Source organism: Sinohyriopsis cumingii, chromosome 12 (genome assembly GCF_028554795.1).
Source record: "Sinohyriopsis cumingii isolate HCF-2022 chromosome 12, ASM2855479v2, whole genome shotgun sequence".
Classification (NCBI taxonomy): domain Eukaryota; kingdom Metazoa; phylum Mollusca; class Bivalvia; order Unionida; family Unionidae; genus Sinohyriopsis; species Sinohyriopsis cumingii.
In genome coordinates, this window is record NC_142972.1 from 21405833 (window position 1) to 21477921 (window position 72089).

The 72089-nt window shown below is 33.8% G+C and overlaps 1 protein-coding gene across 2 annotated transcripts; it reads left to right on the plus strand.

Annotated features, from left to right (window-relative positions):
• The first annotated feature begins 244 nt into the window (after positions 1-244).
• LOC149786081 (coiled-coil domain-containing protein 83-like) lies at positions 245-57828 on the plus strand. 2 transcript variants are annotated; one of them, XM_089976375.1, is made up of 12 exons: positions 245-305; positions 13583-13733; positions 15892-15976; positions 19053-19221; positions 20508-20675; positions 25419-25510; positions 32542-32610; positions 35118-35239; positions 41843-41967; positions 47437-47526; positions 52332-52393; positions 53828-57828. In XM_089976375.1, the coding sequence occupies exons 2-12, from the start codon at positions 13627-13629 to the stop codon at positions 54002-54004; spliced, it is 1266 nt and encodes a 421-aa protein (XP_089832501.1). In that variant the 5' UTR covers positions 245-305; positions 13583-13626; the 3' UTR covers positions 54005-57828. The 2 variants fall into 2 exon arrangements, with proteins under 2 accessions (XP_089832501.1, XP_089832502.1); XM_089976376.1 differs by having other exon boundaries at positions 252-305; positions 13611-13733.
• Positions 57829-72089: the final 14261 nt, after the last annotated feature.

Sequence of the window (72089 nt, forward strand, 5' to 3'; positions counted from 1 at the left end):
GTTTGAATGATTTGTTTTCGCATGGATGGATATGCTTTGGACAGAACGGAAAACAAGCCCCAATGTATGGCTAAACGAGAAGAAAGTCCTTTCCTTTTATCACTTCGCCAAAAATGTGTCGACTTTTATCATATATCGTCAAAAATGTGACACACACTGAGGCGAGCGCTAAAACTTTCCGGTATGTGGTGCTTAAGTTTGTGTTAACCTCGGGTGCACACCTGAGAAACATTGTTAAGCTTGCCCTTGTTGCTAGATAAACTAACATGGTGGACGGTTATTTGCGAATGAAGAACTCATACTAGGTAACAGTCGTAAAGATCAACGTGGAAGTTATTTAGCCTCATATGATTATTCAGTCGTTCAGACACAAATTTAAATATATCAAGTCTAAATACAATACACGTTAATACAACATATCTTGCAAGAACTGAGAGAATTGCAGTTGTTGCATGTTCAATATTAAAAGCGTATCATTGTATAAATAATAATAATAATAATAATAATAATAATGACTTGTATAGCGCATAATCTTTAGAAGCTCTGGGCGCTTTACAACATTAGACAACACCTAAAACATAAAAAAAACCGTATATAATGATAACTTATTATTACATTACAAACAAAAAATGAACAAACACCATACCATTAGAAAACATAAAACATGCTTAAAATACTTAAGGTAGGAAACATTTTTAGGTCTTTAAGTTTGCTCTTGCAGTCGAAATAGGTGAGTTTAAGAGCAGTCTTGAATGAGATCACTGTGTCTTTGTGTCTAAGTTATGTGGGCAATTCGTTCCACGTTGCTGGGCCCTGGTATGCAAAAGAACGCTGTCCATATGACTTCGTTTTCATATTAGGAATAATGAGTATACGATTGTCAAAAGAGGAGCTTAAGTATATTGCTGGTGTGTACACATGGGTGAGGTCGGATGGGTAATGTTGGACTGGATGCCATCAGTGAAACGTAGAACAGAGAACAAATGTCGTGTTTGATTCTGGATCGAATGGATAGCCAGTGTAGGGTACAAAGCAGGTTGAGGTGTTATCTGATTGTGGTACTCTAAGGATGATCCGAGCAGCTGTGTTTTGATATATTTGAAGTTTCTGGAGTAGATATTTAAACAAACCAGACAGACTTAAGGGCCAATGTGGGTATGTGAGGAAACTTGCCAGTAGCTTCTCGAGGGTTGGTGATTCTTTCTGGGGATTTCCTGGGTTCCTCCTCCACCATTAATACTGGCTGCCATGTGCAGCTTATCGTGTGCCAAAAAATGGCATTAAACCCTACAACAATTTACAACAACAACAGAACTGAGTTACAATAGTATAGTCTTGAAAGTACTAATGTCACACAAGTGATTTAGTGGCATCAACTGAAAGATATTTGCAAATGGAGCTGATGTGTCTCAACTCAGGATATGCAGCCTTGCATATGTTCATGACATGTTGGTGCAATGTGAGAGTACTGTTGAGAGTAACACCTAGGTTTCGTACTGACTGTGTGAATTTAATGTTGGTGTTGCTGATATTTATTGTTTGAGGTAAAGGATGTGAATGAGAAAGTCTTTTTGTTGTGATCAGAATGGCTTCAGTTTTATCATCATTCATCTGCAGCTTGTTACATGTCGTCCATGATTTTACATCAGAAATGCACCTCTCTACACCTTGGATGGTAGCATCAGCTTCAGTTGGGTGACTAGATTTGGGTGTCATCAGCATACAGTCAGTGAGACACTGAATGATGAGCTATGATACTTGAGAGCGACTTAGTGTATAGAATGAAGAGAACGGGTCCAAGAACAGACCTCTGTGGAATACCACAACAATGATCAACTGGGCTGGAGTATATTCCATTTGAGGACACAATTTGTGTTGTTGTTGTTGTAGTTGTTGTAGGGTTTAACGCCATTTTTCAGCACACGATAGGCTATACATGGCAGCCACTATTAATGGTGGAGGAAGAACCCGGAAAATCCCCGGATAGAACCACTGACCCTTGAGAAGCTACTGGCAAGCTTTCTCACATACCCACATTGGCCGAATCCGAGACTTGAACCCACGCAGACAGAGGTGAGATGGCAGTGATCCATAACGGTTAGCGCTTTAGACCACTTGGCCACTCGGGGCCCCCACAATTTGTGTCCTGTTGACCCAGTAGAACTTGAACCAGTAGTGTAAGGTTGTGTCATGAATGCCAAATACATGCTGGAGACGGTGAAGTAATATATCATGGTCTATTGTGTCAAATGCTGCAGACAAATCAAGGAGGGTCAGGACTGTAATCTTTCTGCTATCGAAAGCAGAGAGAATGTCATTAACTACTTTCAGAGTAGTAGTTTCAGCACTGTGGCAAGGGTGATATGCAGATTGTACATTGCTAAAAAGACTGTTTGAATTTAGATGAGATACACATTGGGATAGAACAACTTTTTCTAAGATTGTTTTGTATGAATAGGAGATTAGAAACTGGGCAGTAGTTATTTAAATCGTTATGGTCAAGTGTTGGTTTCTTCAGCAGAGGCTTTACATTATGGAAGTTTTGAAAAATGATGGGAATTCCCTGGATGAGAGAGAGGTATTAATAACATCAGTTAGTGAAAGCAATATTGGATCTAAGCACTCAAGCAGCAATGATGTTGGAATTGGATCAAGTTCACATGACTTTTTGGTGCACCACGATTGTATGTACTAAATCCATAGAGTCAGGTTCAAATGCTGCTAACAGTTGCCATAGAAATTCTTTATCGCAAGCAACTGTATAGTGATGATGAGTGAATTGAAATTGTGTTGTCAAGCTTATCTCTAATGGTTTGTACTTTGTCATGGAAGAAATTTGCAAACAGGTCTGGAATGTTGGCTGGAGAGAAGGTACTTGGAAGTGATGTACATTTGTTCCTTGACATTAGCTTGTTAGTAATCTTGAAGAGCTCTTTGCTGCTGGAACTTTCGGTGATCTTAGTACTGTAGTGGGCTGATTTCACTGCATGGACTATGTGACGTTCTTCTTATCGGTTTCGTAGATTTGCTTATGAATAGTGAGTCTGGTGGGAAGCCAAAGCCTCTCAGCTTTATGGCAGTCTCTTTAAGCAGTGCAAAGCTGGTCCCTAACACTACTTTACCACGGAGAACACTTTTGAGCTGATACTCTGCACTTGATTGCTGGGGCATGTTTGTCAAGCAATTAACACAGGTAGTTATTAAGTTGTTCTGCAGTAGGAGGTAAGCAAGTTGTTAGGTTTGCTTGGATGTCATGCATTAGTTTGGTTCTTTTTATCTTATGAAGGTTTCTCTTAGTAGCAAATAAAGGTGAAGGGTTAGTGACTGATACTTCAAGATGGCATATAATGCAGAGGTGATCTGATGCAAGTTCATGGGATACCAGGGAGGATGATAGATTATTACCATCAGGTCTATGAAGAATTCAGTCTAAAATGTGACCATGTTTATGGGAGGGTTGGTTAACTGACTGTTTGAGGTTGAAAACATGAATGGAATCTAGGAGTTTTGGTGTGTATGGGTTTCAAGGACAGTCAAAGTGAAAGTTGAAATCTCCAAGAATAATCAGGTTGCCACCTATAAAATGTCCATACTCCAGGAGATTTGGAAACTGCTCCAAAAGGAGAGATTCAGTCAGCTCGTTTTTCTTCTAAGAGGAGGGTGGTAGAGGCAGAAAAAATGGACTGACCTTTGTTCCAGTGTGAGTGTGGTTTGGACTAGTTCAAACGATGTGTGGTAGAAATTGAATGTTGTGGTGTGGTTAAGATGTTTAATCATGGAGTTCTTTGCAATTAAACCATTAGTTTAGTTTGTGGTAAATTATCCATTACCATGGTTCATTCTGGACTCAAATTATAAGGCAAAGTGAGTTCTCTTTCCTCTTCAGTATATAACAAAGTGGTATGAAAATGATAGAAGAGAGCGGAAAATGTTCAACATGTAGTCCTACATGTAAGACTGCAATGCTGATATTTATGTTCTTAGCATAAGGGTCTTACTGCCTAAGTAACAGCACTGTGTAGCATGTTTTGATGTCGACTATCTCACACAACTGGCATCCAATAATGATGCTTTTCTGCAAATTAAAATCATAATGTTTTAGTCAGGCCTTACTTTCTCTGATGTCTTTTTTCTAATAAATTCAAATTGTCACAAAAGAAATGGACCTGAAGTCAAGTTTCGTTGGCCTACATTCAGTTGCCTGGAATGTGATGGAAGCCAGGAATGCTGAAATCAGGTTAAGTTGAAGTATACTTCTTTAAGGAAATGAATAAAAAATATATTAATATTGAAGAAAGTGTTTAGATAGCTTCATTTCATTCAAAATTTTTATCTTTTAACCGATTTCACTATTTTCGGCTTTTATTGGATTCCAGCCAAGTAAAATATTGGCCAATGGAACTTGAAAGCATGTCCATTTGCTTGTGTGGGAATTTGAATTTAGCAGGAAAAAAAAACAGAGTATAAGTAAAGTTCGAATAAAACATTATAACTTTAACAGTAGGAAAGTGCTGACATGGGCTGCTAAGTGTGTAAGATATTCCTGATAATTTGGCTTGTTGTTTCAATGTTAAACGACATCGGAACATGCTATAATACAGCACATTTATTTGGGCAGTAAGTCCTAGATGCCCAAAACATAAATATCAGCATCGAGGTCTTACATATAGGACTAGGTTAATGTGTACAATATTGTTAAAACAGACATTTTAATTCATATTAAAATCAAAGTATATGTACATAAATACCCAGCCAAAATGGTTATCACCAAACTTTATCAAAATTTGTTTTTGCAACATGGCCATGCAGAGCTAAAATTCTTCGATGAGATGCACATGAGAAGTAAGGACTAGCTAAGGCCCTGAGTGTTCAAGTGGTCCAAGGACTAGGTAAGGCCCCAAGTGTCAAAGTGGTCTAAGGACTAGCTAAGGCCCCGAGTGTCCAAGTGGTCTAAGGACTTAAGTTAAGACCCTGAGTGTCCCAGTGGTCTAAGGACTAGCTAAGGCCCTGAGTGTCCAAGTGGTCTAAGGACTAGCTAAGGACCCGAGTGTCCAAGTGGTCTAAGGTACCTGCCTCTACAGATCACTGACATCTCACCTTTATTCGCATGGGCTTGAGTCTATGCTCAGCCAGTGTGGATATATGAGAAAGCTTGCCTGTAGCTTCCTATGAGCCAGTGGTTATTCCCTGTCTTTTCCCAAGTTTTTCTTCCATCAAGTATAATGGCCACCATTTATAACCTATCATGTGCTAAAAATTACATTAAATTCACAAAATAACAAACCACAAAGCCTAGCTGTGTATTCTTGAACTCAAATGAACCTCATCATTCATCATCAAAATTAAGCAAATTATAGGTCATTTAAAACTATCCTAGAATATATACATTATAACAAGGATTACTAGTGTGGAGAATCTGGAACCTAACATGGAAAAGCTAGACTTGTTAGCACTACACCCCTTTTCTGGTAAGCTGTGAGATGACAGATCACATATTTGTTGAACTACAATTAACTTTCTGGCTGCACTGCACATGCTGTCACATGTTTTTGGTCTTGTAACATAGTGGGGCAATCCCTGCAATCACAAATTACTCTTGTACAGTCTGTCATTTTTGTGCTTGAATCCACTGAATTTTTTTTTACCCTAATCATTTTGCAGAATGGACTTGTTCTAATTATGGATAAGATCTTAAAGAGGCCATTATGTTGGAATATAATAAAATTTCAGATGCGAACAATTTGTTTCCGAACTGGAATTATAGTTTTCATTAAAAATTTGAGAAAAAATGCGATGATAAGCTCATCTTGTGCATACTAAAGATATTTTAACAGTTGTGTGATACTACATCATCATTATCATCAGTCCCGTAGTCTGGTGACCACTGGGGCACAGCACAAGACCAAACAACCAGCTTCCTCCATTCCTCTCGATTTTCCATCTTTATCAGTGAGTCACTCAATATCAAGCCTGTCCACTCTCGAATGTTATCTTCCCACTTCTTTCTCTGCCTGCCTCTCTTTTTTCTTCCTTGTACAGTGCCTTGCAAGATTGTCTTGGCAAGTCTGATGATCGTGAGACATGCCTATACCACTACAGTTTATGTTTTTTCACTGTGATTAGGAGATCTTCTTGAGGCCCAATGGGTTATCTGATCCTTTGCCGTAATTTTTCATTGGTGACACGGTCTTTGACTGTGATGCTGAGGATCTTTTGGAAACATTTCATCTCTATGGCCTGTATCCTTTTCTCTAAGTTAGCAGTTATGGTCCGTGATTCACAGGCATAGATAAATATGTAGATCACCAGTGAGTGCATCAGTCTGACCTTTGAACTGGGTCATGCAGTGATGTTGTTGTCATTCCAGATGGGCTTCAGTTTTGTCAGTGCTGCAGTTGTCTGTACAATCCTGGAGAGTACTTCAGGCTTTGATCCTTCATTTGTTACCGTTGCCCCCAATACTTGAAGCTGTGGACTGTTTCTAGCTTTGTACCTTGGACCCTGATGTCAGTTGCTGGTTTTCATTTTGGTCTTCTCTGCACTGATTTCCATGCCATAGGCTGCAGAGATTTTGTCAAGGCTTTCTACTAAGTTAGCTAGTTCTTGCTCATTTCCTGCTAGTCTATCAATGCCATTGGCAAAACGTAAGTTGATGACTGTTCTGCCCCCAATGCTGACTATCTCTTCATGCTTTTCAAGCGTGTCAGCCATGATTCTCTCCAGAAAGATGTTGAATAGAGTGGAAGAGAGCAGACAGCCTTGTCTGACACCAACTGTCATTCTGAACCAGTCCCCTATGCTGCCATTGAAATACACTGCACTGGTGACCTTGTTCTAGAGATACTCTATTACTGTGATGAGGTTGGCACAGTCTCATGGTTGGCCACAAGGCTGCATGCCCTACCCTTTCAAATGCCTTCTTGAAATCCACGAAGATGTGGTACAGATCTTGCTGGAGTTGGAGGTACTTCTCACACAATATCCTGCGGTTGAAGATCTGCTCTGTTGTGCTGTGCCCTGCTCTGAAACCTGCCTGCTCCTTAGCAATGATCTTTCAACCTGTGGCTTTAGACTGTTCAGCAGTATCCTCAACATGACTTTGCTTGGATGGCATATAAAACTGATTGTACCATGGTTTTATAACTGTTGCAAGTTGCCTTTCTTGGGGAGGGTGATGATCAGAGATTGGCTCCATGGCAGTGGCCATTCTCCTGTTTGCCAGATCTTGTTGCAGATGTTTGTGAGGGTGTTAATCATTGCTTCTCCCGCAACTTGGACCAGTTCTGCTGGGATGTTGTCCATAACTGCTGACTTCCTCTTTTTCAGCAATCTCACTGCGGCTTCTACTTCTTCATGTAGGATAGGGTGGTTGTCATTGTTAGTTGCTGGAGAGATGTTCAGTACCTTTGGATCTATTGTGGCTCAGTGGTTGTAAAGTTCTGTGCAGTGCTCTGTCCAGAATGTCTTTTTTTTCTGTGAGGCAGTTTCAAGCTTTGTCCTGTAAAAAGGTAACTAATCATTGTTTTGTGCTTGTTAGATCTTGGACCAGTTGGTATGCTTTCTTTCTGTCGTTCCTTTTCAAGTTTGTCTCACTGTCTTAGAACTGTTCTTCTATATAGTTCTCTTTTGTTTTTTTCATGCTTTTCTTGACTTCCCAGTTGAGTGCCCTGTACTGCTCTGCCCCTTCTGTATCATTCCTTTTCTTCTTCAGTACCCTCCTTTTGTCACACAGGTTCAGGACCTCAGCTGTGGCTCAGGGCTTCTTGACTGGGCAATGTCTACCAAGGATCCCACTGGCTGTTTCAGTCATTGCTGTATTGAAGGTGGTGATCAACATGTCCATGTCAGTATTGTCAGCATTGAGGATGGTGAGCAGTGCAAATTTCCCACCATTCATTGCCTGGAAGGTTTCTGCTACTTTGGGATCTTTCAGTTTCTCAAGATCAAACTTTATTCTTGTGTGGCTCTCTTTCTTGACCTTCTTTAGATGTAGCCTGAAGGTCATTATCACCAGATCATGGTCACTTTCTGTGTCCACTCCAGGAAAGTTTCAAGTCTTGGTGATGTTTACACTTGACTGTATGTGCCTCTTTACCATAATGTAGTTGATCTGACTGTGATGGTCTCTGCTTGGACTGTGCTATGTCCATCTTCTGGATACTTGGGCTGTGCTATGTCCATCTTCTGGATACTTGGGCTGTGCTATGTCCATCTTCTGGATACTTGGGCTGTGCTATGTCCATCTTCTGGATACTTGGGCTGTGCTATGTCCATCTTCTGGATACTTGGACTGTGCTATGTCCATCTTCTGGATACTTGGACTGTGCTATGTCCATCTTCTGGATACTTGGGCTGTGCTATGTCCATCTTCTGGATACTTGGGCTGTGCTATGTCCATCTTCTGGATACTTGGGCTGTGCTATGTCCATCTTCTGGATACTTGGACTGTGCTATGTCCATCTTCTGGATACTTGGACTGTGCTATGTCCATCTTCTGGATACTTGGGCTGTGCTATGTCCATCTTCTGGATACTTGGGCTGTGCTATGTCCATCTTCTGGATACTTGGGCTGTGCTATGTCCATCTTCTGGATACTTGGACTGTGCTATGTCCATCTTCTGGATACTTTGTGTTGGCCGAAGGTGTTTGTCAGCAAAAGGTCATTGTAATTAGTGAATTCCAGGAGCCTCAGTCCTCTCTCATTCATCTGCATTGCAGCAGCACCCAAATGTTCCTTTCCAGTTCATGCAAGAGTCCTCGCCTATCTTGGCATTCCAATCGCCTTGCACAGCCAGAATGTCTTTCTTTGGTGTTTTATCCACAACTTCTTGTAGCTGGTCATAGAAATTTTCCATATCCACATCATATCATTGTCTGATGTTGGAGCATATGCCTGTTTTATGGTGATATTGAATGGAGTTACCCTGAGGCAGATGGTGATGAGCCGGCTGAAGATTGGTCAACATCCCATGACAGTACTCACACTGTCCTTGTGGACAAGGACCCAACTCTCTTGCTCATTTTGTCTTTCCTGCCACTGAAGTACATTCTGTGGCCTTCCAAAGTAGTTGTTTCTCCAGTGTTCTTCTATTGCATCTCACATAGTCCTGGGATGTTCCAGCGGTATCTGTTCATTTCATATGTAAGCTCCTCGAGCTTTCCTGTTGCTCTCTGTGTTCTCACATTCCACGTGCCAGTGATGATGTTCCTGAAATGAATCTTTCTGCTCTGAGCACCAGTCATATACTTTCCACCTCTGCCCTGGTGCATGGTGGAAGGTGCAGCCCTTGTTGAACCACGTGACAACCAAGCCAATATGGGATGAGTAATGGTTGTCATTTTTTATGTGGTGTATCTAGTGCAACTGCCACATGGCGGACCCCAACCCTCTCCAGGTCTGACCACAGCCAATTTCCTCCAACTTGGTGGCTAACCTTGGTCATGAACATGTAGCCATTGAGCTGTTTGGCAGCCTTTCCGCTTGGCCACTGACTTCTTCTCAGAAGTTCTTCTGCCCAGTGATGCCCTGTTAACATCAACCTATTTATCCATAGCTGGAAGCCTCGTGGGGGGGGGGCAGGAGCATCTACCTTCCCATGCAAGTCTTGAGGACTTGCCCATTACCCATGTGTGTGATAGTAAAGTTGTTGATAATTCCCACAAATTAATTTGCAGCACTCCATTACCTATTTTATTATAAGGTAATATAGGCAAAATCATGGCTAATAGTGGTCTTCTTTCTTTAGTAATACTGTTCAGAAGATAAATACTGTTTGGTGCCCATATATGCAACAGAACATGAAAAAATTAAGATGGTTCAAAAATATATACTAAAATTATGACAGCATTAAACAAATGATTGCTGATCTATGTTGGAGATCATTAGAAACAAGGCAGAACTTAGTGTTTGACAAAAATTTTCAGTGGTTTATAGTTGCAGTACCCCTCTATAATATCAACAGCAGACCAAAGTACATTAGGAAAGCATGCATATTTTTCATTTCACCAAAGGCACACAGCTGTGAACTATTACTGTTACACATGCCCTTTCCCCATTGATCTTTGGTTAAAGATTACAAAAATAGAAGATTTGCATTAGGGTTTTGGTTTAATTTTTTTCTTATGTTTCTATTTCCTAAAGCCTATGATGGATTTTTGTTCATACTTTGGATGAATCATTATTAAGCTAGACAGTTCATTATGTGACATGCTCACTTGATTGTTGACCTTGCTTGATTGTGGGTTTGACAAGGAGATCCTAGCCTTCTTGTTTAAATATTTTACCCTGTTTGCAGTTATCTGCTGATAGTTATCTCTTCTGCATCCCCCTTACTGTAATATCAACTGGCAAACTTGTTAAAGTTATTTCCCACAATGATATAGCATTAAATACATATTTAACAAGGTAACAACATTGTCTATCAATGCAAAATTAATAGCATATAGTAATAATAATAACAACAACATCTTAGAATAAATTAATAGCATATAGTAATAATAATAACAACAACATCTTAGAATAAATTAATAGCATATAGTAATAATAATAACAACAACATCTTAGAATAAATTAATAGCATATAGTAATAATAATAATAACAACAACATCTTAGAATAAATTAATAGCATATAGTAATAATAATAACAACAACATCTTAGAATAAATTAATAGCATATAGTAATAATAATAACAACAACATCTTAGAATAAATTAATAGCATATAGTAATAATAATAACAACAACATCTTAGAATAAATTAATAGCATATAGTAATAATACTAACAACAACGTCTTAGAATAAATTAATAGCATATAGTAATAATAATAACAACAACATCTTAGAATAAATTAATAGCATATAGTAATAATACTAACAACAACGTCTTAGAATAAATTAATAGCATATAGTAATAATAATAACAACAACATCTTAGAATAAATTAATAGCATATAGTAATAATAATAACAACAACATCTTAGAATAAATTAATAGCATATAGTAATAATAATAACAACAACATCTTAGAATAAATTAATAGCATATAGTAATAATACTAACAACAACGTCTTAGAATAAATTAATAGCATATAGTAATAATAATAACAACAACATCTTAGAATAAATTAATAGCATATAGTAATAATACTAACAACAACGTCTTAGAATAAATTAATAGCATATAGTAATAATAATAACAACAACATCTTAGAATAAATTAATAGCATATAGTAATAATAATAACAAGAATGTCTTAGAATAAATTAATAGCATATAGTAATAATAATAACAACAACATCTTAGAATATATTTAGAGAATGAGCATGAAAATAATATTTTTTCTTTAGTTACGGTAAGTTCTCTAATATCACAAATATTTCTTATTGAAAATTATATTTAAATATTTATCCAGTTCACTTGCCAGCATGCATGTAGTGTTACTTTGAAGTAGGGCTGGCTTATTGGACCTAGAATATTATCAATCATTGTCATGTTCTATCTATAAATAATCAAAATTTCAGCCATCTTGAGTCTACTACAGTAAGAATATCTTAACAGATTGGATTCAGATGGTATTGAAGGACCAGTACAGTACATGATCTGACATTGCACTGATGATCTTAATGTTACACAAATGACATCTAATGATCTTAATGTTACACATGTGACATCTAATGATCTTAATGTTACACATATGACATTAGAGGAGCCTGTATTAATATTCTAGCCCATAATATCTTACCATGATTTTCCATTCCAGTTTCATATTAATAATTGTATAAAAAGAATGGACAGTTGCCAACCTTGAATGATGCTAGTATGAATAATTCATCATTTATGAAGAGACAACTGAGTTCATGTAGAATCACCATCTCACATTAATAGTCAAAATCATATTGAGTCAGAAGGCTCTATATCTGTATGTATATGGCTATGCATTTCCTTCCCTCGGATAATATAACTCAAGAAACAAAAATCAAATGTACAATACTTATCATGGAAAAATGACTACTTTCCAGCAAGCTTCTGGATTAGATTTAAGCAAACAGTGGCACTGAATCAAAGAAAAAACATTTTAATCCATGTACAATTTCTTATTGAAAATATTATTTACATATGGTATTGAGATTGCTTTTGGCACATATATCAATTGACTAACTGATTATTCAATTAATCACATCAGTTTTCGTCTGGGCTTCCACTGACTTTTCCCTTGACCCAGTTTATAATATCTGGACAGTTTATGTTGGAGTGGGAGGTCAGAGTACATCGCCTTCTGAAAACATGGAGTTGATAAAAATTGTGGTAATACAAAGGAAAGTTGCATTACACAGAATATTGCAAAATGTTCGACCATGTATCAAACCCTACCAGCCTGAAATTGAGAAGTAGAATATCATTATAATAATTAGAACATTATGTTATGTATATTTATGTTGTATTGTGTCTTTAACTATTTGTTCATGATTAAAAATAATAAGGGCCTACTGACTAGAGACATTTAGTTTTTGAACAATATAATACATAACATATATTTGTCAATCAGTATAAGTTTCTTTATTAAGATAATTATTAATTGTAAACATGTTTACTTCAGTTTGAGTTCCAGATATAACATTTTTTCTGACCTTAGAATCTTCTAGAAATGTATCTTAGGGTTTTATATTAAGGTTGATAATATTAGAATTACTAATTCCTACCTTAACATCCAAAGTAGAATCAGTCTTATTTGTTGTGTTCAGCTTTATATTTAAATTATTCACTGGAATTACAAAGTGCTCATTACTTTTTGGACTAAGTCACTGTTTTAGATTTTTGTGAATTCATTCAAGGAAATTTTTGGATTATATCATTATGATGCATCAAGACTATTTGGCACATTAGCACATTCAAGGTTATTTGTACATCAGCACTTTAAGAATTGGACAAACTAAATTAAATATTGCAATACAGTCTTGATTAGTCATATGATCTTGTAGTGTATGTAGTCTAATGTAGTTAGATTATAAATAGTCTTTTTCTACACAAGTTGTTTCTGTTAGTGACTGCTAATGCCAAAGAAATGCAGGCCATGAGGTCTAGTCACATGACCAAGCAATGTGAGAAGTGGCTAAGTATGTAGTCTAGTGTGTAAACACTGATTTATATCTGATGTTTTCTTTTATTCAAGTTGAAGGTCATAGTTGTTATGACTGGGAGGATAAATATCCTACTCATCAAATTTTTAGTCTTGTAGATTTCAATACATGCTTTTTTCATTTTCCTAGACCCTATGTAAAGCAGCTCCCCAATGCCATTACCCCATGGTTTTAACAATTCCATGTTTCCAATTGTGGATATATTTTGACCTCCCTCTTCCATGTAACTGTCCAAATATCATATATTTGATGTGAAAAGTTTGAGAAAACTTGTGCTAATGTAAACCCTGCTGTCAAGTAATTATCTTCATTATTCAAATCAAATACTGATAACAACAGGAGTGCTGCTCAGGTTGAGGGAGAAAAAATAAAACTGCAAGAGAATCCCACAGATGCAGAATATATCACTTGTATATTATACATTTTATTTTGCTCTCATTTCAGCCACAATATAAATTTCTTTTGTGATCAGGAGCAGATAATTCACCATGGGGAAGAAAAAGAAGGGAGGAAAGAAGGGAAAAGGAGGGAAGAAGGGAGGAAAGAAAGGAAAGGAACCACAGATGACTGCTAAAGAAGCAATACTTGCATATCAGTATGTTTTTTACTTGGAATATGGAGTCAGGGGTGGAAAAATGTGGGATACACTAGTCCAGAATAATAAAATGATAGCATTGGGTAATTAAGCATGTCCAAGTTTTGTGCCATGACCAGAAAAATAGATTCTAAATGCTGGCAGTTTTGTGAGGAGTATGTTTACTTTTGATGTAAGATCATTAGTAGAGGACTCACAATTATTTTTTCATCCATGAAAGGTGAGAATAATTATGCCATGTATCAGCCATGCCTGACAATTACAAATGTTGTAATCCCAACTAATGTTATTGCTTGATTAATAGGTAACTGAAGTGAGACTTTGTTGATCCAGACAGAAGCACAGTGACCTTATTTTCTTACACATATGCTCACTTGAATCGGTAAAGCAAAACAAATTGTCATTGGTCAGAGTTTCCTACTGCAATCAATAAAATGTACTCTTCATTACTCTTCAGGTGAATAACACATGATATGTTGAAAGCACTATCAGTCAGTCTGCTGATCTAGGCTGATGTGATATTTTTAGTACGGTTCAGTGTGATTAAAGAAGAGAAAGATGACTTATGTGGGATATATTTGAATTTGAATCAAAACGGCTAAAATAGGATTTTCTTGTGGAATTTGTATTGTACCAGGATGTAACTGAGAGTCTGAAATGAATTGGAACTGAAACCAAACAAGTCTGTTTGCTTCATCTACACCACCCAAGGATCTTCTTTCCAGAAATCGATGTGAAGCAATATGATGACCTTTGGCTTGTGAAGATTTGTTTAACTATGCTTGCATCAATAACTTAATGTGTTTTCTATTTTCAAGTAGTAATGCATTGGCATGCATGAAACTTACAGTGTGTGTCATATGTAGTTACCTTCATGTCCTGTAGGTCTAATTTTCATGAAGCATTTTAAAAATAAATTCATATTATTGATCAAAGTCTCTCTTAAAAATAAAGTTAATTGGTATGAATACTGTTTCATTGATATGAATACTGTTCATTGATATGAGTACTGTTTCGGTGATATGAGTACTGTTTCATTGATATGAGGGGCCCCTGAGTGGCTGAGTGGTCTAAAGCCCTCACCTCAGTCTATGTGGGTTCGAGTCTTAGATTCGGCCAATGTAGGTATGTGAGAAAGCTTGCCAGTAGCTTCTCATGGGTTGGTGTTTCTTTCTGGGGGTTTCCTGGGTTCTTCCTCCACCATTTATACTGGCCACCATGTATAGCCTATCTTGTGCAGAAAAATGGTGTTAAACCCAACAACAACAACTACAACAACAACATCATTGATATGAGTACTGTTTCATTTATGTGAGTACTTCTTCATTTTTTTGAGGACTATTCATTTATATGAATACTGTTTTAGTGATGCAAGTACTGTTTCATTGATATGAATACTGTTTTATTGATGAGTACTATTCATTTATATGAGTACTGGTTCATTTATGAGTAGTTTCATTGATATGAATACTGTTTCATTGATACATGTACTGTTTCATTGATATGAGTACTGTTTCATGGATATTAGTACTGTTTCATTCCTATTACAGGTGTTCAGAGATATGTCATTCTTGAGGAATTTATATCACATGGTAATTGACATGTGATTTGGGTAAGATTCACTTCATGCTGAAATAGCCATGTACAACAAAATACCAATTAATAACAATATTTTTATTTCATATCAGATAATATTCCTTGCAATCTAAACCAAGTTGCTTTTCATTTAATAATTATTCTAAACCTGTGTGTAATGAAAGCATAATGCAAAATACTGAATTGTAGTGTAATTGGAATGAAAACTTTAGAAATTTGTGGCCTCCAGAGAGCATTGTTTGGTATCCAAGCTTTTTGACAAATTATCCACCCCTGGGAATAGTTTGTTTTATGTCAGCTATTGTTTCAGTGACCAGAGTTGGTGGGCACTAAGCTATAAAGGAATGGTTCACAAGATGAGCATGTTTCATGTTGATGGCAAAAAAGTCAAAAGAGTGGCTCAAGCCATAACCCCACTCCTATTGCCCTTGTTGGATATGTTGCTGTATTTAATGTCATATGCTTAGATTGACTTACCTCATAAAGTCATTATATTATAGCATTAAATGAGTGCAGTTGAAAATGTTAAACTGGCATGTGTATTCTAATGCATCTATTTCAGGATAAATGTAGTTGAAAAGAAGCTGGAAGATGTAATGTATGAAACAAGAGGCTGGGAAGAAAAGAATAAAAGAAGTGATGAAAGGGTAGGAATTAGAACTAAGAAGTAAAATGAATCACTACACTTTTATCTCTGTTAAAATTAATTTGATACTGTAACCTTTATTAATTATTAGATGTTTTTATGCAAATCAAGCTGGGTTTTTATATTTTAGATCTCATGTTATTAAGACTGACATGAATTTGATGCACTGGCAATATATTGGTCTCGACCATTACCACTTGTATTATTAATTACATGGTTTGCCAGAGACCTGGTATGAAATGATACCAAGACAGTAGGAAATTTAATATCTAGGAGCTTTTGCTAAACCCAAGTAAATGTTCTACTAATTATCATTCTATTCCAAGTCATTAAAATACCATGCAATGAATCATTCCCACTTATGACCTTAATAATTTCTTTGTGAATTTATTTCTATCATTGTCATGTGGAAGCATCACCAAGAAACACTGAGTGACTTCATGGCAAAATGGTGTCATTTATTGTATCACTGCATATTGACCTAGTACTTTCTCTAATGGATTGATTTGGTCTCATATTAGATCTTCATGTGTCTCAATGTAACTAATGAAAAAGTCAGAAACTAGCTAGAGATTGGATGAGACATTTTACAGTGGGTGTGATCTGAGCCCAGTTACATCTCCTGGATTTTCCCACAGAGTGGTAAATCCTCCTTGGGACTTTTGTAAGCAGCTGGGGGTGTATTTGTTATGAATAGACCTTTTATCAGCATCTTTCAATGAAATTGTTCGCGCTAAATAACTTTAAATGAATAAAAATATAAAATTTACAATTGCTTATTTTCTTAAAAGCACAGTAGCAGTGATCATGTGCTATGACAAAGGCTCTATGATGAATGCATTAAAACTACATGTAACAGCAAAGACATTAATACCTAATACCCAAACTACATGTAACAACAAAGACATTAATACCTAATACCCAAACTACATGTAACAGCAAAGACATTATTACCTAATACCCAAACTACATGTAACAGCAAAGACATTATTACCTAATACTCAAACTACATGTAACAGCAAAGACATTAATACCTAATACCCAAACTACATGTAACAACAAAGACATTATTACCTAATACCCAAACTACATGTAACAGCAAAGACATTAATACCTAATACCCAAACTACATGTAACAGCAAAGACATTATTACCTAATACCCAAACTACATGTAACAACAAAGACATTATTACCTAATACCCAAACTACATGTAACAGCAAAGACATTATTACCTAATACCCAAACTACATGTAACAGCAAAGACATTAATACCTAATACCCAAACTACATGTAAAACAACAAAGACATTAATACCTAATACCCAAACTACATGTAACAGCAAAGACATTAATAACTAATACCCAAACTACATGTAACAACAAAGACATTAATACCTAATACCCAAACTACATGTAACAGCAAAGACATTAATACCTAATACCCAAACTACATGTAACAGCAAAGACATTAATACCTAATACCCAAACTACATGTAAAACAACAAAGACATTAATACCTAATACCCAAACTACATGTAACAGCAAAGACATTAATAACTAATACCCAAACTACATGTAACAGCAAAGACATTAATAACTAATACCCAAACTACATGTAACAGCAAAGACATTATTACCTAATACACAAACTACATGTAACAACAAAGACATTAATACCTAATACCCAAACTACATGTAACAACAAAGACATTAATACCTAATACCCAAACTACATGTAACAGCAAAGACATTAATACCTAATACCCAAACTACATGTAACAGCAAAGACATTAATACCTAATACCCAAACTACATGTAAAACAACAAAGACATTAATACCTAATACCCAAACTACATGTAACAGCAAAGACATTAATAACTAATACCCAAACTACATGTAACAGCAAAGACGTTAATACCTAATACCCAAACTAAATGTCCACCATTGTACAACCTTACCATGTACACTTGGTAAAATACTTTTAATTAGATAATCAGTGAACAATCTCATTGAATGTTTGCAAAAGTCACTCAGTAAAAGCTTGATTATGTCAGCGGATCTAGATGTCAAGCATTTGAGTGATCAGATTTAGCGTTGTTAATATTAATAAATGTTACAGGTTTTATCATGCTCATAGAAAAATGACAGTGCTTGATTTTCATGTACTCATGCCTTTTTGGGGGGCATTCCCTAAATTTAGGGAGGATTTGAACAATTCCATGTCCTGGAGGAAATATAAGCTGGCCCCATATCCTCCATACCCACCCACACACCCCACCCCACATTTTATATTGATTCTTCTAAATATTATTTAGTATAAATCTTAAAATATGGCAAACAACCTTTCAATTTTCAAAAAGCTTAGGACTGTTAATTGGAGGGGGGTGCAGTAAACTGCAAACTACAGTAAACAGTGAAGTGTGTGTAATGGAAGATAAACTTTTAATAAGTCTGTTAGTTTAAGATAACTATGTAGAACATTGATCTCATCAAATTTAGTCACTGTATCTTTGCATCTCTGAAACTTACAGGTTGATGCAGTAATTACATTTTAAAAAATGACATTGTGTTAGTCATCCATTAGTTGCATCTTTGGTCTTTCTTGTGGAAATTTTATTTTCTTCCAACTTTATGTTCACAATATTCCAGCAGTACTGTTCTTGAGATGACACAAAGTTTTTGAGGATTATTTAACTTCATTTGTTTGCAGTCAGACAAATATAGCTTTAAGTAATAGTAAGGAAAATTGTGGTGTTTCTTTCTGGCTTCTATTTTGTTGTATGTAAAAGCATTTTAAGTCTATTCATTCAGTTTTGTTGCACATTTATTCCTGCAGTATTGTTATGATACTATTTTTTCATTACTGTTATGCAGTTATTCAGTTGGTATTGTTATGCAATTATTCAATTAGTATTGTTATGCAATTATTCATGCAGTATTGTTATGCAATTATTCAGTTGGTATTGTTATGCAGTTATTCAATTAGTATTGTTTTGCAATTATTCATGCAGTATTATTATGCAGTTATTCATTCAGTATTGCTATATACCAGTAGTCTTATCATCTCAACTTCAGAATGACAAATTGAAGTCAGAACAAGGGATGCTGATTCAGCACCTTTTGAAGCAGTCCAAGGAGTCAGAGAAGTTGTTTGAAAATGAGGAATTGAAGACCAAGGACCATGTAGTAGCAGCAATGAAGAGCAAATGGATGAGAGAAAAGGAGAGACAAAAAGGGATACAAGGTGAAGACTATTCAAGGGACTATAGTTAGGATATAAATTGAAAATTTTGAAGCAGGTTTCCTCAGACAGTGTTTTTTTCTAATTTTAAAAAGATCAAAGTATAATGTATGAAAATTAAGACTACATCATAATGCACAAGTCAAATGAACTCGTATTGAATTTACCTGCAAGGTCTTATAGTGGCCACCCCTTCATGAGTCAGGAAAATATCTTTATAAGAAGGGTGGCCTTTCTAGATACACAGATGTGAGCAATAATTACAAGTAAAACAACAAAAGCATAACTAATTTTTAATATTTTCATTTAAAAATGATGGATGTTATGGAATCAGTGTGATAAAATGTTTATTAATGGCATTTAAAATAATCATGAAAATTCAAAAATAGTGGAGCAAAACCATTCACAAACCGTGTCAATAAAAAGAATATCTACATCTGACTGTAACTGTCATTCTCAGTCCATTTCATTTTTCCTGTAGAATGTATAATTTACGATTTTTATTTGAAACATTTTGACATCAAATTTCTCTCCAAGAGTCATAAGACACTCCTTCAGTTGTTTATGTTGAATTTCTTTCACTTTTAAACCAAGAATGTGTGATGAAATTTTGTACTTGATGCAACATCTTATTCCTTCTTTGGCAGTGTTACCTCAAATTAATTTTCTGCTTTTACATGAAATGCTCTATGTTTTTAAAGGAAGTGAGCTTGTCACATGATCAACAAGTCATTGTCTGATACACCTTCATTTTATAATCTAAGAGAGAGAAACCATGACATCTAACATGTCATTTTTACTATATGCCTACTAGCCATCATGCTTGAGTTGTGTAGTACTGTATTTCTCACCTATTAGCTTTTGTCTTTTTTACATTGATCATCAATGTGGCAAAATCTGCCATCTAAGGAATACCTATCAGTAAGTATTTGTAAGTTACCGTTACTTAACACTTTGTATGGAATAAATTTAGATACTTTTATCAGTACTTTGGAATAAATGTAATTGTGTTGAATTTAGAAATCAAGAGATGTTTATGAGATTTGTATCTGTAATCCCCAATATGGGTCCATTTATGAGGGGTAAACTTGACATTTTTGTACATATATTTTGGCCATGTCAGAGGGGTGGCCATCCTAAAGGTTTCAGTTGAACACAGCCTCATAGGTTTCTGCTGGATTCTGGCTATAATAAGCAGATGGCCAGTGGTTAGGGGAACAGAACTGTTTAAGAGGGGGATCTCTGTGTTGTTATTTTTTCTAATATTTGTGTTATAAAATATTTTTTAGACTTAAAGGCAGAAATAAAGAAGTTAGAGTCAGAAATAGAGAAGGTCCAGAAGGAGGTAGATTACTGGATTGCCTACAAGAATGATGGACAAAAAGAACATCAGAAACAAATTAAAGTTCTGCAGCAGGATATAAACGATATGACAACAAGTTTTAATGAAATGAAAGGTAAGTACTTGTGATATAATCATTTTTTGTTCTTTAGGTCAGGATGAATCAAGTTTAATTATCAGACCCATCCATGGTCTTGACTGGTGTTTGGCATGTTGTGGTACAGCAACGCAGGTTGGTTATTTAATGCCAAGGCAATTGAAGTAAAGTGCCATGTGCAAGGACACAGTAGGCAAGCCAGGCTGATGTGATAGTAAGATTTGAAGCTGCACTCTTGGTTGCAAGTCTTGCATGTTAACCACTGAGCCACCATGACTGGATTAGTTACCACTTATGCATGCAGAACATAAAGATTATTCTTGATCTCCAAGCATGTTGAGGGAGAGGGGCTCGACTAGAAATTTTTCTTCCTGAAAAGCAATTAGTCTGCCAACTAATTGGCTTAAAAATGTTGTTCTATTTAGCAAACACAAATATAGTGACTGACATGAAACTATTAAGCATGTGCTGTAATTGTGTTGTGTTATACTATTCATACATGTGAATCTCCCAGACAGGAGGGTTTTCCCACTGAAATGAGGGTGTCTCCTGTCCCTCCTGTTACACACTGAAATTTCCAATGTTTGCAAAATTATCATTTAAAAATTTGATTTTTTTCTCCATTTTTTCATGCCCTGTTTCCAGCATAGAATTTTTTTACAGTAATTCTGTCTGTCATCACTTTACAGTAATACTGTCTGTCATCACTTTACAGTAATACTGTCTGTCATCATTTTACAGTAATACTGTCTGTCATCACTATACAGTAATACTGTCTGTCATCATTTTACAGTAATATTGTCTGTCATCACTTTACAGTAATACTGTCTGTCATCATTTTACAGTAATACTGTCTGTCATCATTTTACAGTAATACTGTCTGTCATCACATGACTGAACTGGCAGGGCAAGATGGCTTAGTTGCTAATTTTAAGCAGCATGAAACAATTAACACCAGTTTGATTCTGTTGGCAGGGTCGGTTGGCTTCATTGTTTGAAATTTGCCAAATAGAATCATACTGTGTGGGGTCAAAAGTAATGCTGAAAAGATTAAAGAGATAAATAAATTATAGTTGGATTACTAGAGAGCTCAATCAGCATAAAACAGAGGTTGATTCAGGTTTGCTGTTTACAGTTTTGTCAAGATTTTGAAGTTTACATTAACTCCCAATGTTAAAACACCAAAATCTAAGTAACCATAATATCACATGACATTCAATTATGGATGGAAATGGGAATTTCCCTGGATGAAATCAAGTTCAAGGGACATGAATATGCTTTCTGCTCTTCCACTGAAGCTGACTGTAAAATCTGCTAGAACTAAATTATGTTATATACAGAACATTAAATGTGACAGTGAATATAGTATCAATGAAATCCATATTCACAAATTCTGCATCAAATGTGGATAAAGATGTAGGTGCCAAGACACTGTTGCCCACTTTATACCCAAACATAATCTTCTGTTCATGGTAGTAGATCTTTTTTGATCTTGTCAAAATGATGACTTAGAAATGACACAAAAGCTATCATACAAACAAATCAAAATGTCTGACAGAAAACTACTCTCAAAGTGAATCAAGCTTTGGGCCCTCATTGGAATAAGAAAATAGAAGACATGTCATGCAATGATAAATGAAAAGATTCTGATTGAAATGCTGTCATGGCCAAATGTTGTAAGGCTCCAAACATTTCTTGTTAGCTGACTTCTCTGTTATAGCACATGTATGACTATGAAATAAGTGTTTTGTAGTTTCTTAATTTATGAATTTGCGAAAGAGTTCTATTTTTTCAACGGAAGGGAGTTTGTTCATTAGATCTTTAAATTCTTGGTTTAATCAATGAAAACAGATACCCTGTAAAAATGAAGCTTAAAATGCATGAAAATTGGTACCCCATTCAAACTGAGCTTAAATTTCATGAAAATGGGTACCTAATCAAAATCAAGCTTAAAATGGATGAAGATGGGTACCACATAAAAAAATCAAGCTTAAAATGCATGAAAATGGTTACCCAATCAAAATCAAGCTTAATGAATATGGGTACTCCATAACAAATCAAGCTTAAAATGCCTTAAAATGGGTACTCCATAACAAATCAAGCCTAAAATGCATTAAAATGGGTCCTCCATAACAAATCAAGCTTAAAATGCATTAAAATGGGTCCTCCATAACAAATCAAGCTTAAAATGGATGAAAATGGGTACCCCATAAAAAATAAAGCTTACAATGCAAGAAAATGGATACAAATCAAGCTTAAAATGCATGAGAATTGGTTATTAAGCTTAAAATGCATGAGAATTGGTACCCTGTATTAATCAAGCTTAAAATGCATGAAAATTGGTACCTTGTATTAATCAAGCTTAAAATGCATGAGAATTGGTTATCAAGCTTAAAATGCATGAAAATTGGTACCTTGTATTAATCAAGCTTATAATATATGAGAATTGGTACCCTGTATTAATCAAGCTTAAAATGCATGAAAATTGGTACCTTGTATTAATCAAGCTTAAAATGCATGAGAATTGGTTATCAAGCTTAAAATATATGAGAATTGGTACCCTGTATTAATCAAGCTTAAAAAGTATGAGAATTGGTACCTTGTATTAATCAAGCTTAAAAAGTATGAAAATTGGTACCCTGTATTAATCAAGCTTAAAATGCATGAAAATTGGTACCTTGTATTAATCAAGCTTAAAATGCATGAGAATTGGTTATCAAGCTTAAAATGCATGAAAATTGGTACCTTGTATTAATCAAGCTTAAAAAGTATGAGAATTGGTACCCTGTATTAATCAAGCTTAAAATGCATGAAAATTGGTACCTTGTATTAATCAAGCTTAAAATGCATGAGAATTGGTTATCAGGCTTAAAATATATGAGAATTGGTACCCTGTATTAATCAAGCTTAAAAAGTATGAGAATTGGTACCTTGTATTAATCAAGCTTAAAAAGTATGAGAATTGGTACCCTGTATTAATCAAGCTTAAAATGCATCAAAATTGGTACCTTGTATTAATCAAGCTTAAAATGCGTGAGAATTGGTTATCAAGCTTAAAATGCATGAAAATTGGTACCTTGTATTAATCAAGCTTAAAAAGTATGAGAATTGGTACCTTGTATTAATCAAGCTTAAAAAGTATGAGAATTGGTACCCTGTATTAATCAAGCTTAAAATGCATGAAAATTGGTACCTTGTATTAATCAAGCTTAAAATGCATGAGAATTGGTACCTTGTATTAATCAAGCTTAAAATATATGAGAATTGGTACCCTGTATTAATCAAGCTTAAAATGCATGAAAATTGGTACCTTGTATTAATCAAGCTTAAAAAGTATGAGAATTGGTGCCTTGTATTAATCAAGCTTAAAAAGTATGAGAATTGGTACCCAGTATTAATCAAGCTTAAAAAGTATGAGAATTGGTACCCAGTATTAATCAAGCTTAAAATGCATGAAAATTGGTACCTTGTATTAATCAAGCTTAAAATGCATGAGAATTGGTTATCAGGCTTAAAATATATGAGAATTGGTACCCTGTATTAATCAAGCTTAAAAAGTATGAGAATTGGTACCTTGTATTAATCAAGCTTAAAAAGTATGAGAATTGGTACCCTGTATTAATCAAGCTTAAAATGCATCAAAATTGGTACCTTGTATTAATCAAGCTTAAAATGCGTGAGAATTGGTTATCAAGCTTAAAATGCATGAAAATTGGTACCTTGTATTAATCAAGCTTAAAAAGTATGAGAATTGGTACCTTGTATTAATCAAGCTTAAAAAGTATGAGAATTGGTACCCTGTATTAATCAAGCTTAAAATGCATGAAAATTGGTACCTTGTATTAATCAAGCTTAAAATGCATGAGAATTGGTACCTTGTATTAATCAAGCTTAAAATATATGAGAATTGGTACCCTGTATTAATCAAGCTTAAAATGCATGAAAATTGGTACCTTGTATTAATCAAGCTTAAAAAGTATGAGAATTGGTACCTTGTATTAATCAAGCTTAAAAAGTATGAGAATTGGTGCCTTGTATTAATCAAGCTTAAAAAGTATGAGAATTGGTACCCAGTATTAATCAAGCTTAAAATGCATGAAAATTGGTACCTTGTATTAATCAAGCTTAAAAAGTATGAGAATTGGTACCTTGTATTAATCAAGCTTAAAATATGAGAATTGGTACCCTGTATTAATCAAGCTTAAAATGCATGAAAATTGGTACCTTGTATTAATCAAGCTTAAAATATATGAGAATTGGTACCTTGTATTAATCAAGCTTAAAATGCATGAAAATTGGTACCTTGTATTAATCAAGCTTAAAATATATGAGAATTGGTACCCTGTATTAATCAAGCTTAAAATGCATGAAAATTTGTACCCTATATTAATCAAGCTAAAAATGCAAGCATGGTAGGTAAAAGTTCAGGCTTAACTGAGTGATTAGGTTGATCAGCAGGTTATTGACTGTTACAGTATGCTATAAGTGATTGACAGCCATCACACATAGCCAAGAAATCCATTGCACCAAGGCTGAAAATTGTATAAAAGACCTCTTTTAACCTATAGCTCTGTACAGAGTATTAATTGAGAATTTCATTTCGGCAGATGAAAAATAAGATATCACCTATAACAATCTTAATTTTGAGCTGAAAATCTGATATGTTTAGTGAAATCATTGTCTGATCCAAATGAGTTACAAAACCTTGCCCTTAATTAACAAAGATGTCTTCAGTGTAATTGCCTTATAATTTGTTTGCAGCTCATTTGGAAGGTACACTGGAGGAAACCAAGGATGAAATTCAGAAGCTGACAGATGAAAAGTTGGATCAACACAAACATAATGCCACAGAGGTAAGAAATAATAATTATTAAATAAATTAGTAAATAAATAAATAAATAAATAGTATGCCTCACATATTAGAGGATCTGAACCAGTTGCCACACAATGTTTGCTTGTTCTCCACTCTTTTTGTGATACTATTCATAGAAACAGAGTAAGGAGTAAGTTAACATTATGTCATCTGGTACTGACCCAGTGATACTTTCTACAAAAACAGAGTAAGGAGGAAATAAACATCATATGGCATCTGGTACTGACCCAGTAATACTGTTTACATAAATAGAGTCAGGAGTAAGTAAACATCATACAGTGCATGTAATTAGTGCAGACCCTCTAGTTCATTAACTTCTTTTAAGATAGTTTTCCTTGATAAAATGGAATATTATGGAAAGCCAAATGTAGGGAAGGGCTTACATTCTTTTCTGCGTGTTTGAAACTTTACAAACCATGTGTGGTTATTATTATTTTAAATATTTATCATTTGATCTCTTATTTTAAAAGACCACAATTTCTCTGATCCAAAAGCACACAAATGATGTAGATATGCAACAGTGGTTTCACATTGATCTTGATTTTTATTACTCACACGAGGCAGCTCAGAAATAAAATTTGTACCAATAATTTTTTATGCAAGTCGTGAAATTCAGAAGTTTAAAAACACTACTGTGACTGCATGCATTGCACTTTTCCGATCAAATGGAATCCATTTATTATAGTAATGCTGCTGCTGATGATGATATTAATGATGACAGTATCATCATATCCCATTGCACTTCCTCATTCTTAAATTTCATTCATTCACAATAGACTCTACAAAGAGGTCACAGTGAATTAACGTAAGATTTGAGGAGAATGTTCCACCCACTAATTTGTATAGCTGTTTATTTAAAATTAGTATTATTCTTTCCTCAGAAAATCATGGCGATTAAAGTTTAAATTAAGCTGAAGAAATGTCATGAAAATTGAAAGAAAAACTTGGAGTTATACAGATTTGAAGTTATACACATTAGCCAGAATTTTCCAGGTGACCCACTCAGTTAGTCAAATCCTTGTTTGACCAGCAAATTAAATCTGGAAAAAATGTAATTAGATAAACATTTGCTCCTTGCTAAATGATCAGATTGGGCACCGTTTTTTGGAATGTTTGTTATCCAATGGTGATTCTACATATGTCACACCCAACAGAGAGGTAAGTTATTAAAATCTTACTTAAGTACCTGAGCCAGATTATATATATATATATAAACTATTACAACTCTATGATCTTAAACTAAGTAATAGAAAAGAGCAAAAAGTAATAGGTTCTTGTAAAATTCAAAAAATAATTTACTTCTCTAGAATACAAAGTGAAAATGTTAAAAACTTAGTGTTGCAAAATAAATCCCAAATATTCCAAAAAGTTCTATCAGCAGCCCTAATGAATTAAATTTTGATTAAATTCCATTGGTGTTCACAATAACATCCAGTACTGAAGGCATTGATGTGCCTGTAGCCTTGAATGTGCTAACGTACCAGTAGCCTGAAGTGTGATGATGTACTTACTAATTGTCTTCCAATTTATCACAACAATATAATCCAAGATGTCCTTGTCTGAATTCACCATAATTCCAAATTAATGTTTCTGTCCAAGAATATTATTTAAGTGCACTTTGTATTTCAAGTGAATAATAGTTTGAATAAATAATTCCACCCAAATAAAAATCTGAACACAACAATAGGATTGCTTCTGCTACAAGATGTTAAGGCAAGAATGAGTAAGTTCTAAAGTAAACAAGATTATAAACCCCTCTTCATGACCTAGGTTGCAATTAGCATTTTCTAAAGATACTATGTGTCTTTAATGACATTTTCCATTGTAAAAAAAACAAACTCTGGATTATTTACTAGATAAATTCTGTTACTAAAATTATAATAAAGAACATGGTAAACATAATGTCCATGACTCAAGCCAAGATAATGATCCTAATATTTAACCCATACTCATATACAAATATTAGCTATGTATTATTCATTTACCAAAATACATTTTACTGATCAGGTACTGACAATGAACTTGATTTTGGACAAGGTCAGGTCCAAAATACAATATAATCAAATACAAATTAAATGTACATAACAAAACACTAAAACCCTATTAATGTGGACACTTTTGTTCCCACTTCTGTTCAGATTAACAAGGAATATAGATTAATTTATCACTATGTGGAATAATAATGGAAATCTGCTTTAATGTATAGATAGCAAGACAGTCTGATAAATAAGGGTTCAATTAACAAGGCTTTAGCTGTGCATAAAATATACCATAAGATACAGATAAAAAGCACATGAACATGTATACAATAAATATAAAGTCAAAGATGCCAGATTATTTGTGGAATGATTGATCCATTCCATTCCCAATTAACTTACAAATTGCCAACTCAGAGAGTGTCATACCTAGTAATTAGCATAGCAGTATCTTATAAATAAAAGATTTTCCATTGAAAAGTAAACCACTTTATTACATGGGGATATTTTAAATTCATTTTCAAAATTTTTGTGAAATTTGGCTGCATGACAGTGACCATATCGTAGTGTGAAATTGTAGATGTTATACTATAACTGGCCAAGGTGACAGATTATCACTTAACCAGGTAACTTTATAGTCTGTCAAGCTTAGCACCTCATATGTTATTACACAGTCAATCAAACAGAGCCCATCTTGTTAGTTGGCAGTGATCTATTGGAACAATGCTGGATAAACTATTTGGCAAATAGCTCGTGGTAGACAGATGAGCTTGGGGATTCATCAGTTGATGAATGTGGTTATTTATCCTTTCCTTTTGTTTCTGCAGATATTTTCTTCGTATTTTTTTCTTTCTGTAATAAATCTGCAAGTTTATTCTGTTTAATCTGGTTGATTCTTGTAAATACTGTTAATGACCTCCTCTTATGTAAATACTGTAATACACCACCCTGGTGTAAATACTGTAATACACTACCCCTGATGTAAATGCTGTAATACATCACTTCTGGTATAAATACTTTAATACACCACCCCTGATATAAATACTGCAGTATACCACCCCTGGTGTAAATACTATAATACTACCCCCAGGTATAAATACTGTAATACCCTGCCTAACAACCACCCTTGGTGTAAATACTTTAATAAATACTGTAATACCCTGCCTAACAACCACCCTTGGTGTAAATACTTTAATACTCTGCCTAACAACCACCCCTCATGTTAGTACTACAATACACCTCCCCTGGTATCAATAGTGCAATATGCCACACTTCATGAAAATACTGTAATACCCTGCTTGATGACCACCCCATGTGTAAATACTGTAATACACATCCCCTGGTGTAAATATCGTTATACTCTGCTTGACGACCACCCCAAGTGTAAATGCTGTAATATACACCCCCTGTTGTAAATATTGTTATACCCTGCTTGACGACCACCGCAAGTGTAAATGCTGTAATACACATCCCCTGGTGTAAATATTGTTATACTCTGCTTGACGACCACCCCAAGTGTAGATACTGTAATATACATCCCCTGTTGTAAATATTGTTATGCTCTGCTTGTTGTTGTTGTTGTTGTTGTGGGGTTAACGCCATTTTTCAGCACGATAGGCTATACATGGCGGCCAGTATTAATGGTGGAGGAAGAACCCGGAAAACCCCGGAAAGAACCACCGACCCACGAGAAGCTACTGGCAAGCTTTCTCACATGCCCACATTGGCTGAATCTTAGACTCGAACCGCCGCAGACAGAGGTGAGATGGCAGTGTTCCGTAACGAAGAGCGCTTTAGACCACTCGGCCACTCGGGACCCCTATGCTCTGCTTGATGACCACCGCAAGTGTAAATACTGTAATATACACCCCCGTTGTAAATATTGTTATACCCTGCTTGACGACCACCGCAAGTGTAAATGCTGTAATACACATCCCCTGGTGTAAATATTGTTATACTCTGCTTGACGACCACCCCAAGTGTAAATACTGTAATACACATCCCCTGGTGTAAATAGCTGTTATACTCTGCTTGACGACCACCCCAAGTGTAAATGCTGTAATACACATCCCCTGTTGTAAATACTGTTATACCCTGCTTGCCGATCATCCCAAGTTGAACACAACTGTTTGTCTCTAAGACCAATGTTTATGCTAGGAATAACTCATTTTCAGTAAATCATCCCTTATATTCAAAACTAAGATGCAATTTCAGAAACATATATGGCATGATTTTATTACCTCACTGACTGAGGATATCAGTTCTGATACATTTATTGTCAGTATGATGAGTGAACAGGTGCTGGTTTCTTATTATATATCCCATGGGTTTCTGGAATGGTTGGTATGAAAAAAATTACAGTATGACAGATTAATGCTTCCCCTACCCATGATCTTATCACCAACATTATTATTGTGTCATACCCAATTAGAACTCATCATTATGTCATTTTTTTTAAGTACATGATATTTATCCCATAAGCTGTTGTATATTCAGTCATTAATATAATCAGGAAACAGCTCTAGATTTTGTTTTTTTAGCAAATCTTGCCATATTGTTGCATTTATTTCCCAGAGTTTTGAAATTTTACATTAAATGACTTGGAAATTATGGATGGTGCATTATAAATATATAAATATCCACCATAGATTTTTATCTTATGAAGTTTATATTCCTGAACCCTTGAATTTCAAACAAACTTTTAAGGTCATATGGCATCAAGTTTCAAGTTGACATGGTAACATATTTTTTCTTGTGAGCATGTAAACATAGAACTAACCCTGGAAAGAATGTAAACTAGTTTATATTAATGTTAGAACAATTAAATGGAAAATCAGCAAAACTTCTGGTGTGAAAAATGGCCAGAATGTTTTATATGTGCATCAATATGGAGTCCATGCATAAGACAAATTTATGTACATTCACGCATTTGTGTACCCAGCTGAGTATACACACAAACAAACATACGCCAGGGATAATGAGACTTTTTAAAAGCGGCTGTCTTCTCAAGGATAAGATGGCTTTTCCACTAGTGATGAGGCCCACAATCAAATTGTTAATTTATAATTTGATTTTTAAAAAATGAAACAGTTACTGCAGGTTGTCTCACCCAATTTTGACAACAATCCTTAAGCACGTATACAACATGCATTCAGATTTTAAGTTATAAAATAAAAGAAGACAAGTACATAACATTAAAAATCCAGCAACTCAATTCTGGCTAAGATGCAAGTGATAGACCCCAAAAGGCTCCATCCCAACAAGCTTCTTTTTTTGATATGGCGATTCTTATTGCTTCTCTCTTCCTCTGTCACATACTCATACTCACCCCCATACCCACCTCCCAAGAATGACCATGAGCAAAAGATCTGTACTAATCAGCATCAGGAAATAATGGAATGATAAACTATAATGTGATTGATAATGACAAATGTCAGCAACCAGTTGAAATAGCAGTATTTGAAAACAAATTGCTTTCAGGGCTATTTTTATTATATTTAAAATCTGTGGATACATGATACAAGAGAAAAGACAGAAAGAAAGAAACAGTGCAAGAGGACAGGAGGAACAAACTTAAGTCTTTGAAGGAAGAAATAAAAGAAAATATATATAAGCATTGAAGAAGAAAAATATATCCTCCCATGCAGGATTGAACTGCTGATTAATAATTTTACAATTAATGCACTATACCTCTATGCCACTTGGATGCTTAAAACTGACAGGAAAATTAGTATATATGTAGGCAGCGTTTTGCCGTGTGGAATTCTTTTGGGTAAGATCAATTACTCCTAAAAACTATGTTGTCCCATTTTTAAACAATCCTAAAAATTCTGTTGTCCCATTTTTAAACAAATATTTCATACATGTATTTGCATTACAAACAGAAAAATTCTTAATGCAACAATATAATCCCTTTCTTCAATAAATACTTTGATAACATTGTTTTATTTTTGTTCCATTTTATTGGCAGCTAGAGAATGCAATCTAGTCTTCAGCAGAGGATACTGAAGTATTTCATCAAATTGGAAAGATATTTTATACTATTATTTTTATTATCACTGTTATCCTTTAGATCTCAATACCTAAATAATACATAAGCTGTTTGTTGTTGTTTTTGTTGTGGGTTGACTTCATTCATGCACCTCTTCTAGATTTAACTTACCCTCATCCCAAAATTTAGAGAATCAGAATGTCCCAAAACACGGTCAGAAAAAAAAAATGATTCAGATTGTTTTTTTGTTGGGGAGCAGAAATGAAAAAATGTTTGAAATCTGCATATGGGTTAGATTCTTTTAAAGTGTCTTTTGTCAAAAAATAAAACATGCTCTCATTTGTGCTGGTAGTTTGTGAGACCTTTTGAAGATGCAGAAATATGGTAAATTTTGTGGTTTTTTAGTAACATATGAACAAAATTAAATGTTTATTTCATAGTTTCACTATATCCTGTGTATTGTATTAATGTTACAGTGGACATAAAGTCATGTAGCCATATGTCAAAACTTTTTTATGCATGCATGATAGCAGAAACATTAGTTTAGATGTAGTTAATACCTGACCATTATAGAGATGCAAGGTAGCAATGAATGCTGACAGACTTAAATTTTATCATTTTTCACATAGTCCACAGGAACCAAAACAATGTTTTTGTAAAAGGGTATTCACACATACCTTTATACTTGGTAAAATAAGAATTTTGTTACCACATGCAGATAAGCTTAAATTTTCAAAATTAGCTCAAACTTTAGCACAAAACGGATATTTTATAGCCAAATGTGACATCATGAGTATATGTTTATAACATCATATAAAATAATTTTAAAAAATCATCTGTAATTTTAAGTTTTTCAATGTTGATACATTTCTTACCTTGGTATTATCAAATCAGTAACATTTTTGAATGTTTTTGAAGTTTAGGGCCAAAAGAGGCCTTTTAGTAACTTCCACTTTTCTTGGGGTGCTGATATTTTGCGAGTTACAGTACATATGTGATATTGGTTGCATATTTTATCATAATGGACATTTTTTCTTCTTCCAGAAAGCAATCCATCAGATGGACAAGTACAGCAGACAAGAAGTTCTGGATAATGACTGGCTTAGGAGAGAGGTAAAAGAGTCATAGAAATTACATTGCATTACATTGATAATTGAAATATGCAAATACTACTACTACTACTACTACTACTAATAAATTATAATCGCTTTATTTATTGAGGGTAACTCAGTTAGTACAAATAATCTCCCATAAGGCCCTCTACTATATACTAACTATACAGAGTATTATCACTCATATAAACACAAAATGCAATTTTCTCTCTCTAGCTGGAAATATAAGTATTGACAAGTAAACACACAGAGGAAACAGGAGAATTTAGTTACATGTTTACATTATTGTTTCATCCATTTAATAACATCATTCTGAAATGTAACATTGGAGGTGGCCTGTTTAATTTCCTTTGGATTGCAGTTCCAGAATAGTGAGCCTGATATTAGAAACTGTTTTGAATACTTTTGTGTTCAATTTAGGAATTTTGAAATTACGACAGTAACTGCATGTAAATGAAAATAGACTTTGCTATTTGAAACATTTGACATTATCTCTGCTGTTTTTTCAGTATTTTTAAAGAAAAATTTGTCTGTCTTCTTGACAAATAATAAATTTCTTACAGTGTGTACCTTCAAAGTATTCATTGTACAGTATCTACAATAGATTATAACCTGTCCTGAAAGACACCTATTTTGGAAGACCACCTGTCATGAAAGACAACATTTTCAAGATTATAACCAGTATACATGTATGATGATGTTGATTAGCTTTCTTCATTGACACATTTACTCATAATTGAGTCAGTATTTGCCCAAGTGACCTCATTTTGCAGTAATTGTTGAAAAGTTTTAGTTATTAAATTCAGAAGATATATTTTTTTGTCATTTTATTATTTTCAGTTATAACATTTGTTTTACAGACCATTCAGCAGACACAAAAAAATGAATTTCATTTTAATTTTCATTTAGCTCATATAGTTAAATCCCATTTTAAATTTGACATAACTCAGTAGATTTAAACAATTTATGGTTATACTTAAGTTGTGTAATTGCTACCTTAGTCCAATTTAGTGACTCTTCTCTAATATGTTGATATTCTTTTTCCAGCTGAAACAAGGCCCAAGGGATCCCAGATCATATGATTAGATCCTGAATTATGTTATTAACAAGGGGAAATATATGTAACCAATAAAAATACCCAATCCATCGTCCTATCTTTTGTTCTATAAAATAAATTTACTAAGGACTTTTTAATTTTTTAAAAAATTGCATTTTGCTTTAATTGATGAGAATTTTAATCAATTCAACTTTCACTATTTCATGATATTGTCTCCCAACTTTGGTGTCTTCATTATAACTTTGCTTTTAACTTTTGGATTTCATTAATTTGGCCTGCATCTTTTTTTTAGAAAAGGCCCTGAATACATTTTTGTTTCCTGCTTTCCATGTCACCATTTAGTGGAGTTATGGCCTCCCGATTGCCAGCTCCCCTACATTTGGTTTTCCATTGACATTGATGAATTTCAACTAAATTTGACATGCAAATTTATGTTGATGAAATATTCAATTAATTTGAATGCAGTTTTCCAGGTCATTCTTTGCAGGAGTTATGGCCCCTATTTATCCATCCTCCTAAAGCTTTATTTCCATAGTATTTTTGGATTTCAACTCGAACTGGTGACCGTTCAGCTTTATATTGATGAGATCTCAAATAAGCAGTTTTGTCTACTTCCATGGGATTAATTGTAAAGTTGCCATGGAAGTCATTGATAAGATCTAAAAAAAAGTACATTTTTATCTACTTCCATGGGATTAATTGTAAAGTTGCCATGGAAGTCATTGATAAGATCTCAAAAAAAGTACATTTTTATCTACTTCCATCTGATTAATTGTAAAGTTGCCATGGAAGTCATTGATAAGATCTGAGAAAAGTACATTTTTATCTACTTCCATGGGATTAATTATAAAGTTGCCATGGAAGTCATTGATAAGATCTCAAAAAAGTACATTTGTATCTACTTCCATGGGATTAATTGTAAATTTGCCATGGAAGTCATTGATAAGATCTGAAAAAGTACATTTTTATATACTTCCATGGGATTAATTGTAAAGTTACTCAGTCAGTCATTGATGGGATCTCAGATAAATACAGCTTTGTCTACTTACATGGGATTAGTTGTAAAGTTACCATGCCAGTCACCATTGAAGTCATTTCCTGTTATTTCCAAAGTTTATTTTTGCACCAAGAGTCAATGTATTTCATGTGAAATTTATGTAGAGCTTTAATTTGCTGAACTTTGTAATGAATTTAATTTTCAGCATTTACACCATCTTTTGGTGTGTAAATTTGGCACAAAAATGTTGGATACACCCATCACCTTTTATTTCAATGAAAATCCCATGTAAGGAACCACTGAGCAGGTTCAAGCTTTGTCATTGAGATGCTTTCATAGCAACCGGTAATGAATCTCATTCATTCCATGAAGAAAACAATTAGAATAATAAGAAAATCAATAATTAGTGACAGAGGTATTATAAGCTTGTAATTCGTCTTGATACAATGAGCAGGTTGAGATCCATAGACGTGATACTGAAGACTTAAAGAAAGAAGTGGAAGAGATGGAGAGACAGAATCTGGAAATCATGGCAGATCTCTTTGAGTGCAAGATTGAGGATCTTAAGATTTCCAGGTCAGACCATCTATAACATTGTAGTAATAAGCAGTGTGCAACATATATGGTTTCAAATTGAACAATACAAAATTAAATTGAAATCCCCTGAAAAATGGGTTTAAATAAATTTAAAATGTGATTGTTCTATTGATTAGAAAAACTGAACAACAGGTCTAAATACTTTAAGCATGTGATGGTTAGCAATGTTCTATTGATTAAAAAAAAAGATGTCTAATGCACTATAATGGTAGTAAATCTTACCAGCAATATAATCCCTGAATGAAGCCCCCCCACCAGCAACCATATTTTACAACATTTACTAAGAAAAAAGAACATTATTCTCTAAACTGAGACCACCTGCCAATTAAGACCACTTCTTGCAGTCCAGATGGTGATGTTAATACAGAATAAGTTATTTTTGAAAAAAGTAATACAATTTTGCTTATGATACATGCAATGGTTTTGAAATTTCTTCGTTTGATAATGAGGGGTTATTATATAAATTGTGTAAGACCGTTTAAGTAAAACATGCTTGGGACTCAGGGAGGGCACTTTATTAATACAGTTCAGAATTTCATATCATTTTAATAATTTATGAACTTGGAAGAATCAAAAACTCAGGTGTATGTTTAAAACAAAAATGTCTACCCTAGGTACCATGTATGTTTAGAAGAAACAGCACTAAGAGTCATTCTCATATTGAGGGATTGGAAGGTAAAACTGGTAATTGTTGTTTTGACCATTTAAATAGTCATAACAATCATACCTGCCAGTCGACAAAAAAAACCCACAAATGTCTACTCCACTCCCCCCTCTCTCCCCCCACAACACACACATGGTAATGTTTATAAAAACATCATTTCCAGTAAATCTTATGAAGAGATAGAGAGGCCTTTCTTGCTGCTGATATATACCTATAACCTGTAGCTTGTTACATGGTACATGTATTTATTAAAATGGCTGTGATTTGAATAGATTCATGCTGAATGCACCACTGGAAAAGGTAATTCAGTAGTCCTTGAGATGAATAAAAAGGTAAAGGCACTCAGATAAACAACAAACATTCCGCAGATTTCTTAACTGACTGGGGCCATGGGTCTGTGGCACTTTACGTTACTAACACATATCACCTCTTTCCATGTGACTAAGTCTCAGCTTGACCAACAAGGATATGTGAGAATGCTGGCATTGAACCCAGCAACAACAGCAATTTAATTGACCAACAATAGCTAGGGTGATTTATTGTTTTCTAGTCCTTTCAGCATTGATGTGGGAGGGCCCATTAGGCTGATTTGCATAGGTAAATTATCTAATTGGAACAGCTAAATTTGGTGCAAGTTAGGTGAATCAGAAATGGATGATGAACAAGCAGAAGTTATTATACTTATGTACATATTGCATCATTGATATTAGTCATTCTGGAGTATATGTCAGCATTGGATATATTAACATGGCCCTATTTTGGGGTAGAAGTGGAAAGATTATTTTCAGTTCAACAAACTCTTTGACAAAGTTTGAAAAACAGCACCATCCAGTCTCGAGGGGCCCCAAGTGGCCGAGTGGTCTAAAGCGCTGTCCATTACAGATCATCGCCATCTCACCTCTGTCTGCGTGGGTTCGAGTCTAGGATTTGGCCAATGTGGGTATGTGAGAAAGCTTGCTAGTAGCTTCTCGTGGGTCGGTGGTTCTTCCCAGGGTTTTCCCGGGTTCTTCCTCCATCATTAATACTGGCCACAATGCATATCCCATCATGTGCTGAAAAATGACATTAAACCCCACAACAAGAACAACCATCCAGTCTCTGATGTGTGCAAAGATAAACTGACTGTGATGTTGTCATTATGTAAATGTATGTACATAAGTGTGTGTGCATGTATATGTGTGGTGATGATATATGACAATGCTAGGTCTATCAGCTATTTTTTGTATTGAAGTGTAATAAATGCTTCAAAGAATTCAAAACATTTTATTGCAACTATTCATATTTTTAATTCTAGTCTTTTCTGTAGGTTTATGTTAGTAAATAACTTGTTCTCAATTGTACAAGATTGATTATTTGGTTCATGTGCACTCACCTCCTTTGGATCCACAAAATACTTTTTAGCCTGGGAAAAAGCTAGTACTGCTTGGAAGGTTGCAGGTATGTGTACTATACAATCAGACCTGCATTAGCTGGTACCACCATATAAATAGTGGATACCTGCATATAACAGATACCTGCTTTTAATTGTCAGATTTATTCATTCCCATTGCTTTTCTCTCTATAAACCTGTTCTTTTTGTAGCACTCATCTATTCACTGTGATTAGTTAGTACCCAAAAATTAGCATGTGTTGTAGTACAGAAAGTTATTTTTAAAGCCAGACCCTATGTTGTAAATAAGCAGATAAAACCAGGTTGTGGACCATAGTTTGCACATGCCTGCCCTAAATGGTCCCAAATACTTGTGAATGAAAACAAATTAGGCTCCTATTTGCTGAACATAAATAAAGTTGTAATCAGTATTGGTAAATGACACTTTAATATATTGCTTTTTTATCATCAAAAATGGCAGTCATTGTGTGGAACTTTGGAATCAAGATCATAAAATCTACATATCTGTTAAAAAAAATTATTAATAGACTATAAGTAACACTATACAATGGAATATCAGCCAATGAAAATGTTTGTATGGCTTCAGATGGCAACTGTTTAAGAAATAAATACCAGTTCAGTAAGTTTTGTTAAGCAAAATTCACTTTTATCTTTTTATTTGGTTTCAGTGTAACCATCATAATTGTAAAATGCAGTTAGACATGATAAGTGTCAGTCAACCATTAAACCAATGCTCATGATCATTTCTGTGAGAACCTAATGAAGTAGCAAGTGCATTTTGATCTGCAACTTGTAGAGGTGTTTGTTGCATAGTTACAGTGAATTAAAATTTAGTTACATTTTTTTGTGTAAAGTCAAGTAAGGGAGGTAGAATAAAAAATGTTAAAGGCAGATTCCACTTGCATAAGTGCTATTGGTTGCAGTCATTTCTCAGGTTAACTCGTTTCAATTGACCAAACAAAAACTGTTTAATATTACCATGTTAGTAATGTCATTGAAGTATATAACGTTAATCAGTGATTTGTCATAATCATTTTCAAATGGAAAAATCTGATCTGCAGTTTCCTGTGGACTTAAAACTTCCGAGTTGGCAATTAGAGCCTTGCTCAAGAATGAGTAGAAATTTTGATATTACCTGTAATAATATTTTTCACAATAATATCTCTCTTTTTTAAAATAAGAATATATTTCTGTTTTGAATCAGCAACAACAGTAGAATGCATTTATAGTCACTTGAAAAAAGCTGTGACATAATACGCATTGCTTTTGCTCATAGACACATGCTGTGTAAAGAAACCACTTGGAGTAATGTTTTTAGCAATCTTTCATAGAGTGGTTTATCTTGTATACAGCATAATGGTACTTTTTAAAAAAGTAAACAGTTTTGTCAGAAAAAAGCTATTATTCCAAACATACACACACACACACACACAGTCAATCTCCATACCTATCATAATTTTTTAGAGGTACCTTAGTAACTTGCACCCTCATTTATGCTTCAGTTGATGTTGTTTTATGACATTATTGTGCTAGGGTTATCAAAGAGAACTCTTTGATAGTTCAGATAGTATATATCCATGTTCAGCTTTCCTTCATGATTTCCCCAATCATTATACAGTGTAATCTGATTATGGATATAAAACAGTCCTACTATGAACCCCATTTAGAAATATAAAATAAACAATTTCTCCTTTCCATTATTCATTACCATAAAAATTTATAAAACTGTTTTATTCCAGTTTGGCATCATGGAAACTTGTAGCCACAAACTGCTTTTTAAAAAAAAAAACTAGCCATGAATGTATTCAAGTATTATAAGCCATTGTATTCCTTATCAGTTAAAGTACACTCACAAATTAAAGGTACCAAATTGAGCTCTACATCCAGAACATGAAATTGAAGTTGCCAAATGAGCAGGTCACCAAACTGAGCTCTACATCCAGAACATGAAATCAAAGTTGCCAAATGAGCAAGTCACCAAATTGAGCTCTACATCCAGAACATGAAATCGAAGTTGCCAAATGAGCAGGTCACCAAATTGAGCTCTACATCCAGAACATGAAATCAAAGTTGCCAAATGAGCAGATCACCAAACTGAGCTCTACATCCAGAAAATGAAAAAGTTGCCAAATGAGCAGGTCACCAGATTGAGCTATACATTCAGAACATGAAATCAAAGTTACCAAATGAGCAGTTCACCAAATTGAGCTATGCACCCAGAGCCTAAAATCAAATTTGCCAAATGAGCAGGCCACCAAATTGAGCTCTACATCCAGAACATGAAATCAAAGTTGCCAAATGAGCAAGTCACCAAACTGAACTATGCATCCAGAACATTCAAATCATGCCTGTATTTCTGAGCATGAGTTAATTAACACATCATCTGATCAAAAACAGCCCATGCGGCAGTAAACAATTTCATATTCTGTGAATGTATTTTTATCATTTAACGCAGATTATGGATATATCTGAAAAATACCTAGGATGATATCACTTGAATAACTTTGTTGTTTTTTTTTTCTCTAAAAATATTACATATAGATTTAACCAACTGAGTACTTGTTTTTATTTTGACAGTGTCTGAGACAGGATCATTGATCTTCTATCCAGGATATTACCTATAGATTTAACCAACTGAGTACTTGTTTTTATTTTGACAGTGTCTGAGGCAGGATCATTGATCTTCTATCCAGGATATTACCTATAGATTTAACCAACTGAGTACTTGTTTTTATTTTGACAGTGTCTGAGACAGGATCATTGAACTTCTATCCAGGATATTACCTATAGATTTAACCAACTGAGTACTTGTTTTTTTTTTGACAGTGTCTGAGGCAGGATCATTGATCTTCTATCCAGGATATCACCTATAGATTTAACCAACTGAGTACTTGTTTTTATTTTGACAGTGTCTGAGACAGGATCATTGATCTATCCATGATATTTAACTCAAGGTGAAAGGTCAAGACCTTGAATTTTTGTATGACACTTACAGGCATTTTGTAAACATGTTAACTCAAACATACAAAAATAGTTTTGTAACAATTTGCTATGTTGTAGTTCCTCAGGAATATGAGAGATGGTTTCAGTATTTAGAAGTTAATAAGAATAAATGGATATGTTATATTCCTGGAAAGTATTTTCTACCTGTAGACAAATTGTGTTCATCTGTGCATCCCTCACACTATTCTATGATTACTTTCTCCTGAATCATCTGAAATATCTTCTTGAAACTTGGTATACATTTTGTATCATGACATTTTTGTGTCTCATGTAGGATTTGACTTGTCATATTATAATTTTTATAGCTAACTCCATGTTTGAATTTTTTTCTTTAAACTTCATATCTCACTTACTTTCAGATATAGTTTCAGGTAAAATGATAACTATAAACATACATATGCTGTGTTTTTTACTCAGAATTCTGGTGGTGTTGTTTTTACTCAGAATTGTGGCTGTGTTTCTTTTAATCAGAATTCTGTATCCTTCCTGAGTTTTAATCTTGCTCTTTTTCAAAAACTATATCCTTTCTATGTTTTATTTTGCTCTTCTTTAGAAATTGTATCATTACTGAATTTTATTTTGCTCTTCTTCAAAAACTGTATCCTTACTTACTTTTATCTTGCTCTGCTTCAAAATTGTATCCATACTGAGTTTTATTTTGCTCTTGTTCAAAAACTGTATCATTGTCAAATTTCATCATGCTCTTTTTCAAAAATTGTATCTATACTGAGTTTTATTTTTGTCTTTTTCAAAAACTGTATCTGTTGAATATATAAAGACCAGCTGTCCATAAAGATCACTTTTTTCCAGTTGCATTGTTGACCATTATGCAGAAGTTGAACTTTAAATGAACAAACCTTTTGATCAGATTTTACTGGTAAAATATAAGTCACTTAGTTCAGAATTATTATAATTTGATTGCTAATTATTTACTCTAAAATAAATTAATTTTTGAAATAACAGGCTGCAGTAAATGTGCTTTATATTTTTAAGAAACTAATAATTAAATCTGATTACTGAGCTGTAAGTCAGAAATAAAAGGATGACATAAAACATATTTTAGAAGCATAATGGCTTTAATGAAAAGGAATTTTTGTTTTGTATGGATAATTTACATGTAATAAGGTGACTTTATCGGAATTGGCTAGACTTTGTGTATATCTATGTTAGACTGTACATATTTATTAGACTTTACGTATATCTTTATTTGACTTTATGTATATCTTTATTAGACTTTATGTATATCTTTATTAGACTTTATGTATATCTTTATAAGACTTTATGTATATCTTTATTAGACTTTGTGTATATCTTTATAAGACTTTATGTATATCTTTATTAGACTTTATATATATCTTTATTAGACTTTATGTATATCTTTGTTAGATTTTATGTATATCTTTATTAGACTTTATGTATATCTTTGTTAGACTTTATGTATATCTTTATTAGACTTTATGTATATCTTTGTTAGATTTTATGTATATCTTTGTTAAGTCACTCACAAGTTTTATTTAATTTTCAGACAGTTCTACTTGAGTCAGTTTGCTGACAGTGAAAACCTGGAGGAGACAGGAATTTTGGAAATGGATCTAGCACAGTTATCTGTGGAGAAACCGAAGGAGAAATTGCTGGCGATAGAAGCTAAAGGTACAATACTGTCCTGATCATTTTAAAAGCCTATATTATACATACTGTTATTTATTTATTTACCATCTCATTTTATATATGGCTGAAATCCATAAAATGGTATTTTATCTTTTGTACGGTAATTTTTGGGATGCAGTGTTGTCCACATAGCACTGGTCAGAACAGAGTGCTGGCTGCCTATTGGAGTATTGTAAGCATGGTAAAGTCTCTTCTGCAGATACCGTCTCTGTGAGACAGAGTATTGATTGATTTTTAGAAGGCATTTCTTGTACATAAAGTCTCTTCTGGGGCACTCTTTCAACAAGAGAGGGCACTGACTGATTTTTACATGGACATTCTTGTTCATAAAGTCTCTTCTGAGAGCACTTTCTATAAAAGATAGCATAGTTTATGTGGCATTTCATGTACATAAAATCTATTGTTAGGACACACTCTGTACAGGAGGGGACATAGATTAGTTTTTGCATAAGGTCTGTCCTGTGGGCACTCTTTTAGTAAGAGAGCATTGATCAATTTTTACACTGCAGTTCTCGTTTGTAAAATCTCTTTTTAGGCATGCTGTCTACAGGAGGGGCTTTGATTGAATTTTATAAGGCAATTGGTGTACATAGGGCCTCTTCTGGAGGCACACTCTCTACATGAGAGAGCATTGATCAATTTTTACATGGGAGTTCTTATACATAAAATTCCTTTTTTAGGGTACTTTCTCTACAGGAAGGGGCATTGATTGATTTTTATTAGGCAATTGTACATATGATCTCTTCTGTGGGTACTCTCTGCAAGGGAAAGCAATGATTGATCTTTACAAGGCATTTCTTGTATGTAAAGTCTCCACTGGTAGTACTCTACAAGAGAGAGCATTGATCAGTTTTTAGTTCTTGTGCATAAGGTCTCTTTTGAGAGCACTCTTTCCAGAAGACAGGGCAATTGTTGTACATAGTATCATCTGATGGTATTCTCTCAGTGACAGAGTGCATGGATTGATTTATAAAAGGCAGTTCTTGAACATATTCTTTTCTAAGGGCAACCTCACCCTCATTATAAGAAAGGGTATTGATTGATTTTTTAAAGGCAGTTCTTGTAAAAATCAATAATAGGGAAATGCAAGAAATGTTTCTAGGTCTGTGGTACAGATGCAGGGAAAACAATTCCATTGCATGTAAAATCGGCTGAAATATTACAGCATTTAAGTAAAGATATTACAAGTATTTACATATTGACAAGAGATGTATAATAGAATTAATTATTTATGAAACTAAAGGCATGTTAAACTGAATATTAATCATTATTATCTTTTGATTGATGTACATTATTTTTTCTTAAGGGGGCCTCAATGGAGAAGAGTCCTTGAAAAATGAGTTACCTTCTCTAAAAATTATTATTATAATTATTGTTATTATTATTATTATTCAATCCATTATGCATTAGAAATAATATTTCCACTACAAGTAAAGCATGGATTTCATGATGCCAATTTGATGACTAAAATGGACATGTTGACTGTTGCCATATGCTTTGTATATTAACCCTGGTAGTGCAGAAGCTATATATTTATGGATGACATCACCTGGCTGTGTATGCAGGAACCATATATTTATGATCAAACATCACCTAGCTCTGTGTGCGGTTACCATATTTTTATGGCACAGGAGAGTGACATCTATGGATGTCCAATCTAGGCCAATCATTAATCGTGTGCTAATAATAACAGGGAGTTAACATATATAATTGTCTCGAAGATCGTGGCTCTGCATAACTGTAACAGAACAGCAGTGAAACAGATATTCAAACAGACTTATTTGCCCAGGAAAGTCTGTTGTCAACAGTGGACGTTGATATAAACAATATGGTGGCTGTTAAGTAATTGCAGTCTCGCAGCTGTCCCATACCCAGTTGGCGCTGTTTACTGTATATATTTATGGGATAGTCCAAATTGGAATAAAGTTTGTTATGGCTTTGTGTGGAGAAATAAATAGCAATACACAGAGTTTTCCAAATTTTGAGAATTCATTTTCTGCAGGAATATACCACGTGTTGATATGAAAGTACTCTGACACTATCGCGTGTTGATTGATACATAAGTGCTATAACATGGCCATCCCATTCAGTAACAACTTAAAGTTACACTAAATCAAGCTTAAACTATATAGTAGCTAAGTTTTATCAACTAGTCTGTCATGTGCAGAGCCTTTTCTTATATTGCGTGATACATTGTATCATCAAGAGTGAAAACTGAAAAGCTTGAAAGGGACCAACCATTCATTTTATGGGGGGTGGGGGTCAAGTGTTGATTCTAACATATTCTTTCCTTGCCTATCATTGAAAAAATAAAATAAAAAAATCACCATATTTCTATTACATTATAAAGTTCATTTTGCTCTGCTTTTCTATCTCTCTCTTTCTCTCTCTCTCAACAATCAAGTTGAGATAGAAATGGACAAGAGAGAGAGAGAGAGAGAGAGAGAGAGAGATTCACTTCTTAATTTAACCCACTCTTAGGACAGCAATGTAAAATGTATGTGACTTTGGAATCTAATAATCAAGACCTTCATCCACTATCAGAAGTTTTGACCCGGTAGAATTTTTTTTTTTCTTCCCTCATCAGTTCGTTTTCTTTCATTAAAACAGTTAGTTTCCGAGGTAGGCCAGTGAACATAAACAGCTTGATCTCTTATATTTTTTTCCTCAAATGTTGGACAGCGCAGAAGTTATGATCTGTTAAGATTGTTGCTGCAAAATGTTATTTCAAATATATTTGGCAAGTTGCAATTATTAATTATCGTTGAAAACCTCACAATTCTTGCTCTATAATTTATAATTCATGAGAAATATATGTTAATTTTCGTTAATAATGACTTTCAGGCCTCTCAGATGTACAGCTCCACTCAAAAGAATACCTGATAACCAATGTCACATGTGTACCAGACACAAGAGCTCCCCAGTGTTTCAAACTCCATCTCAGTTTTCATACTGTTGTTTATTTCTGACTCACTTGGCGGTAAAGATCAAAGAGCTAATTTGGTAGCACACTGGCATTTTTTGGCTGTTTCATTACCATATATAACCGAAAATTGGTACACTACTCTATTGTGTCACGAGAAGACTAAATGAATGGCTGTGTTAATATTGCTCTATCTGATGATATTGCATTCAAATCTTTTAGATGTAGACACTAGAATGTAAAAGAATTAAATATGTCCATTTGGTCAGCCACTGACAGTTGTGGAAATGAAAAATTTATAAAATAAAAAAAAAAGGATCCGAAATGACCCAAAATGTGCAATAGAAAAAAAATACAATATGAGAAAACAAACATATACAATATGAGAGAGCCCACTGGCATGACCCATACAAGCTACCCCAAAAAATACTTAATTAAAGAAAACAAACAAAACTTAAAACTGTAATGAATAGCATTCACCTTGAACAAATACACTAGGCCTATGGGTACAGCTACAGTTAGGAAGGTGGACCAAACTCAATTGGTCTGAAAAGATCAAAGAGGGATTCCCCCCCAAAACAAAAATTAGCTGAATATTATAAGCTATTAAAGAAATCAAATTCAGTCTGCATGTTAATAGATAGTAAAGGAAAGCGATGATGTACATAAGGTTTAGTAATGATGCTGGCAAAAAGAAAAGCTTATGTAGTCTGAGTCTAGAAATAACCCTATAAGTTGTTAATTCTATGTGTGAAATCCTAACTTTTTTAACAGTGTTTTTGATTTTGAAAGAAAATTTATATTTGTTTCATTTGCATGATGTGATGAAATAATAGAGTCCACGGTAGTTGATAACAAACCTACAGATGGATTTTGTGTCAGTTATTACATTTGTCACATGACAGTGTTACTTGTACTCATCAAATTTATTCTTGCAACCAACAGTAATTGCTTAAAGAGATGTTTACATAAAAAATCTGTAAGACATCTGCCTTTCAGCAATTTTCAAATGAGATAACTAGTTTTATGTTAGTTGGACTTCATTGCATAAACAGTATTCTCTTCACCCTAAAACATGACAAATATAATTGTTCTACATTATGATAATTATTATTTTACCTTCATAATTAAGGCTCGGCTAGCATGGGTACATGGGAAAGCCTGCCAGTAGCTTCTCGTGGGTCGGTGGTTCTTCTCTGGGTTTTCCAGGGTTCTTCCTTCACCAGTTATACTGGCTGCCATGTATGGCCTATCTTGTGCTGAAAAATGGCATTAAACCCTAGAACAACAACAACCTTCATAATTAAAACAACTTGATAACATTGAGTTCTTTGAACAATGAATGATATATTTAGTTGGATAAAAGATTCTGCCAATAATATTATTTTAAATAGTCTTTTAAACCTTTCAAACACTAACATTACATTTTGGTTGCTATGGCAACCAAAGTAAATTTATAATTATTTATCATTTTCAGTATGGTTAGTATTTGTTCCTTATCAGTGAACTATATAAGTGAATAGAAGTATGTTTTATATGGAGAAAATTTGTGAACAATAACTGCATAAATATTGCACCATCTAAATATTGTACCATACTGAAATGTTTGAAAGTAAAGTTTTAATTGTCTAGCATAGGCCTAAAAGTAATGAATTGAGGATATGTAATACGTAGAAACAAACTAACTGTGCATGTACACATTCAGAATAATTATATTTGACGGAAAAGTATACACTATATTCGATTTTTTGGGTCAAAAATTACTTTTCCATCCATTTTCTCTATTTGGTTGCTATGGTAACCATGAACACACATCAATTTCACGACATTTTTAGTGTTTGCAATCTGCATGCATATATGCATCACTTTATACAATTTAACAGCAATCTGATTATAAATACTAGTTTTGTAGTTGTTAAATGGATTTGGCCCAAAAAGTCTGTATTGTTCTAAAACAATTCAGCATACACAGAAAGGGCAGTTAGAAACAAATCAGCACTGGTTTAAAGGTCATCCCAAAACAACACAACACTACCAGGGTTAAGATGGTTTGTCAATATGAACAAAGAATTTGTTTGTCTAACAATAGATAAATTCCAGAGCAGTTTATATCTAGTATATGGCTTCTGAATAACATAGCACTACCGGGGTTAAACCAAAAGAGGTTTAAAGCATGGCTGTCCCAATGAGAATGCCACCTAGGGAGAAAAGACATTATTTATAACACAACTGTGAATGTAATTTGATTTCCAATGGATAGAACAAACAAATTTTATTGTAGTAAAAGATGTGGTGCCATGAAGAATTACATATTTTGCTATTTAGGGATGTATTATAGAATGGGGATAATTTTCTTGTTTTGAGATTTGATGACATTAATGATGGTTTTACAGATTATCTATTTTACCAGCTTTGATGATGCATCACAGGTAAAACTCAATTTATGAGAGTAAAACTACCCAAAAATTCATCCTGAAATGTCCAGCATATAGCTGTTATTCCTTAATATGGATTTACTCTCAATTCAGCTCGACCTAAGAGCGCAACCCAAAGAGCCATTGAAGACAAGGTGTTTTCTCTAGTTACAGCCTCTGTACAGAGTGAAGATGAAAGCAGTGGTAAGTCAGAGATCCCTAGCATAGCTGTAATATTGGTATTATATATTAATATGTAATATGTAGTATTGGTATTAAATAATATGTAATATTGGTATTAGATATTAATATGTAATATGTAATGTTGGTATTATATATTAATATGTAATATGTAGTATTGGTATTAGATATTAATATGTAATATTGGTAATAGATATTAATATGTAATATGTAGTATTGGTATTAGATATTAATATGTAATATGTAGTGTTGGTATTAGATATTAATATGTAATATTGGTAATAGATATTAATATGTAATATGTAGTATTGGTATTAGATATTAATATGTAATATGTAGTATTGGTATTAGATATTAATATGTAATACATAGTATTGGTATTAGATATTAATATGTAATATGTAGTATTGGTATTAGATATTAATATGTAATATGTAGTATTGGTATTAGATATTAATATGTAATATTGGTGATAGATATTAATATGTAATAAATAATATTGGAATTAGATATTATTATGTAATATGTAGTATTGGTATTATATATTAATATGTAATATGTAGTATTGGTAATATATTTTAATATGTAATATTGGTAATAGATATTAATATGTAATATGTAGTATTGGTATTATATATTAATATTTAATATGTGGTATTAGTATTAGATATTAATATGTAATATTGGTAATAGATATTAATATGTAATATGTAGTATTGGTATTATATATTAATATGTAATATTGGTAATAGATATTAATATGTAATATGTAGTATTGGTATTATATATTAATATGTAATATTGGTAATAGATATTAATATGTAATATTGGTAATAGATATTAATATGTAATATGTAGTATTGGTATTATATATTAATATGTAATATTGGTAATAGATATTAATATGTAATATGTAGTATTGGTATTATATATTAATATTTAATATGTAGTATTAGATATTAATATGTAATATTGGTAATAGATATTAATATGTAATATGTAGTATTGGTATTATATATTAATATGTAATATTGGTAATAGATATTAATATGTAATATGTAGTATTGGTATTATATATTAATATGTAATATTGGTAATAGATATTAATATGTAATATTGGTAATAGATATTAATATGTAATATGTAGTATTGGTATTATATATTAATATGTAATATTGGTAATAGATATTAATATGTAATATGTAGAATTGGTAATAGATATTAATATGTAATATGTAGTATTAGTATTAGATATTAATATGTAATATTGGTAATAGATATTAATATGTAATATGTAGTATTGGTATTATATATTAATATGTAATATTAGTAATAGATATTAATATGTAATATGTAGAATTGGTATTAGATATTAATATGTAATATGTAGTATTGGTATTATATATTAATATGTAATATTGGTAATAGATATTAATATGTAATATGTAGAATTGGTAATAGATATTAATATGTAATATGTAGCATTGGTATTAGATATTAATATGTAATATTGGTAATAGATATTAATATGTAATAAATAATATTGGAATTAGATATTAATATGTAATATTAATATTGGTATTGTAGACAGAAAAATAAATCAATACTTTCTGTACAATATTATCATAATTATTGTTTAATTTTTATGCTTATTTTCCTACATTGAAAACTCATTTTTCTAAAAATAAAATGTTGACATACTATTCAGATTCTGTGAAATGTAAAGTCCCCCAAAATGGCAATGATAATATTAAGAACAATATACATATATATATATATATATATATATATATATATATATATATATATATATATATATATATATACTTGTTTGATATAGGGAAAAATTTGTCAGAGTTTTGAACACAGTTATTCCTATCAGTTCTGTTGGAACCTGAATATTCCGTTATAATATAACTTGAAATAATGAGAACTAACTGTATAAAAAAAACTATTCTACATATTTTTAATTTTCATTCTGATAGATATTGACAAGTTAGCTACCTGTGCATTCATCCATATGTCCCAGAGTCCATCTTTTTCTTCTGTCCAATCTGTGTCTTTTCTTCTTCTGTCCAATCTATGTCTTTTCTTCTTCTGTCCAGTCTGTGGCTTTTCTATCAGCTTTATAGGCAAGACTTGTACTTTACTACAGCATTAAAATAAAGATGTGTTCCACACCTAATTGCATCGAACAATGTCCAAATTCTGTGTTCCACACCTAATTGCATCGCACAATGTCCAAACTCTGTGTTCCACACCTACTTGCATCGAACAATGTCCAACTCTGTGTTCCACACCTAATTGCATCGAACATTGTCCAAACTCTGTGTTCCACACCTAATTGCATCAAACAATGTCCAACTCTGTGTTCCACACCTAATTGCATCGAACATTGTCCAAACTCTGTGTTCCACACCTACTTGCATCGAACAATGTCCAAACTCTGTGTTCCACACCTAATTGCATCAAACAATGTCCAACTCTGTGTTCCACACCTAATTGCATTGAACAATGTCCAACTCTTTGTTTCACACCTAATTGCATCGAACATTGTCCAACTCTGTGTTCCACACCTAACTGCATTGAACAATGTCCAACTCTGTGTTCCACACCTAATTGTATCGAACATTGTCCAACTCTGTGTTCCACACCTGATTGCATTGAAGAATGTCCAACTCTGTGTTCCACACCTAACTGCATTGAACAATGTCCAACTCTCTGTTCCACACCTAACTGCATCGAACAATGTCCAACTCTACTTCATAATGTCCAGATACAACAGATGTGTTTACTATTTTATGATCTTCATGTGTTCATGTATAAATAATTAATGAAGAACATTTCATTAAGTCTTACAGTAATACATTCATAAACAGTGCTGCCTATGAAAATCAATCTCAGAGTTGTTGGTTGTGCTTAAAATAGGTTTGCAAGTTAACATGCAATGTATTCTCTCTTTATTAAATGAGATAGAAAGGCGTTAGCATGGACTTGGATGGTTGGTACCCTGAGTCTAGGTTAGAGCGTCCACCTCGGATGCGGGAGGTCGTGGGTTCAATCCCTGGCCGAGTCATACCAGAGACTTAAAAAATGGTACTAACAGCTGCCTCGCTTGGCGTTCAGCATTTAGAGGTTAGTGTTAGGACTGGTCGGCCTGGTGTCAGGATAATGTGACTGGGTGGGACATCATGCTACATGTCTGCGGCATGATGCCCCAGTGCTAGACATCACTATAAACTGCCACATTGCAGACATCGTAGCGATATGACTGAAAAATTGTTAAAGCTACGTTAAAAATAAAAATCACATCACACCCTGAGTCTATGTGAGACCTTTCTTTCTGATGATACTGATGATTTTCCTCTCCACATAGAAGGGTTCATCTTTAAAAGAAAAGACAGGGTTCCTATGGGGATGGGGGTTGGGGTGTATTTTTCTGTATGTTGATAGTTCTATTAGTTATAACATGTGATGAATGAGCTGGAGACTAATGGGATGGTGAGCATCTGGGTTGAAATATCCCTCTTCCCATCCAGGCCAATGTACTTATGTTCATTTTACAGACCACCCAGTTCTACTACTGACTGGTTTGATGGATCTGAGGTGTTAATTCATAAAACCTTACAAAAGGAAGATTTAGAAATGATCATATTTGCTATTTTAACATAGACTACATTAAAACTCTACCATTAAAAACAAATAAGTAGTTTTGAAACTTACTGTTTTACCCAGATAATTAACACTCCACCTTGAGTATTGGACTAAACTACTACCATCATTTAATTTGTATATGCTTACAAAGCTGAGAATTCCTACTTATATTAGACAGCTCCATTGTATTGGTTACATTATTTCTGCTTTGATAAGTCACAGTGCTTGCTTATAAAATCATTGACCAAGATATGGATATTGATTTAAAACTGGATATGAAATATGCATTTTAAAAAATAATTATTTAAGTGGGTGTTGTCTTTTGATAAGACATTGACCTAGCATCAAAGAAATAGAGTCCTTATATAGCAAATCCAAAAGGGAGTTAACTCTAATATCCTTAGCTGCTTGTCATCGTGTTTGTTTTGAGTATGAATGAGTGAATGCATAGTGTAACATTTTGAGTGAACTTTGTAAAGGTAAATGTGTTCATTATGTTTTCAAAATATAGAATTTCATGAATCACATGACAAGTAACACATATGGTCCAATTGGTGCTTGGAATTTTCTTTTGTATCATACTGAATGAGTATTTACATACTTAGAAAAGAAAAAAGATAAAAGCCCAGAGACAAAAAGAAATTGTACCAAAATTTAATGTTTCAAAATTTTCATGGAATGTTTAATACAGGAATGGGTTGTTACTGTTATACTGCTTTATCCTTCAGAAAAATTCAATTGTTCAAGGAGTTTTTGTTACTTGTTTTGAAAAATTATGTTTAAAATTGTTTACAAATTACAAGAGAATTAAGTTGAAAGACACTGAGTATTTTGTGACACAGATTGAATAATCTCATTCATTGTTTATTATGTGAGCATGTATGAGCAAAATGTTAACTGTTGCCAACAAATTTCAGCAGCATAAAGATAAAAACTAATTAATCTCATGACAGAATATGCTGGTTAATAAGCTGCTAGAAAAGTTGACTGATACATGAATAGATTTAAATTAAAATGCCTTGAACCTCATGCTTATGCTCATATGTTTGACAACATGCTGTTATTTCAGACAAACATAAAGAAAATGAGAAGACCCTATAACATGTCGTTCCAGTGAAACAGTGTGATAAATTTATGTTTATTATTACTTGCAGCTGATGAGAGTGTGGATACAGATTTGTTGGACAATATGTATTTTGAAGAGGAAGACTGGTCGGTACGTATGCACTGAATAAACACTGAATTAAAATAATGAATCATTTGCACAAGTATTCATAACTTGTATAAAGTACCCCTGATGGCCCACAGGACTCTAGATAACATTTGAATGGCTTAGTATTAACTATGTTTTATTTTAATCATTGAACTGTTTTTAGTGGTTGTGACCTTTCTGAACAATCCTAATCAATCCAGTTAGATTTGTTATCATAAACCAAAGCAAAGTTGCTGATTTCAATAAACTTCTTTTTGTTAGTTTAGGCAATGATGTTATTTTCATTTTACTAAAAGATAAATCTTCAATGGTCAGCTTGTGTTAAGGATAATTAAGGGAAAACAGTTATTTCCTTAGGGATTACAATAGGATGCAGTAGCAGCTGATTGGTTCAATTAATGTAGTGATTCCTACAATCTGATTGGTTCAACTAGTCTAGTGATACCTACAAGCTGTTTGGTTTGATTACTGTAGTGATACCTGCAAACTGATTGGTTCATATTTTGCAGTGATACCTACAAGCTAATCAGGTCAATTTCTGTAGTGATAGCTACAAGCTGATTGGTTCAGTTGCTGTAGTGATACCTACAAGTCGATTGGTTCAGTTAGTTTAGTGCTACTTACTGATTGTTTAATTAGTCTAGTAATATCTACAACCTGATTGGATCAATTCCTGTGTGATACTTACAAGCTGATTGTTCAATTAGTCTAGTGATACCTACAAGCTGACTGGTTCAATTACTGTAGTGATACTTGCACGCTGATTGGCTCAATTTGTGCAGTGGCACCTACAAGCTGATTGGATCAATTACTGTAGTAATACTTACAAGCTGAGTGGATCAGTTAGTGCAGTGATACCTAAAAGCTTGGTTCAGTTACTGAAATGATACCTAAAAGCTGATTGGTTGAATTAGTGTAGTAATACCTACATGCTGATTGGTTGAATTAGTGTAGTAATACCTACATGCTGATTGGTTGAATTAGTGTAGTAATACCTACATGATGATTGGTTGAATTAGTGTAGTAATACCTACATGCTGATTGGTTGAATTAGTGTAGTAATACCTACATGCTGATTGGTTGAATTAGTGTAGTAATACCTACATGCTGATTGGTTGAATTAGTGTAGTAATACCTACATGATGATTGGTTGAATTAGTGTAGTAATACCTACATGATGATTGGTTGAATTAGTGTAGTAATACCTACATGATGTTTGGTTCAGTTAATATACCGATGCCATATACCTACATGCTGATTGATTCATTTAGTTTAGTGATACCTACAAGTTGATTGAACCATTTACTGTAGTGATACCTACAAGCTGATTGGTTCAGTTAGTATAGTGATACCATGATACCTACAATCTGATTTGTATATTAATTTTACTGATCTTTATAAAATGGTTTCATCTAATTTAGTCCAAATGTTTTTCAGGATTACCTTCAGCTGGGTCCCCTGGAACTTAAATTGCTCAATGTGACAGGAGAACAGATGCCAATCCATGTTCCCTTACAACCCACTGAAGAGGAGCTAGAGGCAAAGAAATGTAACCCTGATCAGTGGCCTGTAACACTACCCATGATTAAAGATGTCAGCACGCCAAGAGCATGATTTTATATTTTGTGAACTTTTTTTTGAAGTGTCTTCAAGTGCATTTATTCATTTTGGGGGAATAATTACAAAGAACAGACTGTTACTATTTGGATTAAACAGTCATTCCAAGTTTTTCACTAACTCCAATTGTTTGGGGTTTATTAACATTATCATAATTTCCTTTATTTTGTACATGATCGATATCAGTAATATTCAGCACCATAAAACTATATTTTAATTAGCTTTCATTCATACTGTGATATGACAAATTTTGGTACCTCAGTAGCTATATTATTATTTATTTTTCATTGCATGACATTTAAAATTCTTTTATTAAAGTAATAAAACCAGCAAGTTTCTGTAACTTAAATTTTTTACAAGTATGTATGAAATGTGATTACAATACTCCCTTAATAACTTGTGCCTGCATAGCTTGTAAACCCACTTATAACATGGTGTCAGTTATGAATCACATATTTTTTAAACTTTTAAATAATCAAAACTTGGCCCCTATTTGTTGAGCATGAAGAAAATACTGGTCAAAATTGTTAAATGAAACCTTGATATATTTTATCATAAAAAGTATGGTTAGTTGTGAAATTGTCAACTTTTAATAAGAAATAATATGTTTTGTTACATTTTCTTTCCAAACAACATTTTCATTACACTGTAAATAACAATATTTAACAAAATTCTGGTAAATGAAAATTTCGTTAATGCCTAGTGGTGGCAACACATTAACAAATAAAAGTCAATTAAATAAGTTTTGTTAAGTGATATTCATGTTATAGTTCTATATTTTAATTTGTTTCAGCATAATGATCATAAATGCAGTGTGTGCTTTTGTATCCAACTGTGAAAAATGTCATTCTGCCATCACAGCTATGTCCATGAATGTTTCTATGAGAACCTAATTAAGGGAAAACTGTGTTTTGATCTCTGACTTGTGGAAGTATGTATTATATTGCTAAAAGCAGACCTGCTTGGTATTATCACATTAATTATACAGGGGTGGAACAATAAAAAAGTTAACAGGAGTGCATATCCTACCTGCATAAGAACTAGCTGTCAGTCATGTGTCAGGTCAACTCATTTCATTTGATTAATCAAACACTGTTATGAATATTATGCTAATAATATAATTAAACTACCTTAAATTAGCCTACTCAATCACAAATATGACAAAAAATAAATATTTTGTGAATTAAAGCTTTGTTTCAGTTCATTATGGAAAAGCAGGTTCCAAAATTTTGTAATGTAATTCCTGAATTGGCACTAAGAGATATTTACTTGAGGATGAAAAGATGAAAAGATGTTTCACTGTTACTTGAAGTTAAATCATGCATCAATATTTTACTAATAGAACACTCCCCCCAAAAAACTGAGTTTCAACATTGAAGGCTGTTTCAAGAAATAAATATCCCTATTTTTAAAAAATAGGAATTCTGTTTTGCTCTAAATCAGTAACAGTAAAAGCAATGATGTAATGCACAATGTTTTTGTGTACACATGATGGTTGTTGAAACCTGTTAGAGTAATGTTGTTAACAACCTTTTAGAGGCTGGTTAACTTGGATATAAAGGTAATTTAAACAAAGAACAGACAACTTAATTAGAAAAAGCTTTTTATTGAAAATTATTCCCAGTGCAATTACAAAATGACTATTCATCTCTTACCCCTCCATAGTTTTAGTGATGTCCAGTGGAGTGGCATCCCCTTGATTTTTCTGAGATACCTCAGTAATGTGCACCCTTGCTTATGGTGCAGTCAGTATTTTTGCACCCTGTTCAGCATGAGTTATCTAGGGAGTATTTTCATGGTCTGCAAGCTGTAAATATTGTGTTAGAAATGTATCTGGCCAAAGAATCACAAGAAACAAATTTTGAGAAGATACTTTAAGATAATCATTTCAAAATAAAGACATTTAAGTTATCTGGCAAGCTTTATGAATTTTTAAATCTGTATATTTTGTCATGCAGTGTATTCATATCCAAGTGTTTTAAAAGAAAATCTTTTTTTCCCAAATGTTTCTAATACATTCTTGAAAACATGTCCACATTTGTTTCTTAAATTTACTGGTTGATTTTAATTAAACACATTGTCATTAATACAGAAGAAACTGGTTTATATGGTGTAGAAAAATGAATTACCTTGTAGCATGGAACAACTAAAAATTCATACAGGGCAACCATTTTTTAGAGTGTGAAATTGCACTCTGGCAACCAAAATATTTTTTTTTAAATGATAGTATTTAAAAATTATAATAATATTTTGTTATTTTTCAGCCACAAGCATTTCATGGTTAAATTTGTCCTCTGGGTACATACAACTTCCCAGTTTATCTGCACATAATCCAGAGTTGAGTGTTGGGTGGTTTGTATTACTAGGAGTAAACAACTATCCACACTCATCAGCTATTTATTTATTTTCAAATAATAACATTAAGGACTACCAATCTTTTAAGAAACAAGACTCATGAATGTTTATCTTTTGTCAGTTTGGAAATTTCACAGATGTATTCTTAAGCAATGCAAAGATTTCGTCTTAAATGATACACCTTACCATCAATTTTAGTAGGTAGAATGACAAATGGTTATTATAAATAGTAAATCATAAAGGTGGAGAATTGATTCTGAAGAAAAAAACCTGATTATCAGAAGTAACTAAGACTTTCTCTTCGACCTGTCCTTGCCTTCTCAATTTCTGTTTATGAAGATGTATACCAGACTATACTCGAAACATGTTTTAAAAGCACCAAATTAAAACTTACATTTTCATTAATTTTTATGTGTGCCATAAAACATGATCTTTTTATATTATTAATACTGTATTGTCCATAATCCAACAGACAGTTGTAAACTTGAGTACCAGTACTTGCTGTAGACTGTTGATTGATATCACATACAACCATGAAGTTCTAGATCAGTCAAGACAATTCTCATCACTGTTTGAAATGAATAAGATTCCTTGATACAGTCTACATCTAATTGGCTTTACAAGTGATTTAACTTCATGATTTTGGCAGGCTTTATGATAAAGGGCTTTGCAAGTGGTGCAGTTTCCAATATCATGGCAGGCTTAATGATTAATGGTTTTACAAGTGATGTAACTTCCATGATCATGGCAGGCTTGGTGATTTAAGGTTTTACAAGTGATGTAACTTCCTTGATTTTGGGATTTTTGGTAATATTGGCTGCTGTTCCTCAGACATTACATTGTGACTTTTATTTTCTAACATGTCAGCTTGAAATTGATGAATCCAGGGTATCTATACTTTATTATTTTGCCAATTTCCTAATAGGTAGGTTAATAGAAGGCAAACTCATGCACTTTATAACTTTTAGAACAGTGCAACGGGATAAGGAATGCAAAATTATTTTATTGATTTTATGTTCCTGATATTTTATGTCTCATATATATATATGTGACATTATTTATCAGGAATATATATATATATATATATATATATATATATATATATATATATATATATATATATATATATATATACACAGTGAATGATTTGTATCACAGTTATCTTTGAGTGCATTTAGTAACTTAATGGCAACCAGAAACCTCTGCTGCGCAACCATATTTTAAAAGCAGGTTGACTCTCAACAACCATGCTTTTTCAAACTTTTCTATTCCTGAATAGTTTCCCTAATGTAAACAATACAAAATTTCTTTCATTTATTGTTTTCGAAGACTTTTTTTGTGAAAACTATGTCCATTTTTTAAATATTTATTTCAGGATGTTGTTAAATTATATTCTGTTGTCACAATTGTATGTATATTCATTAACCACATTTAACATTTGTTTTGAAAATAAATTTTGACAACTTTCCAATATTTCTTCATTATTTGCTAGGTTGATTTCATTAGACGTTAAAAATAGGATTGAAATTAATTTAAGTTAGAATTTAATAACTTTTATTTTCCAAAAGAGTCTTCAACACCAGTTCTATGTTTAGCAACTATTATACATAATTATCTAAATGGTCATCATAAGAGTCAACATCATTTTTGTTATCTTTCCCATGAAGGCTCACCTGTAATCAATGTCTGTCTAATCATTTTCATTTCTGAAAAATTCAAGCTATCCAAGGTATTTCAACTGAACTTGGTACACATATTAATCAAACTGCATATAGGTATACATGTCTATCAAATTGCATAGAGTACACATGTCAGTCAAACTGCATATAGGTGTACATATCAATCAAATTGCATACAGGTACATATGTAAATCAGGTTGCATATAGGTATGCATGTCAATCAGATTGCATAGACTTACACAAAGCAATCAGTCTGCAGATAGGTACACATGTCAATGAAACTGCATATAGGTACACATGTCAATCAAACTGCATATAGATACACATGTCAATCAAACTGCATATAAGTACACATGTCAGTCAAACTGCATATAGGTACACATGTCAATCAAACTGCATATAAGTACACATGTAAATCAAACTGCATATAAGTACACATGTCGGTCAAACTGCATATAGGTACACATGTCAGCAAAACTGCATATAGGTACACATGTCAATCAAACTGCATATAAGTACACATGTAAATCAAACTGCATATAAGTACACATGTCAGTCAAACTGCATATAAGTACACATGTCAGCAAAACTGCATATAGGTACACATGTCAATCAAACTGCATATAGGTACACATGTCAGTAAAACTGTTTATAGGTATGCATGTCAATCAAATTGCAAAGAGGCACACATGTCAATCAAATTGCATATAGGTATACATGTCAATCAGATTGCATATAGGTATATATGTCAATCAAATTGCGTAGAAGTGCCTTTTGACACTTGGAGTTTTCTGCATTTCTTATTTTGTTATGTAGTCATGGAAACTAAGAGTGGCATAAGTGGTATATAAATTGCAGATGCTTGAATACAGGGTACTGCCAAAGTAGTACATGAATTCAGAGTACTTAACTATAGTGTATTACCATCAGTAGTGTAAGTATTAAGGGTCTTTCACCATAGGGTACTTGTATAAGTAATATTAATAGTGAGGATGTTTGGTCATAGGTTACTTGTATAAGTAATATCAATATTGAGGGTATCGGACCATAGGGTACTTGTATAAGTAATATCAATAGTGAGGATGTTTGGCCATAGGGTACTTGTATAAGTAATATTAATAGTGAGGATGTTTGGCCATAGGGTACTTGTATAGGTAATAGTAATAGGTAATATTAATAGTGAGGATGTTTGGCCATATGGTACTTGTATAGATAATATTAATAGTGAGGATGTTTGGTCATAGGGTACTTGTATAATATGAATAGTGAGGATGTTTGGCTATAGGGAACTTGTATAATATTAATAGTGAGGATGTTTGGCCATAGGGTACTTGTATAGGTAATATTAATAGTGAGGATGTTTGGCTATAGGGAACTTGTATAATATTAATAGTGAGGATGTTTGGCCATAGGGTACTTGTATAGGTAATATTAATAGTGAGGATGTTTGGCCATAGGGTACTTGTATAGGTAATAGTAATAGGGAGGATGTTTGGCCATAGGGTACTTGTATAAGCAATATTAACAGTGAGGATGTTTGGCCATAGGGTACTTGTATAAGTAATATCAATAGTGAGGATGTTTGGCTATAGGGAACTTGTATAATATTAATAGTGAGAATGTTTGGCCATAGGGTACTTGTATAAGTAATATGAATAGTGAGGATATTTGGCCATAGGGAACTTGTATAAATAATATTAATAGTGAGGATGTTTGGCTATAGGGTACTTGTATAAGTAATATTAATATTTAGGATGTTTGGCCATAGGGTATGTGTATAAGTAATATCAATATTTAGGATGTTTTGCCATAGGGTACCTGTATAAATAATATAAACAGTGAGGATGTTTGGCCATGGGGTACTTGTATAGGTAATGTTAACAGTGAGGATGTTTGGCCATAGGGTACTTGTATAAGTAATGTCAATAGTGAGGATGTTTGGCCATAGGGTACTTGTATAAGTAATATGAATAAGTGAGAATGTTTGGCCATAGGGTACTTGTATAAGTAATATTATTAGTGAGGATGTTTTGGCCATAGGGTACTTGTATAAGTAATGTTAATAGTGTGGATGTTTGGCCATAGGGTACTTGTATAAGTAATATGAATAAGTGAGAATGTTTGGCCATAGGGTACTTGTATAAGTAATATTAATAGTGAGGATGTTTGGCTATAGGGTACTTGTATAGGTAATATTAACAGTGAGGATGTTTGGCCATAGGGTACTTGTATAAGTAATGTCAATAGTGAGGATGTTTGGCCATAGGGTACTTGTATAAGTAATATGAATAAGTGAGAATGTTTGGCCATAGGGTACTTGTATAAGTAATATTGTTAGTGAGGATGTTTTGGCCATAGGGCACTTGTATAAGTAATATGAATAGTGAGGATGTTTGGCCATAGGGTACTTGTATAAGTAATGTTAATAGTGAGGATGTTTGGCCATAGGGTACTTGTATAAGTAATATCAATATTGAGGATGTTTGGCCATAGGGAACTTGTATAATATTAACAGTGAGAATGTTTGGCCATAGGGTCTTTGTATAAGTAATATGAATAGTGAGGATATTTGACCATAGGGAACTTGTATAAATAATATCAACAGTGAGGATGTTTGGCTATAGGGTACTTGTATAAGTAATATTAATATTTAGGATTTTTGGCCATAGGGTATGTGTATAAGTAATATCAATATTTAGGATGTTTTGCCATAGGGTACCTGTGTAAATAATATAAATAGTGAGGATGTTTGGCCATGGGGTACTTGTATAGGTAATATTAACAGTGAGGATGTTTGGCCATAGGGTACTTGTATAAGTAATGTCAATATTGAGGATGTTTAGCTATAGGGTACTTGTATAAGTAATATTAATAGTGGGGATGTTTGGCCATAGGGTACTTGTATAAGTAATATGAATAAGTGAGGATGTTTGGCCATAGGGTACTTGTATAAGTAATATTATTAGTGAGGATGTTTTGGCCATAGGGTACTTGTATAAGTAATATTAATAGTGAGAATGTTTGGCCATAGGGTACTTGTATAAGTAATGTTAATAGTGAGGATGTTTGGCCATAGGGTACTTGTATAAGTAATATGAATAGTGAGGATGTTTGGCCATAGGGTACTTGTATAAGTAATATCAATATTGAGGATGTTTGGCCATAGGGTACTTGTATAAGTAATATCAATATTGAGGATGTTTGGCCATAGAGTACTTGTATAAGTAATATCAATATTGAGGATGTTTGGCCATAGGGTACTTGTATAAGTAATATCAATATTGAGGATGTTTGGCCATAGGGTACTTGTATAAGTAATATGAATAGTGAGGATGTTTGGTCATAGGGTACTTGTATAAGTAATATCAATATTGAAGATGTTTGGCCATAGGGTACCTGTATAAATAATATAAACAGTGAGGATGTTTGGCCTGGGGTACTTGTATAGGTAATATTAACAGTGAGGATGTTTGGTCATAGGGTACTTGTATAAGTAATGTCAATATTGAAGATGTTTGGCCATAGGGTACCTGTATAAATAATATAAACAGTGAGGATGTTTGGCCATGGGGTACTTGTATAGGTAATATTAACAGTGAGGATGTTTGGTCATAGGGTACTTGTATAAGTAATGTCAATAGTGAGGGTGTTTGGCTATAGGGTACTTGTATAAGTAATATTATTAGTGAGGATGTTTTGGCCATAGGGTACTTGTATAAGTAATATGAATAGTGAGGATGTTTGGCTATAGGATACTTGTATAAGTAATATTAATAGTGAGGATGTTTGGCCATAGGGTACTTGTATAAGTAATATGAATAAGTGAGGATGTTTGGCCATAGGGTACTTGTATAAGTAATATTATTAGTGAGGATGTTTTGGCCATAGGGTACTTGTATAAGTAATATGAATAGTGAGGATGTTTGGCCATAGGGTACTTGTATAAGTAATGTTAATAGTGAGGATGTTTGGCCATAGGGTACTTGTATAAATAATATGAATAGTGAGGATGTTTGGCCATAGGGTACTTGTATAAGTAATATCAATATTGAGGATGTTTGGCCATAGGGTACTTGTATAAGTAATATCAATATTGAGGATGTTTTGGCCATAGGGTACTTGTATAAGTAATATGAATAGTGAGGATGTTTGGCCATAAGGTACTTGTATAAGTAATATCAATACTGAGGATGTTTGGCCATAGGGTACTTGTATAAGTAATATCAATATTGAGGATGTTTGGCCATAGGGTACTTGTATAAGTAATATGAATATTGGGGATGTTTGGCCATAGGGTACTTGTATAAGTAATATTAATATTTAGGATGTTTGGCTGTAGGGTATTAAGTAATATCAGTATTTAGGATGTTTGGCCATAGGGTACTTGTAAAAGTAATATTAACAGTGAGGATGTTTGGCCATAGGGTACTTTTATAAGTAATATTAATATTTAGGATGTTTGGCCATAGGGTACTTGTATAAGTAATATGAATAGTGAGGATGTTTGGCCATAGGGTACTTGTATAAGTAATATTAATAGTGAGGATGTTTGGCCATAGGGTACTTGTATAAGTAATATGAATAGTGAGGATGTTTGGCCATAGGGTACTTGTATAAGTAATATCAATAGTGAGGATGTTTGGCCATAGGGAACTTGTATAGGTAATATTAATAGTGAGGATGTTTGGCCATAGGGTACTTGTATAAGTAATATGAATAGTGTGGATGTTTGACCATAGGGTACTTGTATAAGTAATATTAATATTTAGGATGTTTGGCCGTAGGGGCCTTGTATAAGTAATATTAACAGTGAGGATGTTTGGCCATAGGGTACTTGTATAAGTAATATTAATATTTAGGATGTTTGGCCATAGGGTATTAAGTGATATCAATATTGAGGATGTTTGGTAATAGGATACTTGTATAAGTAATATGAATAGTGAGGATGTTTGGCCATAGGGTACTTGTATAAGTAATATTAATATTTAGGATGTTTGGCCATAGGGTATGAAGTGATATCAATATTTAGGATGTTTGGCCATAGGGTACTTGTATAAGTATTATTAACAGTGAGGATGTTTGGCCATAGGGTACTTGTATAAGTAATATCAATATTTTGGATGTTTGGCCATAGGGTACTAGCATAACTGGTATATGAATTAAAGGTGTTCAACCTAGGGTACAATCATGCTTGGTATATGAATTATAGATACACGGCTATGGGGTACTAAAGTATAGGTAGTATAAATATTAAGGGTGCTTGGCCATAAGGTATTACTATTACTACTACTACTACTATTAATAATAATAATGTGGACATAGTAGTATCTAATCTTTAGAAGCCCAAAGCACTTTACAATATTAGATAACTCATAAAAACATATATGACAACATTAAAAAAAACAAAAACCATGAAATTACCAAAACAAAAACATGCTGACAATAAGTAAGGAAGTAAACATTATTAAATCATTAATTCTGTTCTTGTAGTTGAAATAGGTGAGATTGAAGAGCACTCTTAAATGAAGATAGTGTCCTTGTGTCTAAGATAAATAGGCAATTCGTTTCATGTGGCTGGGCCTTGGTAACCAAAAGAACATCTGTATGACTTCAATTAACAGTGGGAGCAGTGAGAATGCAAGTGTCAGAAGAGGAACATATGTTTCTAGATGGAGTACTGTACAAATAATTAAGGTCAGATAGGTATATTGGACTGGAGATAGTTGACAAGGTCTGATAGGAATATTGTACTGGAACCAGTCAATGAAATGTAGTATAGTGAAAAAAATTTGTGTTTGATTCTGGATCGAATGGCTAGCCAGTGAAGGTTACAGAGCAGGGGGAGGTGTGCCCAGTTCTTCATACTCAAAGGATAATCCAAGTAGAAATGTTTTGAACTTTTTAAAGTTTCTGTAGTAGATGCTGAGATGACCCAGATAGAAGTGAATTACAGTAGTCCAGGAGACTTCGCCCTCTCTGCTGCTATTAATTAAAAATTGTTATATCAAATAATGGTTCATCCAGAATCTTACACTGCCTGGTTAGCTCAAGAGCGATTAGAAGCAATTAAGAAATTTCTCCCCGTGAGAGATTCTTTCAGAAAAAACCTACAAGAATGGCAAGAAGCACAAGTTGAATTCACTACAGGCACAGAACAATTATTTAAGCCTATCACAACAGTTACTGAAAAAGTCATAGTGGCTACTGAAGGTCTGCTTGCACCAGTAAAACAAACCGCTAAGCAAACTGAAAAAATAGCAGCGAGAACTAAGAAAACAAAAAAGATTTTATGAGCACTTCCAACTGAAATAGCTGCAGCTCAGCCTCCACCTGTCGATGAAGAAATGCTTGATGGTATTGGCAAAATTCGTACTGAAGTCGCAGACGTGAAAAAAAAACTTGCACCTAAACCTAAACCAATAAAAGAAAACATTGAATTGATTAAAAAAAATGTAATGAAGAGGTTATTGAGGATATTAAAAATATGAAAGAACATGATTTGCCTGCAAAAATACTAATTGGTGTGTATGATAAATTTAAAATGTTAAAACCCGGTTATAAAACCATAAATGATGACAATTTTATTAAATGGGTATATCGTGTATATTACAACAAAAAACAAGACAGACATGATAATTTTAAATTCGATGCACTTGTTGAAGAAATAAGAAGACTTGATAGAGAGCTTAATAAACAACCACAACCTCCTCCACCGCAGCAACAGATAGAACAACAACAATCTTCTTCACCGCAGCAAAAGAGCTACTTAAGAAAGCAAAAGTAGAAAGATCACCGTTAAGACTATTTAAGAAAAGTGGGGAAACAACAAGTGAGGAAGAAGGATCAACCAGAAGTGGTTTTACTGGAAGTGGTCTTGTTGCTTGTCCTAACAATATCCTTTCTGACATAGGACGAATAGAAATTCTCATAGGAGGAAAATGTGCTGGAAATAATTCTCCAGAAATAATTAATGAAGCAGCTGATATTTGTCAGTAGTTATTTACAGGTGGTATCATGGATATTAGCATTTACCAAGAACTTATTGATGAACTCGTTGATGATTACAGTGACTAGTTGTTACATTGATTAGATAAATGGCAAGTAAAATAAGATGATCATACACAAGAGTCAGCCTGGACCTGTAATGGTCAGAGCAATAAACTCACGATTACCAACCTACACAGCGATTTATGGAGATGGACTTGGTGATGTTGTTCAGGGATTATTCAGAAGCTTAGCTCCAAAAGTAGCACCTGTTGCAAAACAATTATCAATGAAGGCCATTGATGTTGTTCGTGAAAAAGCTCCTGGTGCAGTCATCAATGTTGCTGGTAAAGCATTCTTGGCAATCAAAGAAAAACTAGCACAATTAATATGCAGACAGCAAGTGGTCTGACCACAATCAGTGAAATTATCAAGCACTGAAATTATGCCTGCAAATGTCAGTAAAATAATAAATCAAGCTGCAAATCAGAAACTGACATAGCTAGCAGATCAAGGACTCAGTGAAGCAGGGAATAATATTTCAAGTTTAATATCAGGAAGCGGAGTTTCCCGAAGGGGTAATCCTCTTGTTAGATGAAAATTATTATAATAAAAATATTTAAGCGCATATCCGACACAGCATTTGACATGGAAGCACCAGTCCTTAAAGATGAGTCTGTACGTGATTATCAATTTTATTCTTATGACGCACAACTACCAAATAAACAGGGAAGAATTTAACTGCAAGTCCATGATACAAGTAGATACTTTTTACCCGCTGAGGCTTTTATTGAGGTAGAAGGTGAAATTATAAAAAACGATGATACTGCATATGCAGCCAGGGATAAAATCGGTTTTGTCAACAATGGCATTATGGCTTTGTTTAATAGTGCCACCTATATGATTGATGGAAACAATATCGAGATAATTCAGAAAGACGATGTTGCTACAACAATAATAGGATTGGCGAGATACTCTGATGATTACACAAGATCAGCAGGTCCCACAATGATGTTTGTAAAAAACAATTCTAACAACCCTGAAAGCGATCAGTATGAAAAAAGACGACCAAGAAACAATGCCAATAACGCTGATGTGTGGCTGGTGGTTCATTGTGCTAATGAAGATTTCAACCTAGGATTTGCAACACGCTGAGCAATGTTGGAGGGAGGTCGTAGAAATTTCTCATGTGCAATTCCTCTATCACATATTTTTGGATTTTGCAGAAATGTTAGAAAAGTTATTTTTGGAGCTAAACACACAGTTGCTCTTGTGAGAAAGGGAGACGATAATGACACTATCTGGAGACCTGGTGGTGATGCTGGTAAAGTAATACTGACAAAACTTTCATTGTGGATGCCAGTAATGACTCCAACAATCACAGAAGAACAGCGACTATTATCTTTTATGGACACAGGTGGTAAGTCTCTGTTGTCGTGGTTGACAACAGCCACAGATAGTATGCAAACTGATATTAACGGTCAATTTACATGGCACATAGCATCGCAGCAAAGTGTTTCTGCACCACGACATATATTTGTTGCTTTTTAGAATTATGATTGATTGAAGTCACAAATTCACTCCCATATGATATTTGACAAACTGGGTGTTATCGAGGTTTCTTTACGGATAAATGGACAACATGAACGAACAGAAAACATACTACTGAATTTTGAAAACAATTATATAGCATGTGTATACCATCGGTTAATGACGTTTATGGGACGTGATCAAAACGTAGATACTGGTTCACAAATATCACAGTTAGATTTTTTAAATCTGTATCCGATTTATTACTTTTCGCTGGAGCATCTTGATTTATCCAAACAATCTGTCATTGATATACACTTCAGAGCCAGTGTGAATACAGGTGGTGGTGTTAATTACAGAGCAATCATGGTCATACTCAGTGACAAAGCCATGTTACTTGAAGGTGGTAGTGGTCGAATGAGAGTTGTTGATGCCCCAGTGGAAAATCTTTAATCCACGTTATTTAGTTTCATGAGTATTTTATAAACTGTCTTACCATCATGTTAGTGTTAGTCTGACACCTGGTCAGATCAAGAAGCTACAGTCTGCATCAGAAAAAAAAATGTGGGACCACAATAACGCTAAACCACAATCAAATCACAGGCGGTGAAAATAAACTGTCATTGACAGAACGTCGGCGCAAACATTTTGATAAAGCCAAATAATCCAAGACTCGAATATGACTTGAACTTTCCGCTGGCGCCATCAAAGATACTGCTAAGACAGGCGGTATATTTCCACTTCTTGCAGCAGTACCAGTACTGATAGCTGCTGCTGCCCCAGCTGTTGCAAAGGCGGCCGCGTTAGGTGCTGTTGGAACCGCTGCTGGAATGGCATTAAAAAAAGCAATGGGAAAGAGCTTAAGAATTCCAGGAACTTATCAACGAAAAGGTCTGAGACTTCAGGAACACTGCGTTAAAAACCAGCGGTTTTACGTCTATGTCAAATTTTGATTTACTTGATGCTGCTAAGCAACTAAAAATAAAAAAAATTTAGAGGTGTTTTTATGCAAGATCAATTACCACAATGACTAAACAGCGCTGAACCGGTATTATTAATCTCGATAACAACACTGGACCTGGAACTCATGGAATTATTTATTTTGATTCATATGGGTTAGCTCCACTGCAGGAATTTATCAAGTATGTTACACCGCTACAAGTAGCGGTTTGGTACTCAACACTACCAACAAAAATTAACCAATCTGCCAATATGCAGCCGTGAAGCAATTGCTGTACTCGGGTCTATGTCAAGATCATCATTACCACCTCACAAAGTTGTGCACAATTATACAAGTCAGCGCTGGAAATCTGCGATTTCTAATCATTGATTTAGATCAGAAAGAAAAGAATAATGGTAGATATTTACAGAAGATCACGCGGTGGTATTACTGAGAGTAAAAAAAAAATCTGACATAGATCTGTCAAATTACATGACAAAAGACAATGTTAATGGTCTCATGAACCTAGCTGGGGTTGACCGGGATGAGGTTGTTGTTTTTCAGGACAGATATGGTGTTTTGAAAACGAGCAATATCAAATGGAAAGATATAGTTCGATGAGTGCTTGGTGCGGTCAAGGATAACATCCCTGTGTTTACTGACGGCTGTAGAATCAGAGACTCAAGTATATCGTTTACAACTATCAGAGATGAAATTGCAAGAAGAGTAGCCGATTGTCTGAAGAATACCAGTGACACAATGACAGATGAACTCAGCATGAATGGAAATAAAATAGTGGTTTTAAGAGATCCAACATCCGACGAAGACACTGTGACGAAAAAATACGTAGACGTTAACTGTCGGGCTAACCATTTTTCAGCAGTAGAACGTTCAACACCTGCTGCCAAAGCGAGTTTACTAATCGCTGCTCTACCCCTCCTGTATCCTCTTGGGGAATAATAAATCGACTCCATTAAGATAATAATTGGTTGATTAATTACCAGCTTGGGAAACTCCATTTCCCAACACAAGCTTACCTTTCATTGCAGATCTCACCAACCAATTAGCTAATGATTCTTTGAAAGATTTATTTTTTATGGAATTTAGCGCATGAATTAATTTCACATCTGCGATATGCCTATGTTGTAGATCTTTACTTTTATAACTACATCATGAGCGTGACACGCTTTATCAATAGCATTTATTGGATACTCACCTGGTTTTGGTTGGTCTTAGTTATCAAGTCTGATATCAAGTCGGGTTCCAGGGCCACAGTAATTATATCCTGGGAGGTGTTTTTCTCCTGGGTACTTAGCCCATGGAGTTCCTGGTAGTTTGGCTATCTAGGCTGCAGTATCACCTCCTCTTTTTTTAAATATTGTCTGGCACTGACTTGTCAGCAGGAATAAATTTAAATTTCTTTGTACCACATCGTTCACACTTACCTGTAACTGTCAACCTGTTATTTTTGTTGTGATAGTTGTTAGTTCACCTGTGGGGGTTACGCAACCTGCATTTCACACAATATAAATCCATATTATAATTATATGGATGTAATTGATTTTTCAGCGACAAGAAAACGAGAACCGGTCAAGCATCATGCTACCAAGTTCTGTCTGAATGATTATCATAGGTCCATCTGGATCTGGTAAGACGCAACTGCTGCTTAATTTGATAATGAGGTGGCTCAGATGGGATGAGTTGTATTTAGTTGCTCTGTCTGTAGATGATCAGCAATGTTAAGATGTATTGAAAGACTTTAATGAAAAAGCAAAGTTGCTGGATGAGCGTGGTGATGATGTTATTGAATTTACCACTGACATTAATGAAGCACCGTCTGTAGATGATATTGACGGATTTATTAATAATTTAGTTGTATACGATGATGTAATGCTGGATAAGCAATCAAATCCAGCATGAATATTTTCTAGAGGCAGACATAAAAACATAGACGTGATTTATGTTACTCAACGAAATACACAAATACCAAAAGTGATCAGGGATAACTGTAATATTCTTGCTGTTTTTAACGGAGTTGATACACATACTCTGCGAAATATTCATCAGACTTGGTGTAGCAGTGATATGGATATAATTAAGTTCAAAAATTTATTTAGTCAGGCTCAGTTATCCCCACATGGTTTCATAACAATAAACTTACATGACTCATGGTCACAATATCGAATCAGTCTTGACAAAATTTTTAATTAATAGCAGCAGAGAGGGCAAAGTCTCCTACTCAGCACTCAATTGTAAATCCTTTTTCGCTATGATTTTCCAAGGATGTTCAATTCGAACTTTTTTTTTGCGATTTCCAGGAAGGCGTATTTATTGAAATAGAGAGTGAGTCAATTAGAGTCTGTTCGCCCTCTCTGCTGCTTCATTCATGTTGATCTGCACCTTGTTACATGTCATCCCTGACTTCACATTGGAAATGCACCTAACTGTGCCTTGGATGGTAGCTTCAGCTTCATTTGGACAGCTAGATTTGAATATTTGGATGTCATCAGCATACAACTGGTGAAACACTAAATGTTAATCTATGTGGCTTGAGAGTGGCTGAGTGTATAGAATGAAGAGAACTGAGTGGAGAACAAAGCCTTTTGGAACATCAAAACATAGATTAACTGGAATGGAGTGTTTTCCATTTATGGACACAATTGGTGTCCTGTTGACTATTTAGGACTTGAACCATATTTAGGCTGTTTTGTGAATACCAATACATGCAGGAGATGGTGAAGTAATGTATCATGGTCTATTGTGTCAATTGCCACAGACAAGACAACAGGGATGAGGACTGTAATCTTACCAATGTTCAAAGCAGAGAGAAGGTAATGAACTGTTATCACAAGGACAGTTTTAGCGCTATGGTGAGGGAAATATGTGGACTGGATATTGCTAAAAAGGCTAGTTGAATTCAAGATACAAGTTGGTATAGAACTTTTAAATCATTGAGAGGTTAGAAAAACAGGTTGGTAGTTCTTTAGATCATTTGGGTCAAGTGATAGTTTCTTCAACAGGTGTTTAACAATGGCAGTTTTGAAAAATGATGGGAATTCCGTGGTTGAGAGGGAAGTGGTTAGTGAAAGCAGTATTGAATCAATGCACTTAAGAAGCAATAGTGTTGGAATTGGATCAGCTTCACATGACTTTGTAGTGCTCTTCATCACAACTGTATGCGTCAAATCAGTAGAGACAGGTTCAAATGCTGTTAAATTGGCATGTGTATCCTGTATCACAACTGCATCATGACATTGAGTCAGTTGAAATTGTCTTGTCTCTAATAGAGTGAACTTTGGAGCAGAAGAAATTTGCAAACAGGTCAAGAAGGTTGATGAAAAGAAGGTCATTGGAAGTGATATCCTTTTATTCCTTGACATTAGTATGTTTATAATCTCAAGGAGCTCTTGGCAGCTTGAACTCACACCGATCTTATGGCTTTCTCTTCTCCCTAACACTACTATACCATGGAGAACACTTTTGAATTGATACTCATTGCATGGTTGCTTGGGTATGTTTATCAAGCAATAAATGCAAGCACTTGTCAAGTTGTACTAATGGAGGAGATAATGAATTTGTTAGGTTTGCTTGGATGTCTTGCTTAGTTCAATTCTATTTATCATATGGAGGTTTCTCTTAGTAGCAAACCAAGATGGAAGGTTAGGGACTAATACTTTGAGATGGTATATGACACAAACGTGATCTGATGCAAGTTTGTGGGTCACCAATGAATATTACCATCAAGTCTTTAAAGAGTGCAGTCTAAAATGTGGCAATGTGTATGGGTGGGTTGGCTAAATGACTGTTTGATGTTAAAAATGTGTATAGACTATAGAATCTAGAACATTTTATGTATGGATATCCAGGATAACCAAAGTGAAAATTGAAATCTCCAAGAATAATAAAGTTAACACCTATTGAATTTCCATACTCCAGGAGGTTAGGAAACAGCTCCAAAAAGAGAGATTCAGATTGCAGGTTTTTCAACTAAAAGGAGGATGGTAGAGGAAGACAAAATGGACTGACCTTTATTCCATTGTGAGTGAGGTTAATGAACAAGTTCACACAATGTATATTAAAAATTGAAACTTGTAGTTAAGACAGTGAATTATGGAGTTCATTCTGAAGACAACAATTCCACCTCCATAGGATTATGTATTATTATATTATTATCCATGCTATTAGGTACTGTATTATGTATTATTATTATATTATTATCCATGCTATTAGGTACTGTATTATGTATTATTATTATATTATTATCCATGCTATTAGGTACTGTATTATGTATTTTTATATTATTATCCATCATATTAGTTACTGTATTATGTATTTTTATATTATTATCCATAATATTAGTTACTGTATTATGTATTATTTTACTATTATCCATCATATTAGTTACTGTATTATGTATTATTAGACCGCTCCGGTGGCCTAGTGGTTAGAGCATCCGCCTCGGATATGGGAGGTTGTGGGTTCGATCCCTGGTCGAATCATACCAAAGACTTACAAAAATTGTACTAACACCCTGCCTCGCTTGGTGCTCAGCATTAAGAGGTTAGTGTTAGGACTGGTCGGCCTGGTGTCAGGA

Excerpts from the sequence above, each read along its gene's own strand:
- LOC149786081 (XM_089976375.1), top strand. The coding sequence starts at position 13,627 with ATGGGGAAGAAAAAGAAGGGAGGAAAGAAGGGAAAAGGAGGGAAGAAG. Across the intron at positions 41,968-47,436 it reads GCTGGCGATAGAAGCTAAAG|CTCGACCTAAGAGCGCAACC; the intron begins GTACAATACTGT and ends CTCTCAATTCAG. Across the intron at positions 47,527-52,331 it reads GAGTGAAGATGAAAGCAGTG|CTGATGAGAGTGTGGATACA; the intron begins GTAAGTCAGAGA and ends TATTACTTGCAG.